General features: G+C 35.8%; 2 protein-coding genes across 2 annotated transcripts; one reads left to right on the forward strand and one right to left on the reverse strand.

Moving 5' to 3' along the window:
* Nucleotides 1-12302: 12302 nt before the first annotated feature.
* LOC136220326 (subtilisin-like protease SBT4.14) lies at nucleotides 12303-31898 on the reverse strand. The gene is made up of 11 exons (XM_066008136.1): nucleotides 31812-31898; nucleotides 30058-30146; nucleotides 28779-28876; nucleotides 26061-26204; nucleotides 23746-23851; nucleotides 21000-21513; nucleotides 17307-17404; nucleotides 15305-15529; nucleotides 13933-14041; nucleotides 13639-13852; nucleotides 12303-12887 (listed from the first exon to the last, which is right to left on the reverse strand). Exons 1-11 carry the CDS (start codon nucleotides 31896-31898, stop codon nucleotides 12346-12348), a joined length of 2226 nt encoding a protein of 741 aa, XP_065864208.1. The 3' UTR covers nucleotides 12303-12345.
* A 16953-nt stretch (nucleotides 31899-48851) lies between these two features.
* Nucleotides 48852-55208, forward strand: LOC136220894 (CRS2-associated factor 1, mitochondrial). Its single transcript, XM_066008725.1, has 5 exons — nucleotides 48852-49583; nucleotides 52313-52440; nucleotides 52623-52848; nucleotides 52921-53048; nucleotides 54342-55208. The coding sequence occupies exons 1-5, from the start codon at nucleotides 49028-49030 to the stop codon at nucleotides 54555-54557; spliced, it is 1254 nt and encodes a 417-aa protein (XP_065864797.1). The 5' UTR covers nucleotides 48852-49027; the 3' UTR covers nucleotides 54558-55208.
* Nucleotides 55209-72089: the final 16881 nt, after the last annotated feature.

A 72089-nucleotide genomic window follows, 5' to 3' on the forward strand; every position in this document is an offset into this window, starting at 1 on the left:
TTTTATGGATGATATGATCGCTGATCGCGGCTTATGAGACATAAAATACTAGTTTGATTAAGGTAGAAATCACCTCAACATCAGGGGGATTTCTACGGTTCAAAGCCATTTAATTGAATAAATCCTTATATTGTTACATGTCCATAATCTTTACAAAGTTAAAGTTGCTTTCTTTGCTTTATGAAAATAAGTTTTATACCTATTATTTATTCCAATTACGGAAGTATCTGTCTTGCAACCAAAATCCCAAGACAGAACTGTTCTCTAAACTCGATATAATACTTCTATCTAATCCTAATTTACCAAAACCAATTCCATCAATTAAACGTATTTCTTTTATTAAACCTAAACACGTGATTAAAACCGAATTAAATAAAGTTTTAGTTAAAAAGCGTTCCCTGTGGGTTCGATATCTTTTATTACTACAAGCGTATACCGTGCACTTGCGGAAATCGCTCAACACTAAGCCTAAACCTTTTTCTGTAAAAGAATTGTGGCATTATAGACTAGGGCATTTTCCTTTATCCAAACTTGGTCTTATAGACAGTTTACCTATTTCCATTTTGAATAATAAGAATGATCATGTTGATTGTACAATATGTCCTTTAGCTAAAATGAAACGTTCTTCTTTCCCTATTAGTACTACTAAAACTATTTCTTTATTTAAGTTGGTTCATTTGGACATTTGGGGTCCTTTTAATACTACTTCTAATGCTGGCTATCGAAATTTTTTTACTGTAATTGATGATTACAGTCGTTATACTTGGATATTTCTTCTTAAGCATAAGTCTGAGGCACCCAAATGTATAGAGGGTTTTTACCAATATGTAAAGGTTCATTTTGACATGTGTATTAAAACTATTAGAAGTGACAATGCACCTGAGTTTCAACTAGTTGATTTGTGTAGGAATAAAGGTATTCTTCATCAATTTTCTTGTCCGTATACTCCTCAACAGAATAGTTTGGTTGAGAGGATGCATCAACATTTATTAAACGTTGCTAGAGCTTTGTGTTTTCAATCTTCATTGCCTCTTACTTTTTGGGCTGATTGTATTTTGCATGCTGCATACTTAATTAACTTGAGTCCTACTCCCGTGTTAGCTAATACTACACCTTACCATGTCTTGTATGGGAAAGACCCTGATTATAGTAATCTTAGGGTTTTTGGTAGTTTAGTGTTTATAGTTAATCTCAAAACCGGGAGAACTAAGTTTGATCCCAGGGCTATTCCCTGTATTTTTATGGGATATAAACCTCAGGTTAAGGGCTATAAGGTTTATAATCTCGACACTCACTCCTATACTGTGTCTAGAGATGTGAAGTTTGTTGAACATATCTTTCCTTATCAATCAGAAGTCTTAATGCAATCTTTAGAGAATAGGCAGGGTTTAACTACTGATTTTTTTAGAAGTATTTTCTCTGCTGATGATAATTTTCCTGCACTTAATACCAATATTGTTCCTAGTCAATCTAGTCAGGTCATTCTTGTTCATGCAAATATTGTGGATGAGACTGATATAGGTTTGCCACTTGAGGATGATGCTAGTGAACAAATTGTTAATCATCATAATGTAGGGGATCTTGTTGACACTGAAGTTCAACCACCTGAGCAAATTGCTCCTGTTGTGGTTGAGAGAAGGTCAACTAGGACTAGAACTCAACCTAGTTATTTAGTTGATTATCATTGCAATCAATTAAGTATGTTTAATTGTAGTGATTCTTCTAGTGTTCATTATCCCATTAAGTATCCTATTCATGATGTTTAGGGTATTCTAAGTTGTCTCCTGGGCACAAACATTATGTTTTGAACATAAGCATTCTTACAGAACCCATGTCTTATAAAGAAGCTATTAAACATGCATGTTGGATTGAGGCTATTAAAGCCGAACTTACAGCTTTAGAAGCTAATCATACATGGAAATTAATGTTGGAAATTAGGCTAAGGTATAGCAGCGGAAATATAAAAATTTTAACCTATTTCCATTTAACCACAAGATCCGTTAACCGTTATTTCATATAAAGAAGGATAAGAAGAAATACCTTTTAGAAGTTCTATCTACCGTTGCAAACGAAGTGCCCACAACTTCAAAAGAGATAAAAACTGTCTACCAATCTGCCCCTATCCGAAACAGACCTTCCAGACCTCCCAACGACAATCCTTTCGGTGGAAACGTGGAAGAATATGTCTAGAAGCTCCTGTACAAAAATCGCGACGATCCGACGGTTCAATCTCCGGGAATCCACGAAATCGTGAACTGACCTGATGTAGGAGTAGTAAAAACGAATTTCTCCCTTTTGTTTGTTTTTCTTCTTCGAGTTCCCAAACACGAAACAAAACACGGGAAGATTAATTTGGAATCAACCGTTGAATAGCAACCAAAGTAGATTGCCTCTAACTAATCAACACAAGATCAAGGATAAAAGAAATAGATGAAAATCAATTGATCAAATGAAGCCGTAGAGAAATCTCGTCCTCGAACTAGGGGTGTCGAATTTTCTCTCTCTTGGACTAAGTGAATTTCGAAAATCACAAGTAGGGTATGGCTTGCTTGGATTTCGAAAATCTCAAGGGAAGGGATATTTATAATCTCTTGTATCTAATCCCTAGTTAGATAGAATTAGGTTACTGAATAGGAATTCCATTCGGAATAGAATTCCTAATTATTATCTCACTATATATCTAATATATTAAGGATAATAATAATAACCTTATTGGATAATAATAGGAGTATATTAATCTAATTAAAACTCCTAACTTAATTATCTCTTAATTAATTTAATTCATATTCCTAATCTAATTAGGATTAACAAAATCAAATTAATTATTCATGTATATCACTACATGAATTTCGACCCCTTATGTCCATGGGCCTTATTGGGCTCAATGGGCTTCTATCAATTAATTAACATCTATCTCTCTTTTAGATTCCAAGTCTTATGTGTGATCCATTAGGTTCTTATTGCTTCTAGCCGTATGCAACGTTATTATATTAATTTTCAAAGAATTATATTTAATCTTTGCATAACGGAATGATGTACAGAGTATGTGATTAGCAAGTCCGTAATCATTCCCCCAGAGCTATAAGAAGACAGGTTGATTCTGTCGTTAACCTTTCCGTATTAGTTACAGTATAATTCGATCCTTTATCAACTACATCCTTGAACTGAATCTTATTACTATGGGTGATGTCAAGTCACATATAGCGAGACGCTCGTTTTACTTGTACAGGCCGAGTCAACTCAAAAAAATAGGTTAAGTGAAATCTGTATTTCTTACTCTTAAGCTATCACCTTGCAAGGATTTAGAGTCGAGTCTTCCACAAGCGATCCATGGATGTATCTCCCATTTATCGGGAGTGATAAATGCTCAATCCAATATATAACGACTCCGCAATCACTTCCTGTGATACCCAACGTCTACTGTTCACACCCCAGAGTCATCTCTGTTAAGGATCGTGTTACACCAGAGTCAAAGCATCACATTCCGTAATCCAGAATACCAATTAATATTCCTTTGAGTCCGAGGATTAGTTATACCTATTAATACCAATGAGATGAACAGGTGACAAGGATGAATCTACCCATCCTGTTATCTCAAATCGGATCCCCAATCCTAATGAACAACGTTTCATCGGATCTATGTAACTGTCCAGATATCTGTATATATGAAGCTTGTGAGATCAGCTTTCTGTCGGACAGAAGACATTGTTACATACAAGTCTCAACAGTGATATGTCAATCCCAAACATATCACTTGACTTGGGGTGGTTTTAAGTTTATCAGTTTACTATAAAGTTTTGTCTCACTTCATGCTTGTATGAACACTTTATAATCACTTTAAATAAACTTACGGATTTCCTTTTATTAGACTTTATTTAGTGCTTAAAAGGGATTGCCTTTATATAGTTATAAAACATATATCTCATTAAACAAATGATATAAAAAACAATTCATTTACATTAAGTTTGTATCCTAGAACAATTGTCTATAGGACACTAAACCCCAACAATTAACTCCTTTGCCACCTGGTAAAGTAGCTATAGGTCGTAGATGTATTTTTAAAGTAAAACTTAGAAGTGATGGAACACTTGAATGGTATAAAGCTAGACTAGTTGCAAAAGGGTACACTCAAGTTGAAGGCATTGATTTTCTGGACACTTTCTCTCCTGTAGTCAAGCTTAGTACTGTTAGGTTGATTTTAGCACTTGCGGTCATTAACAAATGGCCTCTTTTTCAATGTGATGTTAACAATGCATTTCTGCATGGTGAATTAAATGAAGAGGTATACATGTTACCTCCTGAAGGGTTACATTTGTCATCTCCCAATCTTGTTTGTAAATTAACCAGACCTCTTTATGGTTTGAAACAAGCAAGTAGACAATGGTTCTCTAGGTTGTCTGATTTTCTATATAAATTTGGTTACAAACAGTGTGAATCTGATCATTCCCTCTTCATTAAACATCAAGGTATTGCTATTACTGTTTTATTGGTTTATGTAGACGATATAATACTAACTGGCAATGATAATGTTGAGATACAAAATATTAAATGTTTGTTGGATGCAGAATTTAAAATCAAAGACTTAGGTACTTTGAAGTATTTCTTGGGTTTGGAAATTGCTAGAACTAGTGCAGGTTTGAGTATAACACAAAGGAAGTATGCATTGGAGCTACTTGAAGATGCTGGGATGCTGGCAGTAAAACCTGCTGCAACACCTATGGAGTCAACACTCAGACAAAAGGCATTCCTTTGACAGACCCTACTATTTATAGAAGAATGATAGGCAGACTAGTGTATTTGACTAACACCAGACCCGACATTACTTATGCTGTCAACACATTAAGCCAATATTTGGCAGCTTCTACTACAATCCATCTTCAGGCAGCAAGAAGAGTTTTAGCTTACATTAAAGGGGATCCAGGGAAAGGGTTGTTTTATTCAGCCAACTCTGCAATTGCTTTGAAAGCATTCTCAGATGCAGATTGGGCAACCTGCATTGATACAAGGAGATCAATAACAGGTTTCTGTGTGTTTTTGGGTGATTCTTTGATTTCATGGAAGATTAAAAAGCAACAAACTGTTTCAAGATCGTCAACTGAAGCAGAGTATCGATCAATGGCTTCCCTTTCTGCAGAGATTCAATGGTTTCATTATATTCTACAAGCTTTGCAGATTAATCATAAGTTACCAGTACCTCTGTTTTGTAATAATTTATCAGCCATCTATCTCACTAACAACTCCACTTTTCATGAGAGGACAAAGCATATAGAGCTAGACTGTCACTTTGTTAGAGAAAAACACAAACAAGGTCTGGTTCATCCATTGGCAGTGACTACACTCAATCAAGTAGCAGATATATTGACAAAGGCCTTGCCGACAAAATTGTTTCATTATTTCTTAAACAAGCTTGGAGTTTTGAGTATTTGCACTCCAGCTTGAGGGGGGGTAATAGAATAATATATGTAAAGGGTAGTTTAAGATTATAGCTTAGATTAATAAGGGTAATATGGTCTTTTTATCTTTCTTATTGACCTGCTCTATATAAACAGCAGATTAGGGATTTTCTAGATACGATTCTTCTTTATCTTTTCTCCTTGTAACAGACTCCTTCATCTCAATAGTTGAACATCAATTCCCTCACAATTCTTCTGAATTGTTGTTTGTTACATTATCTCCAATTAATTTCACTCAATTTCGATCAATTTCAACCAATTGCAATCAATTTCAATTGAATACAATTGATTATTATCTCCAATTTCACTCAATTTCGATCAATTTCAACCAATTTCAACTGAATGCAATTGATCATTATCTCCAATTTCACTCAATTTCAACCAGTTTCAACCAATTTCACTCAATTTCAACCAATTTCAAATTGTAAATGAAACCTGAAATTAATATGTAAATCTATATATACATATATAATCAAAACAATTAAGCTTTACAAACTATTATTAAAAATAAAAAATAAGGGTCGATGATTTGAGGTTGATCAGAGGGAAAAATCTTGTAAGATTTAAAAGCAAGTTTGAATCCATCTATGCGTTGAATAGCTGCAAAAAAAACCATAAAAATAATGAAAAATTACAAGTACTATTACAGAGAAGACATAATACCCATTTTGATCCCTAAACTAAGGTTTCAAAGTCAATTAGGACCTTAAACTATCAAAATCATCAATCAAGTCCCTGAACTAATCAAAAATCAACAATTGAGTCCTCATTCTAAACAAAAATCTCCAATTGAGGCTTCATCGAAAATCATTCAGTTAAACAGTTTCAAACCCTCTTTCCCAAACTCATTTTAAACCAACACATAGATTATTACAGTCTATATGAAATAGTCACAATTTCTGATTTTAGGATAAGATGTTGACCTAATTGATGATTTCTGCTTAGTTTAGGGACCTGATTGATGATTTTAATAGTTTAGGGTCCTAATTGATTTTGAAGCTTTAGTTTAGTGGGTGTAAATTATTTTACCGTTTTTTACGTTAAAGTTATACATGCACTTCCCAAAAAACCGTTACGAGCAAATTTGAAGCTTACATTCCTTCCGTAAACGTTGCTCTTAATCGAATAAAATTGATCATTATCTCCGATTTCAACCAATTTCAATTAATTTCACCCAGTTTCAATCAATTTCAACCAATTTCAAATTGTAAAATGACACCTGAAATCAATATGTAAATGTATATATATACATACATAATCAAAACAATTAAGCTTTACAAACTATTATCCCTTCCATAAACGTTGGTCTTAATTGGGTTTGATCATTATCTCCAATTTCACTCAATTTCGATCAATTTCAACCAATTTCAATCAATTTCAATTGAATACAATTGATTATTATCTCCAATTTCACTCCATTTCGATCAATTTCAATCAATGTCAATTGAATACAATTGATCATTATCTCCAATTTCACTCAATTTCAACCAATTTCAATTGAATACAATTGATCATTATCTCCAATTTCACTCGATTTCAATCAATTTCACTCAATTTCACTCGATTTCAACAAATTTCACTCAATTTCAATCAATTTCAAATAGTAAATGACACCCGAAACTAAAATGTAAATGTATATATACATATATAATCAAAAGAATTAAGCTTTACAAACTATGATTAAAAATTATAAACTAAGGGTCCATGATTTGAGGTTGATCAGAGGGAGAAATCTTGTAAGATTTAAAAGCAAGTCTGAATCCATCTATGCATTGAATAGCTGCAAAAACCATAAAAGTAATGAAATAAATAACAAGTACTATTACAAAGAATGTTGCTGCTGCATGTCTTTGTGGATTTGCTGCATCTTTCAATACTTTCTTATGATCTATTATTCCAAGTACCATTAATACTGCTGCCATTATAAACCCTATTAATACTGCTATATTCTTTAGTATTATGTCCAATACACTGTTCTTTTCCATCATCTGTAGCGGCAACGGACACCAGGAAACGTTGTTTTTGAAGGGTTATCTGGGAAATGTAGTGCGGAAATGGGAAACCCTAGAAAACAACGGTGTTTCTAGGGCGTAGTGGGGAAAGGGAATGGAAAAACGTAGGATGTGGATGTGGAAATGCGCGGAAATGGGAAACCCTAGAAGCGGGTTTTCTAAAACATGGTGAGGAAATGGAAAAAGGTAAAGGGATGTGAAGGCGAATGCGGAGAAACCTAGAAAATGTTATTTCTAAAATGTAGTTGGGAAATGGAAAAAGATAAATGGATGCAAAGGCGGAAATGCCTCGAGATGGAAAACCCTAGAAAATGTTATTTCTAAAACATAGGAACTGGGAAAACATAAACTACACCGGAAAGGAAAACCCTAGAAAACGTTATTTCTAAAACATAGTTAGTAAATGGAAAAACATAAAAAGTGGAAGTGCCTGGAACCCGGAAAATGTTATTTCTAAAACATAGTGAGGAAATGGAAAAACATAAAGGGATGGGAACACGGAAATGTCCAAAACCCGGAAAATGTTATTTCTAAAACATAATCAGGAAATGGAAAAACATAAATGGATGCAAACGTGGAAATGGAAAAACCTAGAAAACGTTATTTCTAAAACATAGTCAGGGGAAAAATATAAATGGATGCGAACGCAGAAAGACCAGGAATCTAGAAAACATTATTTCTAAAACATAGTCAGGAAATGGAAAAACATAATGGGAAAGTGGAAACGCCCTAGAAAACGTTATTTCTAAAACATAGTCAGGAAATAGAGAAACATAAATGGATGCGAACACGGAAATGCCCAGAAATGGAAACCCCAGAAAATGTTATTTCTAAAACATAGTCAGGAAACAGAATAACATAAATGGATGCGAACCTCGAAATGCCCGGAACCCAGAAAATGTTATTTCTAAAACATAGTGACGTAATGGAAAAACATAAACGGATGGGAAATGCCCGAAAATGGAAAAAGAGAGAAAATGTTATTTCTAAAACATAGTCAGGAAACGGTGAGGATTCAAATGCGGAAATGCTGATGAAGAGGAGTTTCTGGGCAACATAGGAATTAATTAATTAATTCCCAATTCTTTTCTCTCTATTCATCCATCATTTCCAGGAACAAGAAGGTTGAAGAATTTGACACCATGGAAGGAAAAAGTCAAGAATATCATTAGGAATTTTCTTAATTATCGATCAATTAATCTAAATTAACCAATATTTAGAGGTTAATTAATGGATGAGATGGTTAATAAGATATTTGAAAATTTTGGGTGTGGAAATGATTTTTTTAGTATATGGTTGTGAACGGATTTTATTTTTAAATTTAAATGGGAAGATAGAGATAGAATGAAAGTTTAGGTATTTATCGGTAAACAACGTCAATGGATGAAATGGTTTCTAGAAGTTGATACCTAGGTTTGTAAATTAACCGAGCTGCTCAGGAGCGGCTCAATAAAAGCTTGATCGTGTTTGACTCGTTTTACAAACGAGCCAAATTTAAGCATGGCAAAACTCGGTTTGAAAGCTCACGAGTAGGTTTGGTTATAAGCTGATGAACACCCTTGTGAGCAAGTTTGGTTCGATTATTTTTTTAATAATAATATTTCTATAAAGGGTGAAATGTAAAACAATATAGTTTTGTGTAAACTTTAGGTTTGTAGGTTTCAAAACTATGTAGTTTTGTATCAAAAAAAAAAATTCAAATCAATGAACATAATTAATGAGTTTTTCGCGAGTGAAGTTCATAAACAAAATTAACGAGTTGCTCGTGAACAAGCTCTTAAGCAGATCGTGAGCATAATATTGAGCTCGAACTCGTCAATTTTCTGACAAACGGAGTATGAACAGGCCAAAGCTCGGCTCAACACGATTATAGTCCTATTGATACTTAAATTTTCGGATTAGATTAGGGTTCACCTGCTAATTTGAAAATAACAAAAATATTTCAATTATTATTATCATATCCTCTCATGTTTTTACATATTTTATAATTGTCAGCCGCAAATATGACTTGAACCTTAAAAAAAGGGATAAGGCTAAAATTTGCTTATATCATTATTGGAAAAATGTAGATTTATTATTGACGCATGAAAATGGATAACATCTGAGTTAATTGTACCGATGGTCACTCAAGTTTGAAGTTAGTTTCAAAAAAGTCACCGAACTTTATTTTGTTTCAACTAAAGGATTGAACTTTTATTTTATTTCAATAAAGTCATTTCGCTCATTTGAGAAAGAAAAAATCACTTGAATAGTGATATAACAACCACGCTCAAAATGATTGACTTTTACGTATGATATGGTTGTGAGTGTTAAAAATAAAATATTAAACTTAATTTTTAATTATTAATAAATAAAAAAATAAGGTGTGGGTTAGACATGCATGTGATATGGAGACAAAAATATTCAAGTTGATGTCTCCGTACTTTTACTTTGAAAAAAGAAAAGAAAAAAATAAAATAAACAATTGTATGCAAAAGATGGAGAGATAGAACTTCTCATTTTGTACTAGTGTAGGAGAAATTAATAAAAAAGACTTTTTTTTGTGCCATTTTAGTTTCCTTTAGTCCATAAAATAAAAGTCCTCAAAATTATATAATTAGTCCTCACAAGTTACAATTCCAATCCTTATTAAATAGCAATTTTAGTCCCTCCATTTACAACCGTTAGATGATAGAAAAAGATAAAAAAAAAATATTTATTATTTATTTAATTTAACTGCTTAAAACTATCGCATGACAGTAAAAAAAATATTTTTATTTTTTTAGTTGTCACATAGTATACATGCAGTGGCCAGGTAGCTATCATGTTATGTGTAACAGACTTCCTTCCAACGTGGTTGTCATATCACCATTCCAATTATTTTTTCTATCTGAATTGGTTAAAATGACTGTATTGAAACAAAAAAGCAAAGTCTCATAACTTAATTGAAATAAATGAAGTTACCTTTTTGAAACTGCCTCCAAACTTCAGTAACTATTGGTACAATTTACCTTTAATGTTTTCAAACTAGATTAATTTTACCTATAGCTAACAGATAATTTGAACGAACTAGTTTGACAATTATTTGACTGTCATATCAAACATTCCCAACTTGTTTATATGTAAACTGAAGTAGTTTCGCTATTTGGACAGATTGTTTGAACTTTTTATTGATATTTTAGCAGGTTATTTGTAACTGTGTTAATAACACCGTAGACTTTTGGACATAATTGCAGTTTGAAATATCTGATGCAACAATTAAATAACAGATAAAGTAATACATTCAAATTTTCCATTACGTAGGTGTAAAATTGACCTTCCTTGAAATCGTAGGGATAAATTTGTACCATTTCTTATTTTAGAAGTAAATTTGCACTTCCCAACAAAATGATAGGGGTAAATTCGTACATTCTCTTTTTTTTTTTTTAATGTTGTCAACGTTAAAAACTATAGCACATTGTACATTATAATTTAAAAGGATTAGGAATTTGTTAAATAGATTTTGGATTTAGAATTAGAATATTAATTCAAAAAAGATATAAATATTTAAAAGTATTTCTATAAGTGACCGGTATTACATGTAGTAAAATTATATACGACATGAATAAAAAAAGACACCTACGATCATAACATGAAATGTTTTGAATTAGGTTAGAGTTGGCTTATTTAGCACTCATTCGATAATTGATACGACACGACTTGCTTACACAAATTGGCACTTTTTTTTAAACATATTCAAAATTTCGAAGATTATCGGTGTAATTTACCTCTAACGTTTCCAAAAAAGACCAGCTTTACACCTAGCTAACAGAAATTTGAATAAAGTTCATGTTAATTAAAGTCATTAAACTTTTATTTTTATTTCATTAAAGTCATTCTGACTAATTCAGATAGAAAAAAGCACTAGAATAATGATATGGCAGCCACGTTGGAAATGATTTAATTTTATATATGCAATAACAGTCACGTGTAGACCTGGTCATGGACCGGATTGGGCTCAGACCCGACCTATCAGGCTTTTATGTAAAAGTACTCAATCCAAGCCTAGTCCAGTCCGCTATAAATTTAGGCGGGCTCGGACCGGACAGGGCTCAGACTTAAAAATCAAATCTCAAGCCTAGTCCATATACAGGGTCGTCCCTGGGCATGGGCAGGAGGGGTGCCTGCCCAGGGCCCAAGGAATGTAGGGGCCCAAAAATAATATTTTTTCAAAATAATAATAATATAGAAATTAGATCTTAAAATGTGAAAGAGTTAAAGAAATAATACTAGGCCTAAACAAATCGCAGAACACATCTAGATACAAGGGGGAGGGGTTCGAAAAATAAAATTTTATAAAAAAATACATATTTGTTGCAAATGATTTTACCAAAATTATTGACAGTATTTAAAATTTTTGAGCTTGTCAAAACAGCAGATTGTGAAAACTTTCCATGATTGATTTTTTTACTTTATTTTTTATTTGAGGACCCTTCGCCCCTGACCTCTAGAATCTCAGGATCGGCCCTGCCCATATAAACCCACCTAAATATATTTACATAATTTTTAATTATAAAAAATAAATTTTATATTTAAAAGTAAATATTTAATATATAAATATATAAATTAATTAGTTAATATTAATAGGCGGGTCGGGCTGGACCGGCCCGTGCTATTTTAATCAATCATAAGCCCGCCCAAAAAATAGGCCGGTCTGGGCCTAAACTTAGTTTATATGTCCAAGTTCGGTCCAAAGGAGACGGGTCTGGATGGGCCGGACGAGTACTCGAGCCTGTGGAGAGATTTAGTCACGTGTTTGCCACGTTGCAATAAAAAAACAAACAAGATGAACTTTATATATTCATCAAATTTCATCACTTTGTCACATCAATCAATCATAACAATTTATGCAATTTTGATCATTATTCAAATGGTTTGAAAGCAACAATAGGGCTTCTTACAACTCTATGAAAGCTTCTCCATACAATTGAGCCAGAAATTATCTCTCCACTTGATAAAGGTTTAGCCTTTACAACAACCCTAAATCCCTTCTTCTCCAATGGATGAGTAAAGGTAAGAGATTGAGGTTTTACAATGATTTCAAGACCTTTAGGAGCTTTAATAGTCACATTATATACATTAGGAGAAGGACCAACATTTGTCACTATTCTTTGAAAAATCCCTAAACTTGGTTGCTTCTCATTTGAGACTCTAAGTTGCATTGTAGGGTAATTTAGGGCATCGTAGCCGATTCCCGGGATCAAAGACGAGCAATTTATCGATTTTGATCCGACCAATATTGATAGGGATGATCCTGAGTAGCCTTCGTGGCACAGGAATTGAATGTATGACATCTCGTCCATGTCGTAGACTAATCCAGGGTTTCTAGCTCGGGCTGGATTCAGTTGGCCAGCGCCGTAGGCGAATTCTGCATCGGTGTTTGCTCTTCTGCTTATCGGTTTTGCTTCATGATTGTTCAAGGAAATGTTAGGATTAGTTACACAAGTTCACAAGGGGTAAACGTGGTGTACAACATTTGTCCTATTTCACAATTTGGTATACAATCATAGAAAACTGTACAATCTTTTGCTGATTTCTCACTAAAATGTAAAGCCGGTAATTGTGACCGGTTAACGCAAAGTCAATGCCTATATTACCAATTTGACCTTTCTAAAAGTCAAAAGTTGATCTGTCAACGTGAAGTCAAAACGTCACGTCAGTAATTTTGACTTTTAGGGAGGTCAAATTGGTGACGTGATGTTTTAATTTCGCGTTGACCGGTCATAATTACCGGTTGTACAATTTTGTATTCAAAATTGAAGATTATACACCAAAGTGTGAAAAAAGACAAAGGTTGTACACCACATATGTAATTTACCCAGTTAATAAGTTATGTAGATGTAAATATAGTTGCTGAAACAGATGGACCGAACTACAGGGATCACACGTATCGAAAATTACATGTATCGATAAAAAAAAATGTCACTAAAAAAATTTAGTCGGTAATTTTATTGTTACAAAATTTGTGACAAATTTGACTCTAGTAACGAAGTTAGCGACGAATACTTCCGTGAGTTTTGATCCTAAAACAGTAAATTTGTTTCTTACTAAATTTTGTCTATCGACCCTCCGAATATTTGGCTTTGGTTTTGCTATGAAACGGATATGTTGTTTAGTTATATTATCGCAATAACTCCAACAATATGGTTACCTACCTGTCGTTAGAATGGCGGATTTGATAGCTGCTGCTGACCAATTGGGATGGAATGATTTTATATAGGCAGCTACACCAGCTACATGAGGACATGCCATGGAAGTTCCAGACATAAGCGTAAATTTCGAATACAGTGTATCGCCTTTTAGGCCAGTAATCGACTTTAAAGGCGTGTAGGATGCCAAAATATCAATGCCTGGTGCTGCAACATCAGGCTGCAAACATTGTAAAATTGTGCAATGTTAACACTAATGTTCTGTAGGATACAAATTTCGGATATAATGATGAATACTACCTTGAGAAGATGGTTTGATCCCGGATTCGGTCCCCGAGATGAAAATGAAGCAATGAAAGGAGCAGATACTTTTACTTCCTCGGATCTATGTATCGTTGCTGATGCTGATCTGCATCAGTCGGTTCGTCCATATGAATTAATCATCCATAAGATACAAATTTAGCTCTATGGTCATTCTGAGAGAACATATTTAGACTCCGGATATAAAACCATGCAATATTAGCACTAAATTTAGTTACACATGGACGTTAATGAAGCTTAGATGGCAGACATACGAGGTAAATTGCACCAATGGTCATTGAAATTTCGTGTCTGTTTCAAAAAAGTTACTAACCTTCATTTTGTTTCAATAAAGTCATTAAACTTTTAGTTTTATTTCATTAAAGTCATTCTGACCAACCAAAATAGAAAAATTCACTAGAATAATGATACGCTAGCCACGTTGGAAATGTTTTAATTTTACATATGCAATAACAGTCACGTGTGTGTCATGTTACAATAAAAAAAACAGTTTTGGCTGTCTCAACTTAAATAAACAAAAAAATGTCATCATCATAATCATTATTATTATTATTATCGTTATTATTGTCAGGTGACTGCTATGTCATAGGTAAAAGTTAGTCATTTTCAACATGACTACCACGTCATTATTTCCGTCATTTTTTCTGTCTGAATTTGCCGAAAGGATTTTATTAAAATAAAAATGAAAGTTCAATAAAATGAAGTTCACTGACTTTTTCGAAACATACCTCAAACTTCAGCGACCGTCAGTATAACCCCCCCCCCCCCCCCCAAATGGAACCAACTTAACAGAAAATGGACTTCCATAGATCTTTCATCGGTGGAGTCTGGAATAGCTTCTTCTATAAAACGTTAATATGACATTGCGGGTAAATTACATATATGGTGTACAACTTTTGTTTTATTTCACACTTTAGTGTACAACCTTCCATTTTGCACACAAAAGTATACAACCTTTTGATGACGTCCCACTAAAGTGTACAACCGGTAATTATGACTGGTCAACGCGCCACGTCAGCAATTTGACCGCCATAAAAGTCAAAATTGCTGATGTGGTACATTGACTTTGCATTAACCAGCCAATTTTTTACTTTTATGTTGGTCAAATTGTTGACATAAAGCGTTGACTTCACATTGACAAGTCACAATTACCAGTTGTACACTTTAGTGAGAGGTCACCAAAAGGTTGTACACTTTTGTGTGCAAAATTGAAGGTTGTACACCAAAATGTGAAATAGGACAAAGGTTATACACCATGTATGTAATTTACCTGTAATATTGCACGATTTTATACGTGGAGTCTAAATCCGCTATCCGAATTAGTTTGAGAGATTGAAAATGCAAGTATTACTTTGTGGAATGTATATATTTGTTAATGGTATCACCAACACTAGCATTAACCATAGATCCTGGTGTCATGAAGATTTGGGCAGCATCAAGAAATTGTTGACTTTCAACAATGGTTCCAACCCCTCCAATTCCTTTAACAATTGAATCAGAACCCCACACTTGTAGCTCACAGTAAATAAGTTTTCCTTTTACTTTGTTAGGGTCCATTGATCCTTCCAAGCAAAACCTGCAATTAAAGTTAGTGAAACTCGGTGAAAGTGAGCGAAATTCATTGAGAGTGGGTGAAATTGGATGAAAGTGAGTGAAATTGGGTGAAAGTGAGTGAAATTCTAGTTAAATTGGACGTATTTAAAGGTAATAATTTATTTCGGGTCAAATCATTGTGTTAGAAACATAAAAGAGTTTGAAAATTTGCTAGTAAGGCCCCGTCTTGTAGGAAAATATTGTGTTTTGGAAAAAAATTATATGAAAATATTTTTCAGTGTTTGACTACAATAACAGAAAATAGAAAGAAGTGGTAGGTGGCTACTATTCTCAAAAGGGTATGAAAGAATGAAGGCTCTGTTCTTTTTTACGAAAAAAACCGAACAAAACTGAATTCTACTGAAACTGAAATAATAATATAATCCTTTAAAAATAGCAATAATTAAAATAAAAAGCTTATAAAAATAATAATGGTTCTAATAATAAAAAGAAAAAAATAATTATAATTATAATAAGTAATGATAAGTTACTGAACTGGACTGATTGTTGAATTGAATGCTACTGAACTAAACTGAACTGGTTGATACTGAAATTAAGTGATAAAGAACATGGCTGAAGTAGGGTTCCAAAAGGTTAATAAAATGTTTTACTCTTTTAAAAAAAAGTAAAACATTTTTCTCACTTTCTTCATAAAAATTTCTATTGACTAACCCAAAATTTTTCGTTGGCTTATTTTTCTGAGCAAATAAACATTGGAAAATCGGGAAAAAAAAATTCATGCACAATTTTTTCCGGCAATAGAGGTCTAAAAATAGACAAGGGTAAGTTTTGGGATACTTGAAAGTCATTCGGGCTCACTTAAGAAGTTATTAAATTGAAATTAAAGGTTAAAATGGTCCTTAAAGTTGACAGTTAAAATCAATTTAATCCGAATTGAAGCTTGGGTATCAAGTTGGTAAATTTTGAAAATTTGGCTCGAATTTTATAAAGTTTTGGTATTAAAATTGATTGTATCTTGGCCAATTTGTCAAAATTTATCAACCTACGGGTTTAATTAATACATAAACTTCGATTTCGAGTAAACTGATATTGACTATTAGGTTTGAGCATCATTTTGACCCTTAATTCTATTAATTTGATTTAGGTAAAAGAGTAAGTATCCGTGTGGTTACATTTTTCTATTTTCAGAAACTAGCATGGAATTTTCATTCCTGCCAAACAATTAGCCGAGCCGTACATAAAACTCGACAAGTATTAACTATTGCTTCAAGAGTTGCGCCAAAGTGGGAGGTCCTCGTGATGAAAATTCTGCATGAGTCAACTCAGATCTCTGGCTGAAACGACACATAACATCCACATATGTGCAACCTGACATCCACGTGTCACTTATTTTTATGAAAAGAAAAACAAAAATTTAGATTTTTTCATAAAAATAAGCGACATGTGGCTGCCAAATGTCATTTCGGCCAATTCTGATGTATTTTAACCACTGATATCACCGAAGTGATGTAATTGAGATAAAACTCAAAGTTCTGTGGTTTTATTAAGACAAATTGAAATTGAGTGACCATTTTAAAACAATCATGTAAGTTTAGTGACCAAACAATGCATTTAACCCCAAATAAATTAAAGAGCCCTCGAGCATTCAAATGGTTTCGGTGAATAATTTTGATTTTCAGAAATAATATGTCTCATCTTTCATCAACGGATGTAAAATTAGTCGGATTACGTAAATATTATAATAATTTTCTTTCCGTATATTAAACTTGTTTTATCAATACCCGACCAGATTAGATTACCTTGCATCAATTTTGCTTTCAGAATTCTTAGCTGCATCAGCTCCACTAATTAAAGGGTATAATTTCTGCTTTGGCTCGAATGTATTCACCCCTACTCCCTGCATACAAATAACTAAATCAATACGATAATCGTGCTACGTTATTTACATAATTCACGTGATTATATATAATATAAATGAAATAAAAATGGCATTGGTTTAATATATCGATAGCCCCTCTACTTATCCACATTATCCGGTTGGCTTCTTGAAATTTGGAGATGTATTATTATCCCTCTGAACTTGCTTAGAATAATTTATTATCTTCCTGAATTTGCTTAAAATGGTTTATTGTACCCGCAAAGTGATGCTAATGATGTATTACCTTCTGAACTTATTTAACGTGAAACATGTTTTAAATTATCCAAATCTTTTATTATTATGCTAGGTGGAACGGGGCTAATGAAACATTTTAAGTAAGTTTAGGAGACTAATGAGGGGTTAAATGCACTATTGGTCACTGAACTTAAATGGTTGTCTCAAATCACTCAACTTCAATTTATCTCAATAAAACCACTGAACTTTGAGTTTTGTCTCAATCAGGTTACTCCGGTGACTTCAGTGATTAAAAAAGCATCGGAATAATGACATGGATGACACGCCAGCATGAGTCTACTTAGAGCTCTGGCCGAAACAACATGTGGCATCCACGTATGCACCACCTAGCTGTCAAATGTCAGTTATTTTTATGAAAAAATTTCATAAAAATAACTGACACATGGCTTCCATGTGTCGTTTCGATCAAATATCTAAGTTTACTCATACGGACGTGTCAGCCATGTTATCATTCTGATGTCTTTTAAGCATTGAAATCTTTAGAGTGGTCTAATTGAGACAAAACTCTAAGCTGAGTCATTTTATTGAGATAAATTGAAGTTGGGTGACCATTTTAAGACTACCATATAAATTAAGTGACCAATGATGCATTTAACCCGACTAATGAGACATTTCCAAAGTTTAAAGGTCAATCAGATAATCTGAACAAGTACATTGGGCGTCTGATGTGTTACACCCATAATAATTGTGTCGAACACGTCATTTCAAGCGGATTGTTTCTGTAAAACGTGTTGTTATGTCAAAAATTAATAGAAATGAAATTTACTATTAAAGACATCAAGAGCCCCTAATACTTATCCATGTGAATATATATGATATAAATGTAATAGAAATAATAATGGATTAATCTTATAATTGTCCATATTATCCAACTGGCCCCTTAAATTTTGGAGATGTCTCGTTAAATTTGTTTAAAGTGACTTATTGAACTCCTGAAGTTGTTATAACGATCTATTAGCCGTTAACTAGCTTAAAGTGATACATTTTTAACTTGTCCAGATCTCTCCTTGTTATACGGACTAATCAAACGTTTTAAGCAAGCACACAGAGCTAATTAGACATTTTCGAAGTTCAAGAAACCAGTAGGATAATTTGAACAAGTACATATGTATTAAGTCAAAACTTAATACATAGGGCTCCTTGAACTTTATCTAAAAATCTGATTGACTTCCTAAACTCACAAAGTATCTCGTCAGCCTCCCTAAACTTATTTAAAGTAATATATTAGTTACGTGAATTTGTATAAAAGCGATTTATTGACTCTCTGAACTTGTTTACAGTGATCTAATATCTCCGTGAACTTGCTTAAAATGATATACATTTTGATTTTTCTAAATTCTATTTTTGCTTTGTCATGTTGACTTAGAGAGTTAATCATATCTCTTTAAGAAAGTTCAGGTGGCCATCGCCGACATTTTGTAAATTTAAGTCATGGCCTAATACATCTGTTGCCCCCTATACTTGGTCCAAAACATCAACTGCCCTTTGAACTTTTAAAAGTTTCAAATGACATCCTATTTTTATCCAATTGCATTCAACAACCCTCATTCTTGTCAAATTGCATTCAATAACCTTAAAACTTCAATTACCTCTTGAAAATTCAAAAGTTTCTAATTATTTATCTATTTGACATTTTCTTTTGACACATGATGATCACTTTGACACATAGCGGGAATGTTCTGCATCCAATAAATTATATTGAGGAATATTGAATTATTTAATACAATTGGACAAAAATCGGAGATCATTTAGAACTTTTAAAATTTCAAGGAGACATTTAAAGTTTTAGACTAAGTACACGAGGCAACCGATATATTAGACGTTAGGTGGCCAATCAATTTTTTAACCAAGTTCGGGACTGTGTGAAACAAATTAGCTATATAAATTGGGTTAAATGCATTATCGGTCACTGAATTTTCATGATTGTCTCAAAATGGTTAGTCAACTTCAATTTGTCTTAACAAAATAATAAAGTCACTCTAGCAACTTCAAAAGCAAAAAGACACCAAAAATATGACGCTTCCATATTAGTACTAGTCAACTTATACCGCTACCAAAACGACATGTGACTACCACCTAGCCAACAGAAACCACACATGGCTTCCACCTAGCTGCCACGTGTCAGCTAGGTGTCAACAACGTGTCATCTAGATAGTACTCACGTGTCGTTTCGATCAGCGGTGAAAGTTGACTACTGCTGATGTGGAAACCACGTTATATTTTCAGTGTTTTTTTGCTTTTTAAGTCGCCAAAGTGATTTTATCGAGACAAAATTCAAAGTTTAATGATTTTAATGAGACAGCTTGAAGTTGAGTGACCATTTTAAAACAACCATGAAAGCTCAGTAACTGTGATTGGTGATGCATTTAACCCCACAAGAATAGGGATTAAATGCACCGTTGATCACTGAATTTTCATGATTGTCTCAAAATAGTCATTCAACTTTCAATTTATCTCAACTTTGAATTTTGTCTCAATAAAGTTACTCTGACGACTTCAAAAGCAAAAAGACACTGAAAATATAACGTGACTTCCACGTCAGCGGTAGTCAACTTTCACCACTGGCCGAAACGCCACCTAGCTAACCGAAACCACACGTAGTTGCCACCTAGCTGACACGTGTCACATTGGTGGCAACAACATGTCAGCTAGGTGGCAATCACGTGTCGTTCCAGTTAGCGTTGAAAGTTGACTATTGCTTATGTGGAAACCACGTCATATTTTTTGTGTCTTTTTTCTCTTGAAGTCATCGGAGTGACTTTACTGAGACAAAATTCAAAGTTGAATGATTTTATTGAGACAAATTGAAGTTGAGTGACCATTTTAAGACAACCATGAAAGTTCATCCAACTTTGAATTTTATCTTAATAAAACCATCCAACTTTGAATTTTGTCTCAATAAAGTCACTCCGACGACTACAAAAGAAAAAAGACAACGAAAATATAATGTGACTTCTACATCAGCACTAGTTAACTTTCATCACTGACCAAAACGACACGTGACTACCACCTAGCTAACCGAAACCACACATGAATGCCACCTAGCTGACGCATGTCAGCTAGATGGCAACAACGTGTCATCTAGGTAGCAGTCACGTGTCGTTTTAGTCAGCAGTGATAGTCAACTATTGCTGATGTGGAAACCACGTCATATTTTCGGTGTCTTTTTGCTCTTGAAGTCGTCAGAGTGACTTTATTGAGACAAGATTCAAAGTTGAATGGTTTTATTGAGATAAATTAAAGTTGAGTGATCATTTTGACGAAAGTTCAGTCAACAACCATCCATTAACCCAAAAAGAGAGTGGATTAAAAAACTCACAGAAATAGTCATGCCATTCCCAAACTCAATCCTACTTTGAAACTGCCTATCAATTCCACTAGCAGCCACAGTGACTAACCAAGGTGCATGGTTAGCCACACTACCAAAAGATGGTCCATCATTCCCAGCAGAAGCCACAGTCAAAACCCCTTTTCTCATAGCATGAAATGACCCTATGGCTAATGTATCTGTCACATAATCAGAAGCAAGTCCTCCAATTGAAACTGAAATAACATCAACACCATCATGTATTGCTGCTTCAAATGCAGCCAGTATGTCCATATCTGAACAACCTGAGCTAGCCCAACATACTTTGTACATTGCTACTCTTGCTGACGGGACTGCTCCTCGTGCCGCGCCTTTCGCTAGCCCGAATAGACTTGCTTCTGCTACTTCTTTGCCTGCTAAGGTTGATGATGTGTGTGTTCCATGTCCGTCTGTGTCTATTGGGGATAAGATGTCGTTTGGGTCTGGGTTTCCGTCTAGTTTGAAGTATCTTGCTCCTACAAGTTTGCTTTAAAATGGAGATTTTACGTTAGGAATTGGATCCGCCGTTGATTATAACAAGTTTTATATGTAGAACTCTGTGTTGCACGGAAACGGAAAACTAAAATAGATAATGGAAGACGTTAATTTTAAAAAATGTAGCTACGAAACCATGATGGAAATGGAAATGAAACGCGGAAACGCTAATTAAGAAGAGCAGAGGTTGGAGATATATTAAAGGGATAAGGTACTAAAATAGGCCTATGGTTTTTAGGAAGTATCAATTTAGGCTCCACGTATAAAATAGTACCAATATATGTCTAACGTTTAAAAAATGTACCAATTAGACCTCGATAACGGATTGGACACGTCATTGATATTATTCTGTTAAGTTCTGATTTCTCCTTTTATGTACAATTGACATAACTTAACAGAGTAATATCAATGACGTGTCTCGTTCCGTTATCGAGGCCTAAATTGGTATCATTTTTTAAACTTTAAGCTTATATTGGTGCTATTTTGTACGTGGAGCCTAAATTGATATTTCTCTAAAAACCATAGACCTATTTTGGTACATTATCCCTATATTAAACCCAAAAAAAAGCATATCCTTTACCCAAGTAACACTCAAAAGCTTACATATGCTCATGGTTGTCAAAACTGACCTATTATAGAATCGGAAAAGGAAAAAGGTTAAGGGTTAAATTTAATCGGATCCAATCGAGGTTTTAAAAATACCTTAAAAATAATAGTTTTATTTGCATTTGATATCTAAATAGTAAAAATGATAACAATATTAATAGAAAATGGTGATAAAAATATTTTTTAGTATCAATTCATCAGATTATAATTATATATCAAATTAATAAATTCAATATTGCAAATTAAAAATATATATATATAATTTAAAAAATATAACTTTTTAAATAAATTATTATTATTATTATTGTTAATATTTTTACCTTTAGATATTAAATGTAAAGGTGTCTTCTATACTTACTTTGTTTTTAACAAAGTAAGATTTACTTTCTACCATTGGATGAGCTTACTTTATTAAAGTTTATCACCATCTAATGGTAGAAAAAACAAAGTAAGGCTTATTTTATTAAAAACAAAGTAAGCATAGCCTAAACGCTTTGTTTTTTCTGGTTTTATGACCGGTCCAGTTTTAACAACCATATTTCTAACCTCAACCGAACCGATCGGTTCCGATCAAACCGGTCGATCAAGTTCTAACAACTGTGCATATACTAGACCTTTTCATAGGTGGGTTGGGCCCATTAAAATTTCGCCTAAAAATACCCAATCCAAACCCTTTGCTAATTTAGATATATTTGGGTTTAAAAAATCAAACTCCAAACCCAACTCAAATATACCCACTTAAAAATCCTTTTCTTTAATAATAAAAACAAAATTAATATTAATACGCGGGTTCAAACCTAAACGATCCGTCTAGGTTTATAAATCCCAAGTACAGTCTAGAAATAGATAGGCTTAAACTAGACCGGCCTAATGTCGATATTGGTTTTTCTTGTTCAAACCCGATTCATTGGACACGGTTCTTGACAGACAGGACAGATATTTGAACCTATGAACATATACATATCATAAAAACACAAACTTAAAAACTCTTTCCATAAATAAATAAATAATCATTGTTTATATAAGCCTGAAAATATAGGTCTTGTTTGGCAAATAGTTGTTAACTGATTACGTTATTTGTTAGCTGATTTGACTAACTGATTTAACTAGTTTTTTTTTTTAATTAGAACATGGAAGGCCAGGGATGGATTAGGCAGACATCCCAACTAGTTGGCACCCCTGCCCGCTACAAAGAACCTGGTTCAACTGATTTAACTAGTTGATTGTATAAACTTGTTTGGTAAAATTTAGCTGATTGCTAATAACTGTTTGTATAAAATGACAAATAAGGGTATGGTAAAACCTTCATTTGGGGTTAAAGGATAGTAATTAGGGGTAAAAAATTCCATCAAAAGAGATGGAGCAATAAACTAATTGAAAAAACTCATAAAACTAGTTTTTTCAAAATTAGGTTTTTGGATCCAATAAGCTCTTTTAAAACTCGCTGCACCAAACATCGCTATTAGAGGTTTGAGTAGTTAAAACCTCTAAAGTAGCTCAAATCTCTACTTTTACTTCAAAAAGCTCTTTACCAAATAGTATTTTTAAGAATTTCAGAAAGCAATATTGAATTAGAATTTTTTTAAATAGAAGAATACAAAGAGGTAAAGATTGTTACTTGTTGCATCCTGAGAAATTAGCAAAGTGATGGCAAGTGCCTTTCCATTTCTTAGGGGGAGGACCGAACCCATCATCGTCGAAGCTTTCAGACTGCGGAGTGATCCCTGTTAATAATAGATATCAAATTATGGTACGTTAGGAAGTAGATCGGTGTTGATTATAATAAGCTTAATATGCGAAACAAAAAATTAGACATGCAATCGCATGGTTGAAACGTGATGAGAAGCACATAATTCATTATTAGCCAACAAATTAATACAATCATAATGAAATCGTTTAATCGTTTGAAATCGAGAATTCATTCCGATTTTCTTCAATTAGTCCCTCTAGATGCTTTTTAGCCTCCTATGCAATTTTTAGCTGTTAGGGGATCCTTCTATACCGTATGGATGTCGCGCAAGCGACAATGAACGAAATCGTTTATTATTATTATTGCACTATTATAGTTCATTTTTTAATATCGTCATATGGTTATTCGTGAAATGTGTTTATTATTTTTATATGTTTTGGTTTAATTGCGTTATCTACTTGTTTTCATGATATGGTTTAAGATTTTAAAGACATTGTTTCCAGGATCGATTCTGAGAATTTATAGACCTTACGCAAAATAAGAGATAAGAGCCACTTAAAAAAAATGTGCATAAAAATTAAAATATATTGTATTTCATTAAGAATTTTATGGTACGTATTATTACGTTCACCAAAAACTTATGTTTTACTCTAAAATCATAAAATTTTTCACAAATTGTTTAAATTAACTCTCGGCCTATATTTAAAAAATTAATTGGAGATTTTTTAAATCTAAAATATCAATTATTCAAATCCTTTAAAGCTTAAATGACATTAATATATGTATAAAAATATTTTTACTCCATATATATATAAAAGAAAAAAAAAATTAGACCACCTCTAGGCCTAGATTTAAGGTCGACCCCAATTGTAAATATTTTATTTTATTTATTTGAGTTATTTTAATATATTGTTGTTGAAATATTGATAATTGTATATTTTTAAATATATATTACAAATATTTTTTTTTATATTACAAATATATTTATTTTTTTTATATTAAATCATTTTGTATTACTAAAGATAGTTTAATACCTATTTTAATTGTTTCATATAACAATTTGTTTATTAAATAAAAAAAAATAGAAATACAAATCTGATTAATCCCCGATTAATTATCGAGAGTCACATTTGCCCAACTAGAATCTAGCGTTTTTTTACGACCTTGCAATTTTTACCTCTTTTCTAACTCTCAAATCTCATGAATCTAGTTACACCTTAAAGCTAACACGTATACATATCTTAAAGAGCAGAACTTCAAAAACTTTGGATGCAAATAGATCTGTCCACGAGTCTGTGTCTCTTGGGCCGGGTTTGGATAATAAAAATTGATCATAGGTAAAGCCTGTCTATTTTTTTAGCAGGCTTGGGATTGATAAAAATAGCACGGACCAGTTCAGTCTGGTCCGCCTATTAATATTAATTATTAATTTATATATTTATATATTAAATATTTAATTTTAAGTATAAATTTTATTTTTTATAATTACAAATTATGTATATATTTTTAGGTGGGTTTATATGGGTTGGGTTTAGAATTTGATTTTAAGTCCGAATCCAAACCGGCCCGAGCCCGTCTATATTAATAATGGGCTACGCTTGGACTGAGCATTTACATGAAACCCCAGTAAACTCGACTCATGGACAGGTCTAGATGCAAATAAATAAGCAAACAACCTTGTTTATATAGTTCTAAAATTAAGGTTAAATGCATCATCAGTCACTTGATTTTTATAGTTGTCTAAAAATGGTCACTGAACTTCAATTTGTCTCAATAAAAACATTCAAATTTAAATTTTATCTCTATTAAGTCACTTGAGCAAAACACACACTGGAAAAGTGACGTGATTACCATATCAGCAGTAGTCGACTTTCATCGCTAACCAAAATGAGACGTGATTGTCACCTAACTAACATGTGTCGTTTTGGTTAGTTAGGTAGTAGACACATGTCATTTCGGTCAGCTCTGAAAGTTGACTAATGCTGATGTGATAGCCACGTCACTTTTTTTTGTGTCTTTTTTCTCTTAAAATTGTCGGAGTGATTTAATTCAGACAAAATTTAAAGTTCAATAATTTTATTGAGACAAATTGAAGTTGAATGATTATTTTGAGATAACCATGAAAATTCAGTGAACAACGATGCATTTAACCCTCTAAAATTATAATCGTTTTCACTTAAATAAGTAAGTTAATACAATAATAATAAAAAAAAGGATTGAATAAGAAATTAAGATAATGATACCAGTATCTAGTAGGCCAACAATTATGTTTTTCTCCATTTTGACATGTCTTTTTGCAGCCTTAGGAAGTCCAATAAAATCCCATGATTTTGTTGTGTGAAGCTTGTGATACCTATTTGGGAATACAGAAAGTACTTCTTCCATCCCTGCCAACAAAACAAAAATTGATTAAATGCTAATTAGGGGTGATATCCGCTACAAATTTGAAAATTTCCGGAATTGTATTGAAATTCGATGAATTTACAAATTAAGTGTTTGGAATTGTATTGAAAAAGGGAGCTCTGATTGGATTGGATTGAATTGAATTTTTCGGTACAATTCAATCCGGGGATTTGGATATTCGGTTCTAATACAATTAGAACAGTTATTCGGATATTTATTATTGATCACAAATTATAACATACATTTCTTTTAATTAATAAAATCATCCAAATATTATAATTACACAATATTTAAATTGTTATTGTTTATAATTTATTCGTGTATAAAAATTTCGATTTTTTTGGTTCAATATAGTTCGGTTTTCGTTCAAGAAATTGGCATAGATAATAGGTTTAATACATTTCTAACTCCTTGTACTTATTCAAAAAAAAAAAAAAAATCAACTGCTCCTTATATTTTTAAAGTATCATATTTACACTTGGATTTGTTTAAAATGATCATATTTACACTTGGATTTGTTTAAAATGTCCTGTCCTATTAATCCCCTAAAATACACGTGGCACAGTAAGGATAGATTTTGAAAAGGTTGAACCTTAATTTATCAGTTTAAGCTTGTTGTATTGTACACGCTTCAAGCTCAAAGTGTATTCGCCAAGGTTATCAAACCTGGACCGGTCCGGCCGGTCCAACCCGGTTCGACCAAAACCGGTCACAATTTCAGGCCGGAGGTGGTCCGATTGTTAAATCCTTGAAAACCGTTCAGACCCGCTCAAACCGGCCGGTTCAACCATAAACCAGTTGACTCAGTATCGGTTAAGCGGTTTGGTCCGGTTTGCTTTTAGACATGTTTACTTAAAAAAATATATATAAATTTTGATAAAGGTAGGATTCGAACCTTGGACCTTTGGTCTATAAACTCTAATACTTACCACTACACTACCATTTCACTTATATCTGTTATTAACTATTTAAGAATAAATAATAATGTTATAACGTAAATAATTAAAATATGATTTAGTATTATTTTTTTCTATTTAGATAAATATCATTAAAAAATTATTATATTTTCTCAATATTAATACAATTTAATTAGCATTTAGATTTTAAATATATACAAATAAATTTTAAAAATCTAACAAATTTAAATTTAAGTTAAATTATAAAATACATATCCTATTAGCATATTTACATGTTAGTTATTAATTTTAAAAGTATATATTTTCTTTAATTTTTATATTTATTTGTCATGTTAAATTTATTAATTTGATATCATGTTTTGATACTAAATAAATGTTATTATATTAGTATAATTTTTATGAATATAGTTGATATTATACTATATTATAAGATTAAATATGAATAAAAATATAATTTGCACATGATTTTTGAATATCGGTTGAACCTCGGTTGGATCCCGGTTAAATCTCAAACCCTTGACCCTTTATCTTTTCCGGTTGTTTGACCGGTCCGGTTTTAATAACCATGGTATTTGCGTACATGATGAGATGATAATAATAAAAGTTAGTTTTGACTTTTGTGTATCAGTTTAAATTTTTGAATCAAATGACTTTTTGATAAATATTAATAAATATATAAAAGTGTACCTAATGAGAATCAATTCTACAATTCGATTTGATCCTAAAAAAAAATCAAAGTTCAATCAAATTTTGTATCTTTTTATTTGGGCATTTCTCCGATTCAAGAATCTCTAGAACTCCATAATCAGCCTAAGTGCTAACAATAATTATATATATTCGGGTTTCTTACATGAAAATCACATATGTTAAGAATATTATTGTTTTATTAATATTGGAGATTTAATTATTTTTTATCAAAAAATATGAGTTTTTATTTTGCAAATGTCAAGTAATTAGTTTAAATTATAAACTGGCGGTGAGAAAATATAGGGAAATGGCTTGTAACTGCCATAGTATTTCTAGAGTGATATAATTCAAAAAAGCCATTAACAAAATTGTAGATTTTTTTTTTAAATTTGAAGTTCCATGTAAATTTCCCTATATATTCATGAGTTAGATCAAGTCTAACCGGACTTGATAAGCCCATCACGGTCTGCACTATTTTCACATCTACTCGGGCCAGGCCGGGCTAGGTTAGGCTAAGAAAACTAATCTTCAAGTCTAGCTCAGCCCGACTCATTCAATTAATATATTTCTACTAAAAAACAACAGCTATGAACAATAATAAAATGCATCAAACTAAATTTAGTCGATTTATGAACGGACCGATAAATATGCATATCCAAACCCAACGCATAAAGACCCGCCTTAGGCGAACCAAACAAGTTTCGGGAGGGAATGCGGTAAGCTACACCTATACACATGATCTTTGAAATTCCTACGGGTGAATAGATTCACGAACATGTCCAAGAAAGTTTAGGGGCCTTGAGCACCCATTGATCGTTGAAAAATGCTAAAAAGTCTAAATAAACTGTGACACGGGGTATTACTTTTTCTTTATGTAAAAACACTAAAAAAAATATCAATTTAACATCCATAAATCACGATAAACGCAAGAAACGAAGAGAAAACTGAGTATACCTGATAACTTGTTGGCTTCAGATTGAGATAGCTTAGCTGCAAATGCATTAAAGCTCTTTGTGTAGCTATAAACTATGGAGTCCTTAGCATCATTTTCACTATTATAAGAAAAGAAATTAACAAAGATTAATTTGCATATGTAGTTTAGATCCTTTTTGTTTATCGAAAAATATTGTGCAAAAAAATATTTTACTGATTTTTCGGTATTTGTTTAGGCAAGTCAAAAGAAAAATTTATGAAAAATGTGAGTTGTTGGAACCCTGCTATATTTTTCCTTACCTTTTTTAAAACAATAGTCATCCACCACTTCTTTCCGTTTTCTGGTGTTATATCCAAAATACTGAAAAATATTTTGTTTTCCAACATAAAAGAATTCCTTATCCAAATTTTTAAAAAACACAATATTTTTCGACAAACAAACCGGGATTAAAAAGGAAAGAAAAGAAGATTAAATTGCACGTACTGTTACTTTAGTTTCGATCATGTTTCAATAAGTTCACGAAAATTCATTTTGTTTCAGTAAAATAACGCACTTTTGCATTTTATTCAATGGTTTCGGGTAAAGGCCTCACCGTAAATAGTCACTAGGACTTTTCAAAACTCTAAGCATATGTACTAGTCAGTATTTCCCGTGAGAATTTAGTGTGAAAATGTTTAAAGTGACTCTGTTGGTATAAAATGCAAAATAAATTATTTTATGGGATATGGATCAAATTTGACCCTATTTTTTTTCTCAAATGTAGATTTAGCCCTAGCGTATAAAATGGTCTAGACTTAACCAAACGTTTCCAAGCAATATCAATTTTAGTCATATATTATCAAAAATTGGAAAAGGCTGATTTGTCTGTTATTTAACTATAACATTAGACATTCCAAACATCAATTATGTCTAAGATTTTTAATATGTTATTAACAAACTTACAAAAAACCCAAGACTATCATATATATGTTAATCATAATTTTTTTTTTGTCAAAGCGTCTAAAATCTGTAATGTATTTGAACCAACAAAAAATGTACGACACTAATTCAGTTTATCGATAAACTTGTTTGAAACATCTGATGTGACAGTTAAATGACAGTCAACCCAGCCTTTTTTTTAATTTCAATAAGGTAGAGCTAAAATTGATCTTGTTTGGAAACTTTAGGTTAAATTTGCATCATTTCGTATATTAAGACTAAATTTATAATTCTTTTATATATTAGAGTCAAATTTGATTTTTATCCATTATTTTATTAATATAAAATCAACTTTTGTGATTGATAGAGAAGTGAACCTGCCTTACAGATGCTAAGATATCAACATGCATTTGAACTGCAGATAGATGGTCCTTTATTGAATCATCTCCAAGAAAAACTATGTAAAAATCCTGTTCAATCAATAAAAATCAGCTTGAATAGTCACAAAAATATCATATAATAATAAAAAAGGATGTAGATTGCATCACACAAGCGACGGATCCAGGTTTTACTAACAGTCAGAAGCGGATTTAGGGGTCATGAGCATATATTGATTACCGGAAAACATTAAAATTTTATGGAAACTGTACGGGATTTTATTTATTTTTTTATGTAAAAACGCCCAAAAAAAATAACACATATAAATCATGAGAGACCACTATAAGTACTTCTGAATCCATCAGTGCTGACAGTCTTATAGGATGAGAATTTCTACAGTGGACTGGGTGCAATGGACCCAACCAATTAAAAAAAGAGAATCATGCTATCTCATTAGGAGATAATTGGTGTAAGGAAAAAAATGTGCACAATTGCCACGTTTCTATTTGTAAGATCCAATGGACCGGGACCATAATAGAATTTCTCCTTACAGGAGATGTTTGATTTTTTTTTGTGATTTATGAATGCTAAATTGATAGTTTTTAAATACTTTTATAGAAAAATTGCACTTTGTGCATAGCTTTCATAGCATTTTCCGGATACCAGTGGGTGTTTAACACTCCAACCTAGGGGTGAGCATGATCCGGTTCGGTCCAAAAATCGAATCAAACCGAATTGGATCGAACTAAATTACCCCTATTTTTTAGGACCAAACCAACCCAAATTATAATTTGGTTTGGTCAGGATCAAACCAAATTATTTCGGTCCGGTTCGGTTTGGTTCATATTTGGACCAAACAAAGTACTAAAGACTTATAACTACGTGTGACTTTACTAACCAAATAATTATAGAAAGACAATAATCATATAATTAGTTTTTCTTTTGTATATATAATTAGTTGAGAGAGAAAAAACATGTTTAAGTGTTTTTTCCTTTCTATATATAATTAGTTAATTAATTTAAAACCTTAAAACGAAAAGTAGTATATATAGTATTTCAGTTTGGTTTTATTCGGTTTTGGACCGGACCAAACCGAACCGAACCGAAAACCAAACTAGTTTAAAAATTAGGACCAAACCAAACCGAAATATAATTCGGTCCGATTTGGTCCGGTTTTTTCGGTCTTTGGATTCTCGGTTCGGTTATGCTCACCCCCCCTCCCCCCCCACAACCCCTTTAAAGAGTCATGAAAATAATCGTATAATAAAGAGGATGTAGATTGGGTTACAAAGTGACCAATCCAGAATTCACTGATAGTCAATGATGGATTCAGTGGAGTTTGAGCATTCACCGGTCGTCGAAAAACACCAAAATTTCTATAGAAATTGTGTACGAGGCTTTAATTTTTATATAAAAAGGCTAAAAAAAAAATATCATTTTAGCATCGAGAGACCACCACAAACACCTATATCAGTGAATCCTGAATCTGTAACTACTGACAGTCTGACAGGAGTTTTTTCTTTATGATCCAGTGCTCAATTAATATTTTTAAGTACTTTTACAAAAAAGAAAAAAGCTCTTCAAGCATAACTTTTATAGCATTTTTCGGCGATAAGTGAGTGCTCAACCCCCAATAGGGATGAGTCCAGTGGGCTTTTAGCACTCATAAATCACGATAAGCCCCCTCCCTCTCAATGAATTCTGGATCCATCACTGCCCCAACCTTTTTAGATCCGTTACCGGGGTTAGAATTCTACCTTATTATCAGCATCTTCAGTTGCAGAAACCAGCCCTGTAAAGATCAAATTCAAGAGTATAAGAGGGATAAATTTCTGCCTGAACATGCTTGCTTTTATTTCATAAAACAGATGTTCATTGTTATATATATATATATATATATATATATATATATATATATATAGGAAACGTACACTTTTCATGTGAAGTTGTTGGTTGATGATGATAAGGTTTATGGGTTAGAAACCTTAAAAGATAACAAAAAAACCCAAAAAAAAAAGAGTAGTTGTTCCTTTCATGGATATTGCTTTTACTTGGTAACAAAAAAATTAATTGCTAGGATATTACTTCTAAGCAAAATCTTACAATTTGTCAATTTTTATGAGAATTGAGTAAATAGATTAATAGTATCTCTTGGTTTAAATAAAGGGTTAATTATAAGTAGATGTCGTGTGGTTTTTCCGATTTGCATATGAATATCTGTGGTATTTTTTTTGCAAACGTAATACTTTGGTTTAAAATTTTGCATTTGGATTCACGTTGTCAGAATTTGGCTGATAACGATCCCAAAAATGAAAAATTTTAAAAGTTAGATGATATTTTAAGCAACTTTTTAAGTTTAATGATTTTGAAAAACAACTTTTGAAGGTAGTGTTTTTTTATGAGAAAGAAAGTTAATATTTAAAGAGAGAAACTCAAAAAATGATGATTTTGAAAAATTAAAAATATTCTTCCATAGTACATATGATATTAAACAACTTTAATTCTTGAAAAAATTTCATTTTGAGATCGTTATCGGCTAAATTCTGACAACGTGAATCCAAATGCAAAATTTTGCAAACCACAGGGTTGAGTTTCCAAAAAAAAAAAATCTTATATATACATGTTATCATCTGAATGGTATAAAACTATTTTTTTATCTACAATTAAGCTACATTGAGTCGTTTTGAACAAAATTAGAGAAATTTATCGCTTATCATATACTAATCAAGTTGGATTTTGTAATTAAATATAAATTCAATGAGTTAATTAACCACTCTGAATCTTAATTTGTCAAAAATAGGGGACCAAAACTATCCATAATAGGATAGTTCAACGACGGAAAGTAGAAACCATTCATAATAGGGGTGGTTCCGGTGACCGAGAGGGCTTGAACCCTCCAGATCCCCTTGTCTCTACCCATGGGTATAAGACGAATATAGGCTCAACAAAATTGCCCATGAAGGATATGGGAATACCCTCTAGATTACCCGGTCCTGGATTCTTTATATAAAAATATATTAATAGTTTTAGACGTAGGAAGTGAGATTCGAAACCACAAGTCATGCATTAATAGTTTGTAGATGAATTATTTACAGATTGTTTATTAAATTTATGTTTTTGTTAAATTTATAATATTTTTTTATTTTATGTATTGATTTTTAATGAATAGGGATAATTGAGATTCATGAAATATACATGTTAAGATAATAGAATAAGTACATATAATGAAAGAATAAATAGGTAAAGATTTGGGATTAGAGTGGCACTATAAAAGGGTACCCTACCTGTTGTCATCCCTATCCACTTATGCCTTTGTTGCGTAACTAAACCGAGTGGTAAGAAGTTGAATATCTGGTTGTCAGGTTTGAGATTCGATTTCTTACTCCGTCAAAAATTAGACCTTATTAGTAGGTGTTATCTTGTTACCTGATCTGGCTTACGTGTCAAAGCCGCGGATCCAACGTCCTAATGAACCTACAAACAGTATGCAGGTCAGATGGGGCCAGAGTTCGGAAAACCCGCTCCGATACCTAAGTCAGTTTGTGATTTAGGACCGAATCAGAGAGTGAGAATTCTAAACTGGAGAGGTCATTTATTCAAGGAGTGTGTGAGCTTTATTTTTACTATATTGTCTGTTGACTCTATTTGTGTGTGGCCTATGGTCATCTGGGGTATTTGTGTTGAAACACCTTTCCACATGATTTTGATTTGACAAAATTATTTAAGTAAAATTAAATATATTCTAAACACACTAAGTTTAAATGCTTTGATTTATTACACTAATGTGTTTGTTCAATGTTGAGTTAAATTGTTTATAAGACATAAAGACTAAAAGGCTTAAAGCCCAATACGGAAGTTAAAGCCCAAGTCAAACAGATCAAGACTACTCGGCCCGCGTGTGCAAAACGCTGCCGTTATGTACAAAACGCAGCTCAGTGAAAGAAGGATCGAGAAGACCTTCGTTGAACAACTTCGAAACTAAGCTGCTGAGTTGTATCGACAAAGAGTACAAGACAGCAGCTGAGTAAGAACAACTTCCAGACAAAGTATTTCTACTTTGGGTAAAGTTCAGAAGACACAGAAAGCTGTCTAGTTGACCTTACCATAAATGGAGAGACATTCTACCGGACTGACTAAAAGCTGCTCAGTACTGACCGAAGACAGAAGATACTTGAATCTGATTGGCCAAGAGCACTGAGCAGGACTGAGTGACAACGACAGGAAGCCGTTTCCCTCCAACGGTTATTTAAAAATTCGAAATGACTGATGCCTCAGACGTCTCTATAAATAGGGCCTTTCAGTTGCTTCATTCTATGCAGATCATCATCAAGCCATTACGCTGACCAAAATTCTACTCGAAGTTCTGTGAGAAAAAGCAAAGCAAATACTTACACCAAATTCTATATCTTTCGTGTAAAAGTCTAGAGTGATTATTCAATCATCTAAGGTGTCTTAGCAATTGTTGTTTAGGACAAATCTTTATCATTTCTAGAGATTAGAAATGAGAGGCTGAGTACTCGGTTATAGTACTCAGCGAGAGATTAGGAGTGAGTAGAGGTATAGAGGAAGGTACTCTTGTTATACTCAGCTTCTAAGTTGTAAAAGGTTTGATGCTCTACCGTTAAAGAGCTCAGTAGAGAATTCGAAAGCTCGGAACGTGTTTCGGGGACAGGACGTAGGCTTAGAGGCCGAACCTGGATAAATCTACTGAGTAACATCTTTCTAACCTTAAACTCCTTAATATATATATTGCTTGCTTAAACAAAACTGACCAAGTAAAGAGGTCACGCTGAGTTGTGTGTATTGAGTATCTGAGTTCAGGAATAGACTCAAGTGTTATCTCCTGACTCAAAGAAAGAAGCTGACTTAGTCACCAGTTGAATAAGCTAGTGTCTTAATTTACTCAGCGCGTTGTGTAATCCTTTTTCAAAGAAAAAGAAGTCAGCCTTAACGTACTAAAATTTTAAATAGTTCCTATCCCCCCCCCCCTTGGAACTAACTTGTTACGTTATAAGGGACCAACAAGTGGTATCAGAGCTTAAAAGCTCACTATGAAAGGTTTAACTACCTTGAGCTCATCCCCACTATGGCTGAAAACAGTACTCGGTCAGACAACTCAGATCTTACCTGAGGGGATGTCCATTACTCGGCCTCCCCTATTCTTCGGGTCTAACTACACCTTCTGGAAGAATAGGATGAAAAACTTTATTCAAGCAATAAATATGAGTGCATGGCTTTCAATAGTCCAAGGCCCATTTGTTCCTGTTGAAGTTGTGGCTGGCCAAACAGTTGTCAAAGCTGAGGCCAAATGGACAGAAGATGATCTCAAGAAGCTACAAAATCATGCTTCGGCTATAAACATGCTTCATTGTGCGCTTGATGCTGCAGAATATAACAAGATTTCAGGTTGTGAGTCGGCGCAAGAGATCTGGAAGAAGCTGGAGGTCACCTACGAAGGAACCAACAAAGTGAAGGAATCCAAAGTGAACCAGTAGATGAGAATGTACGAGCTGTTCGAAATGAACGATGATGAAGGAATCTCTGACATGAATGCAAGGTTTACAAACATCATCAACGAGCTCAAGAGACTTGGGAAGATCTTCACTGAGGAAGAACAAGTCAAGAAGATTCTTAGGAGTCTTCCTAAAAACTGGCAAGTAAAGAAGACCGATGTTGAGGAAGCTCAAGACTTAACCACCTATAAGTATGATGAACTCATCGGCTCACTACTGACCCATGAGATCTCGATGAAGAATTTCGAGGTGAAGGAAAAGTCTGAAGACAAGAAGCAAAAGTCTCTTGTCATGAAAGCTGACTCCACTGATGGAAGCTCAACAGACGATGAAGAGATGGCTATGTTCACCAGAAAGATGAACAGGCTATTCAAAAAGAATGACAAATATTCTAAGAAGCCTTATAAAAAGTTTGATAAGTACAAAGTTGACTCCAGCGACAGCAAGTACAAGAAGGACAGCTCAAAGCCCGTTACATGCTTTGAATGTCATCAAACTGGCCATATCAATTCAAGCTGTCCCTCGCTGAGGAAAGAAAGAAATAACGGCAAGAAGGCAATGGTGGCAACCTGGAGTGATAGTGATGATTCATCATCATCTGAAGCTGATGTCACTGAGTCGGCGAAGATTTGTTTCATGGCTGATGAACTTGCTGAGCCATGTGTTTCTGAGCATGCTGACCCCTCCATTGCTTCTGACGATGAGGAACATTCAACTGAGGTAATATCACTACCCTTGCTCAGAAATGAAATGGTTAATGCCCTGAGTGACCTCTACACACTTGTCAAAAAGTGTAATAAAAAGGTTAGAGCACTCAGCAGGCGATGTGACGAGGTTGAGGAGGTCAAACTGAGTGACCTTCGATATCTTCTTCAGCACAACCCAGATTTGCATAGTAACATTGGAATTATACAAAAGTTTGTCTCTGAGGTCCAATCAGATTCTAAGAAACTGAGGAAGGACGTCACATCCATTCAGAACCAACTAAAGGTTCCAAACAAAAGAAATATTCCTCTGAATACTCAGTACCAAGGTACTGGTCAGCAGAGATGGAATCCTCAGCGGAATGTCCAGTGTCACTTCTGTGGGAAGAAAGGATACACCACAAAGGTGTGCTAGCACGCTCAGCGCTGGGGTGCAGACCAGTCAGTGAGACATCCTAAACGGAAAGTCAGCTGTGACTTCTGTGGAAAGAATGGCCATACTGTCCAAGTATGCCGCCATAAAATAAAACATGATGCTTTACCTGTTGAACCTAACAAGCAAGGACCCAAAAAGAATTGGGTACCTAAAAGTAACTAGTTACATTGCAGGTAAGCCTGAGGTGTGCTGAGAAGTCAAAGATGTGGTATATTGACAGCGCATGCTCGAGGCATATGACTGGTGATGAAACTCAGTTCATCACATTTGAGCGTAAACGAGGAGGAAGCGTAAGTTTTGGAGACAACAAAAAGGGTAAGATAGTAGGGTCAGGAACCATTGGAGGTAATCCTACTATTGAGTTTGTCTCCCTAGTCAGCGGACTCAAATATAACTTACTCAGCGTAGCTCAGCTATGTGACAATGGGAGAAATGTTATATTTGATGACACTGGATGTAAAATACTCGAGGGTAAAACTAATGAGTTAATTTTAACTGCCCCTCGCATTGATAATGTCTTCATGCTGAACTTAGAGAAAAAGTTTTCAAAAACTGTATGCTTAGTATCAAAGGAAGAAAATTTCTGGCTATGGCACAGGAGACTTGGTCATGTAAGCATGGACCTCCTGGCCAAATTAGCAAGAAAGCAATTAGTTGAGGGACTACCAGAACTTAAATTTGAAAAAGATCAATTATGCCACGCTTGCCAAGCTGGAAAACAAACCAAACAATCTTTTCATAGCAAAAACATTTTCTCAACTAAGCGTCCATTAGAGTTACTACACTTGGATCTCTTTGGTCCAGTCCAGCCGCTGAGTCTGGGTGGAAGAAGATTTTCCTTGGTCATTGTAGATGACTTTTCTTGGTACACTTGGATCATCTTGCTGAGTAGCAAGGATGAGACCTTTGAGACATTTTCAAATTTGGTTAGAAAACTTGAAAATGATAAAGACCTAAAATTGGCTCACATCCGAAGTGATAATGGTGGAGAATTCAAAAACCAACAGTTTGTTGAATTCTGTGAAGCCAGCGGCATTGACCATAATTTTTCTGCTCCTAGGACGCCTCAACAAAATGGGGTTGTTGAAAGGAAGAACAGAACCTTGGTTGAAATAGCCAGGACAATGCTGAGTGAGCATAGGCTTCCAAAGTACTTTTGGGGAGAAGCTGTTAACACAGCGTGCTATATTCTTAATAGGGCTCTTATTAGACCTATACTAAAGAAAAACCCCTGCGAACTTTGGAAAGGATGAAACCCCAACATTGGATACTTTCGAGCCTTTGGTTGTAAATGTTTTATTTTAAACACCAAAGATAGCTTAGCTAAGTTTGACTCAAAATCTGATGAGGCTATCTTTTTAGCCTACTCAACAAACAGCAAAGCATACAGAGTTTTCAATAAACGAACTCAAGTTTTAGAAGAGTCAGTACATGTTGAGTTCGACGAAACTAACCCTGCAGGAAGATATCAGCCACTGACTGAGGATGATCCACACTCAGTATCCGCTGATCAAGATCCAGCCGCTGAGTCATTCCCTCAAGGGCTGACCAAAGGTAAAAGTGAACCTCAAACTGTTTTCACTGACCAGTCTACACCTGCAGAGATTGTTGAAACACAGACAGCATAAGACATCAATCTACCAAAGGAGATAAGGATACTAAGAGGACACTCAGATAGTGCAATTCTTGATGCCGCTGCGAATACCCTGATGACAAGAAATCAACTCAGGAGATACCTCAGCAACGTAGCTTTCGTCTCAGTTCAGGAACCAAAGAACTTCGCTGAAGCTGAGCACAATGAATTCTGGATGAGCGCAATGCAAGAGGAGCTTGATCACTTTAGAAGAAATGATGTATGGGAGTTAGTGCCACATCCAAGGAGTCAGAAGACCATTGGAACAAGATGGGTCTTCCACAACAAGCTGGATGAACAAGGAAATGTGGTCAGGAACAAAGCAAGACTTGTAGCTCAGGGCTACAGTCAGCAAGAAGGTATTGACTATGGTGAGACCTTTGCCCCAGTGGCAAGGCTAGAGGCTATTAGAATTTTATGCGCTTATGCAAGTTATATGAACTTTAAACTATTTTAAATGGATGTTAAGAGTGCATTCCTTAATGGAGTTATAAACGAGGAAGTTTATGTTAATCAGCCTCCAGGTTTGAGGATTCTAAATTCCCAAACCACGTTTATAAACTCAAAAAGGCTCTGTACGGCCTCAAGCAAGCACCACGTGCTTGGTATGAAAGGCTGACCAGTTTCCTGCTGACTAGAAATTATGTCAGAGGCAAAGCTGATACAACCTTATTCATTAAGAGAAAGGGTAAAGATATCCTGCTGGCTCAAATTTATGTTGATGATATCATTTTTGGTGCAACTAACGAGTCAATGTGCAAAGAATTTAGCAAGAAAATGCAGACTGAGTTTGAAATGTCAATGATGGGAGAACTCAACTTCTTCCTTGGACTTCAAATTAAACAAGGAAAAAATGGCATCTTCATCAGTCAAGCTAAATATGCCAAGGAGATATTGAAGAAATATGATCTGGAAAATTGCAAGCCAATATCTACTCCTATGGGCGCTGACACTGTCCTTTGTGCTGACGAGAATGGTAAGTCGGTAGACAGCAAATTGTATCGAGGTATGATAGGCTCTCTACTTTACTTAACAGCAAGTAGATCGGACATTCAGTTCTCAGTATGCTACTGTGCTAGATATCAATCTAACCCTAAGGAATCTCATTACATAGCTATAAAAAGAATCCTTAGATATTTGCAAAGCTCAGTGAACGCAGGTTTATGGTATCCTAACACTCATGATTTCACACTCGTTGGATACACTGATGCTGACTATGGACGGGACAAGCTTGAACAAAAAAGCACCTCTAGAGGATGCCACTTCCTAGGAAGCTGTCTTGTATCCTGGTTCAGCAAGAAGCAGGCGTTAGTAACCTTGTCTACCACTGAAGCTGAGTACATTGCTGCTGGAAGCTGTGTTGCCCAAGTCCTTTGGATCAAGCAACAGCTCGAAGACTATGGTGTTCAAACAAAGACAATTGAAGTCAAATATGACAACAAAAGTGCAATTGATCTATCAAAGAACCCAATCCAGCACAGCAATATGAAGCATGTCAGCATCAGACATCACTTCATTAGAGACCATATACTCAAGGGCGAAATCAAGCTGACCTATGTCCCAACGGATGAGCAGCTTACGGATATCTTCATGAAGCCACTGGCTCGTGAGCAGTTCAGCATACTGAGAGAAGCCATAGGTATGTTTAATCCTCTTCAGTAAATTCCAGCTCTTAATATATATTCATGCTGAGTGAATTACCATGCTGAATGACCTATGCTATTACTTGCTGAGTGGATAGATGTATGCTGAGTATTTAATGCTAAATGAATGAATATCACATACTGAGCAAATATTGGCACCGAGTAGTTATCTCAAACTGAGAAATCAATTACTTAAATCATCCGTTTGTGTAAAACTGACTACTCAGAATATAAAATGTTTAGAATTCTAAACGCTGAGTATAAGATCTGTTGCATCTAATGCTAAAGCACGCGAATAGCCACCTAGGATGACGTATGCGCCGAATGTGTCATAAATGCCAGGATCCTTGTCGGTTGACAATCCCAAGGCAAAACTGACACATGGATTCGATAAGATCCACCTCTCACAGCTATAAATAATGGGCAAATCCCCATTTTTATCTCTTTACACTTACCGAATTCTCTGGCATAAATACTTTCTCTCTAAAAACTCTCAAAACTTCCAAACCCCTCTCTGAAACTTTGACTAAGATTTCCTTGAACATCTCCGGCGCCGGTCACTCTAAGGCCAGTTCCGATGAACCTTCCAGGCATTCTACTCCGCCTGGAACGACTAAGGCCACTACACGGAGCAACGGCAAAGCTGGCCAAGCCACCTCCTCTAAAGGAAAGCCGGCCAAAATCAGAACCTATACTAAGGTCTTCGAAAACATTAGAGAGTGGAAGATTGACCACTCAAGGTGGTTCTCTGAGGCTTTCGTAGAAACCGAGCAACCATTCTGTGAATGGATATCAAAGAATGGCTGGACCGAGCTGTTCTCAATCAGAGATCCAACTTACCCTGACTTAGTAAGGGAATTCTACCATAATCTGCGGGTTGCTGACGATAACCAGGACCACCTAGTAACTATGGTAAAAGAGAAAACAATTTTTGTCAACCTTACCTACCTTGCCAACTTGCTGAAACTGAAGAATGAAGGAACAAAACTGAGGAGGACTGGTGATCATGAAGGAACTAGGTACTCTGCCACCTTCTGCAAGCCCGTTGGCCATTCTGGAGAAATCTCCAGTTCATCAATGGGCCAGCACCAAAAGATGGCACACTACCTGCTGACCAATTATATCTTCCCAAAGATAAATTGCACCAGCTCAGTAACAAACTTTGAGCAATGCTTCATATGGCATATGCTGACCTACAAGCCCATCAACATGCCAGTATTCTTAATTGCCGGCTTCCAAAGGAGCACTGGAACTCTAAGGTTGGGCTCACTCATTACCAGAATCCTCATAGACCATCAGATTGACCTATCCGAGGAAACTGAGGCCCAAGGCTCTGAGATCACAGCTGCTACGCTGCGTGCCTTGAAGTTTGACCAACCGATTAAGAAAGCCCAAGCTGCTGATCAGCCTGCTGAGGAGACTGTCCCAAAGAAGGGCAAAAGAACAAAGGCTCCAGCTGCCCGCAAAAGGAAAGCTGTTGGGACTCCTTCAAAAGATGCTGAGTCTCCGGCCAAGAAGCTGAAGTCAGTTGCTCAAAAAGGTCAGAAGAGACCTAAGTCAGCTGAGAAGAGAAGCAGGCAAGATGAGCCTGATACAGAAGAAAGAATGGATGCTGATGAGCAACCTCTGAAGAAGAAGAAGTCTTCAGAGCTGACCCCTATTGATGCTATCCTCACTGACTTCATTGTTCCTGGTGATTCTCACTTCACACAATGTCAGGGAACTGAAGCTGAGCATCAAGAAGACGATATGCAACTGGATGATCAGTTCATCACACAGCTTGAAGAAGAGCTAGAAGAAGACGAAGGGAATGATCAACAGGAGGAAGAAGAAAATGGTCAAGATGACACTGAGGAGACAGCCAGTGAAGAGGAAACTGCTGACCCAACTAATACTGAGTTGGCTGCAGATGAAGAACAAGAACAAACTGATCAGCTCAATGCTGATCAAGAAGAGACTTCTCCTCCTCACTCAGTAGAGTCTATTCCAGCTGACACTACACCTCCTCGAAGAAGAAGACCAGTAAAGGCAAGTCAGACAACTATCATTGACCTTCCTGTCCAGAAGCCGACCAAAGACCCTTCTACACTTAAGCTAAAAAATTTCAGCAAACAAACTTCTTCCTCTCTGCCAGCTTCTCTTGAAAAGCAAGCCTCTGTTTCTTCACTACAGGAACAAGCCGACTTGAATGCTTCTGCCAACCCTACAAGCCAAACTGAGCAAGTTCTCGCTAATGCTGCTGCTCCAAGCACTGTGCTGCCTCAGGAAACTCCTGCCCCTGTCAGCACTGAACCCATTCATCTTACTTCTGCACCAACAATCATTCCTACCGATCAATCATCTCTACAAGAGAACCAAGTGCAGATTGAAAACCCCCTTCCAGTCACTGACCATGTCGTCACTGAGAAAAATCTGACTCCTCCATCAACTGGTCACATTGAGGAAACTAGGCAACCTGATGAAGGATCACTCAGCTATCTGCATGCCACTGAGTCTGGTAGACAAATCATCAACTCGGTGCAGTCATTAATCAAAAATCTTCATCAAAATGCTGAACCTACTGCTGGGTCTACCAATAATGAGTCAACTCAGCTGTCCCAAGTCACTCAGCTTTTAAATGAAGTTAAAGGACTGAAGGATCTGCTAAGTGTTATGATCTCAATTCAATCACAACAGCCCAAACAGGACTCAATAACGAAGCTGGCTGAGCTCCAACTGACAACTATTCAACATCTCAACACTCTTCAGGGACAATTCCAGACCTTGTCAGCTGCGAACACTCAATATGCAACTTCTGCTGAAGTTAAGATGCTCTTTGCCCAGCTTCACACTGAGCAAAACAAGACCAACCATCAGTTGGCTTCCTACTCTCAATGCTCGGTGGAGCAAATTAGCGAAGCCGTTCGTTTGCTGAACTTGAATAAGCAAGAGATGGACACTGACCAAATGAAGCAGAATGAGATACTGGTCACTACCCAAAAGACTTTCACCCATGTGCGTCACTACAATATCCAGCGTCAATATTATGACTCAGCCTTGCTGAAGACATTTCATCAAGTTTTTGCTGCACTGTCAAATACAATTACTTGGGTGGGTAAGTCTCAAGCCTACATACTGAGCATGCTCAGCGCAGCTGAACTCAGTATACCTAAAGAGGTCTTGGATGATGGCGTTGCTGTCTTCGAAGGCATCAATGAAAGTGCCGACAAGCTTAAGGAGTTTTCCGCCTTACTGACCAACGCGGCCTTAACCGACTCCTTTAGAATTCCTCCTCCTCCCGATGCTGACAAAACGGGGGAGAAAGAACAAGTTAGAACTCAGCAAGAGGCTGCTAGAAGTAGTTAGTCTAAGCATAAGAAGAAGAAATAGAAATAGGCTAACTCAGTTTGTTTATTATTTTGTAGTTTCTATGTTTCTTTTTGCTTATCTTTTTGCTGTATATGCTGACTACTTTATTTCAATACAATACTTGCATCTTTTATCCAAACTTGAGTTATTTTATATGATGATGAGTATTATGTTATTATGTATCTTCAAATACATCAACTGTGTTTACTATTTATAATACTTGTTGATTGTATGCTATGCTGATAAAATGTTTGACATTATCTTGTATGTTTATTAAACACTGTCTCATAAGACCCATTGAACAATAAAATACTCAGCGCTCTCTAAATGTTAAATCTTTCGCTTAACACTAAGTAAAATAGAATATGTTCCATGAGCTGACCTATATCTGAAAACTGACCTTAGACTTACTCGATTAAACCTTAAAATGTTTAGAGTAAAACTAAGTCAGTAGCTCAACCCTGACGGGGGAGTCTGCTAAGTACTATTAGGACAACTATCATGGGGGAGCTCAACACCGAGTTCTTCGCTGAATAGTTTTGCCAACATCAAAATGGGAGAGTTTGTTGAAACACCTTTCCACATGATTTTGATTTGACAAAATTATTTAAGTAAAATTAAATATATTTTAAACACACTAAGTTTAAATGCTTTGATTTATTACACTAATGTGTTTGTTCAATGTTGAGTTAAATTGTTTATAAGACATAAAGACTAAAAGGCTTAAAGCCCAATACGGAAGTCAAAGCCCAAGTCAAACAGATCAAGACCACTCGGCCCGCGTGTGCAAAACGCTGCCGTTATGTACAAAACGCAGCTCAGCGAAAGAAGGATCGAGAAGACCTTCATTGAAAAACTTCGGAACTAAGCTGTTGAGTTGTATCGACAAAGAGTACAAGACATCAGCTAAGCAAGAACAGCTTCCAGACAAAGTATTTCTACTTTGGGTAAAGTTCAGAAGACACAGAAAGCTGTCTAGTTGACCTTACCATAAATGGAGAGACATTCTGCCGGACTGACTAAAAGCTGCTCAGTACTGACCGAAGACAGAAGATACTTGAATCTGATTAGCCAAGAGCACTGAGCAGGACTGAGTGACAACGACAGGAAGCCGTTTCCCTCCAACGGCTTCGAAATTCGAAATGACTGATGCCTCAGACGTCTCTATAAATAGGGCCTTTTAGTTGCTTCATTCTATGCAGATCTTCATCAAGCCATTACGCTGACCAAAATTCTACTCGAAGTTCTGTGAGAAAAAGCAAAGCAAATACTTACACCAAATTCTATATCTTTCGTGTAAAAATCTAGAGCGATTATTCAATCATCTAAGGTGTCTTAGCAATTGTTGTTTAGGACAAATCTTTATCATTTCTAGAGATTAGAAAGGAGAGGCTGAGTACTCGGTTATAGTACTCAGCGAGAGATTAGGAGTGAGTAGAGGTATAGAGGAAGGTACTCTTGTTATACTCAGCTTCTAAGTTGTAAAAGGTTTGATGCTCTACCGTTAAAGAGCTCAGTAGAGAATTCGAAAGCTTGGAACGTGTTCCGGGGACAGGACGTAGGCTTAGAGGCCGAACCTGGATAAATCTGATGAGTAACATCTTTCTAACCTTAAACTCCTTAATATATATATTGCTTGCTTAAACAAAACTGACCAAGTAAAGAGGTCACGCTGAGTTGTGTGTATTGAGTATCTGAGTTCAGGAATAGACTCAAGTGCTATCTCCTGACTCAAAGAAAGAAGCTGACTTAGTCACCAGTTGAATAAGCTAGTGTCTTAATTTACTCAGCGCGCTGTGTAATCATTTTTCAAAGAAAAAGAAGTCAGCCTTAACGTACTAAAATTTTAAATAGTTCATACCCCCCCCCCCTTGGAACTAACTTGTTACGTTATAAGGGACCAACAATTTGGACAGGTAGAAATAATTATATTTGAAACAATGTTAAGATGTCTCCAAGAGTGGTTTTCCAAATGACTTGTCTGGGTTTGAGAGAATGGCAGGATATACAAACATTGCATCACGTCAGAAATGGTTCGGCACAAAATTCATTAGCACGTAGATGGTGTAGACCGCCTTCCCAGTTTCACAAGTTAAATATTGATACTTTCCTGATTCCGAGTTCTAGTTTGTTAGAGGTTGGAGCTGTTATAGGTGCCGCGGCCTCGCCCGGGCGGACCGGGGGGTGGACACCGTTGATGACAGATGCTGTGATTGGCGCCGAAAGCAACCAATCGCGGAATCAAGCTGCTCGGCAGGGCCGGAGCTCGGAGTATGGAAGAGTTGCCACCCACGAATGGGAAAATGAATACCGATCCTTTGCGGGAGACCGGTGTGGGTTCGGGAAACTTAGGTACGAGTCGAGAAGGCTAGCTCCTTTCCGGAAAAAGGCTACTAGGCACCCCGACATCGCCCGGTTATGAACCACCGGCCTCCTACTTAGCATGTCAGGCGATAACGGACTAATCGCATATTTCTTTAAGTTTAAAATTCATTTGAAACCTTTTCTTTCTCGCTTTGAAAACCGTTTTGAGCATGTTATTTGAAAGCCATTTTAGTAAAGAATCACCCATTTTTCATAAATTTAAAGTATATAGGAGAGAGAGGGAGAAGAAAGAATTGATTTATTCGCCGTGTGATTTTATGCTTTAAACTATACACTAACTCAAAGCTAATCTCATTCCCAAAAAAACGAGTTTATTTACATGGTTCGTACCTTAATCGCCGTTGGAACGATTTAGGTACGTTTCAAAACCCCGTTAATTTACATGATGTTCACATGAATCGCCGTTGGAACGACTCGAGTGTTTTTAAAAATGTGAGATAAGAAACTTTAACCAAAAAACGTGATTAAGCATACAAGTCCATTTATTTTTGTACAAAGCCTTTTAATTGAGAAAACGATTCAAAACTTTAATATATAAAAACGATTTTAATTACAAGGTTCGCTTAATCCGTCGTTGGAACGAATCAAGGTTTTAAAACGTGATGTTTTAGGAAATGGTTTAAAGTGATAAAAAAGGCCTTTTATTTACATTAGGAACTTCTAGAAAACTTAAGTTTAAATAAGCAAATTAAACTCTCTTTTTGTGGTTTGTTTTCCCTTTTTTTTCACTCAATTAACCTCTAATTACAACAATTAATAAATTTAGTCTAAATTCACCCAACCCAAATACATTTAAAGAATATACATATAGAAAGTCCAAAAGGAGAATAAATATACATATTTATACATATATACGAGAATGGTAAAAATAGTAATAATATATATATTAAATATATGATAAGAAAAATAATAATACATATATAAGTGAAAATAAAGATAATGTTAATTAAAATACACTTTGATTTTGATTTAAGAAGCAATATAAAGATAGAGAATAAAATTCATAAATAAGAAAATTAAACCTAAACCAAAATAGTTTTTGTACATAATAGTATATAGAGAGCAACTCACCCAAAACAATAAAAAGAAAACACATATATATATATACATATAGTTTTACAAAACCAAATTAATGTAAATTATACCCAAATGTACAAAAATAAGTAAATACCTAAATAATCATTAGATAAATACCCCAAAAATAACTTTAATAGATATACTATATAGTTATATATACATATATATATAAGAATAAATGTCAAAAAGGTAAGAAAAAGGTTCAAAAATAGACTTTTTAAAATTCCAGCAGCTTTAGCGACGGATATTCCGTCGCTAAACAGCTATTAGTGACAGAAAATGGAAAATTAAAGAACTACTCCAACAGTTTCCAGATTTATTAAAAAGCTTTAGATTAGATCTATTCTATCATTTTGGTCCCCGAACTACCCAAATCGGGTCATAGTCTATAACAGAGCCTCCCAAAACGATGTTTTATTTCAAAACATTAATTTAAGAAAGCTTTTCTAAATTCTATATTTACGACGTTTTAATCCCGAAATACCCTTAAATCGGGTCACGGTTCGTGTTGGGATTTTAAAACGAGGTTTTTATTTCAAAACAAAACAAAATGTTTATTTAATACGAGACGGGAATTAAATAAATACGGGGAAATAAATAAATGTGATAAATAAATAATTAAATAAAGAAAGAAAGAAACAAGACTATAAATAAAATAAATAGATGAAATAAATAAAACGAGTCTAGTCCTCGGATAATACCTCAAGATTGGTATTGACGGCTTGATGTCGGTCGATTCCACGAGTTATGATTTTTTGGTGTTTTGATAAAATATTAAACTTTTAGGAAATTTGGATTTTTTTAGGAAAAAAAATGTTTTCTCCCAAAAATTCACTTTCTCTCTCTAAAAATAATTTTCTAGAGTGAGAAGCTCCAAAATCCCTCCTCTCTTTCAAATGCACCCAAAAAGTTTTGGGCGTCACCCGACGGGAGTTGGGCGACGCCCAAAACAGGTTGGGCGTCCACCCGACGACGGCCAGGCGATGCCCGACACGGCCGGGCGGTCGCCGAACGGCCGTCGAGCGATGTTGACCGTGCGTCAGGCCACGCCCGACGCTCGACGGGCGACGCCCCCTCTCCGACGGGCGACGTCCGACGCTCGGCACGCCGGACGGACGCCCGACGTGCCGCGCACCGTGGTTTACGGAGCGACGATCGCTGCTGGGAGCGTCATTCGTCGCTCACCGGCCGACGCTCGGCCTCCGGGGCCTTATCGCTCACTGTCGTAACAGTGAACGTGCCCGACCTCACACAGGAGACGCCGACTTTGTTAGCGGGGCTTTCAAGTGCCGGATCTCCGGGCTTTTCTGTTTATTTTTAAATTTTCTAATTAATGGAATCAACCGACTTGACCGTTTATCGTGAGTTTTCGTCACAGGTCCTCCGACTCGGTGTCTATAGCTGTGTTTCGCAATAGTGAAGGCCAGTTCTGTGCTGCGTTTTTTAAGCTTCTCCCAAACAACTATCAAGTCAGAGATGAAGAAGCAGTGGGTATAAGAAAAGCGTTGAGTTGGTTTAAAAACAAAGATTTGGGAAGATGTGAGATTGAATCAAATGCTGCTACGGTAGTTAATCATTTTAGGGAATAATCTTTTAGGACTGCTTATGGTTTTATATTAGAAGAGTGCAAATCTCTATTAAGTTCTTTAAAGGGATAAGGTACCAAAATAGGCATATGGTTTTTGGAAAAATATCAATTTAATCTTCACGTACAAAATAGCACTAATATAGGTTTAACGTTTGCAAAAGAGTATAATTTAAACCTCGGTTATAGATTGGACACGTCATTCCTATTACTCCGTTAAGTTCTGATTTCTCCCTCCACGTACAATTGACAGAACTTAACGAAGTAATATCAATGACTTATCGCGTTCCATTATCGAGACCTAAATTGATACCATTTTTTAAACGTTAAGCCTATTTTGTATGTTGAGCCTGAATTGATACTTTTTCAAAAAACATAGATTTATTTTGATACCTTATCGCTTCTTTAAATAATATTAGTGTCAATTTCATTAGCTGTTTATAACCATGAGTTTACTCTGACTATTCTCACTTTCAATAATAAAATTTTGTTTTTGCTTAAAAAATTTGAAAATTGATCTTAGTTTTTCCTTGTCACTACCTTGTTTGATTACTTGACCAAAAATCCCCCGCCATCTCATATTTCTGCAAGTTTCCGAGTAACTGGCAACAGCCTTAAACCCTAATTCCGAATCGGCGATTGAACTTTGATGTTCGTTCTCACTCGCATCTCCCGCCGTAAACCGCCGTGTACGTCGCTTCTGCTTGGGCAGATTGCTCGACATTTCTCTTCCACCTCCTCCTCCTTTTCAAAACTCCATGATCATTACTCCTTTAAACCCCCAGCCTCTCTCTCTCCCCAAAAACCTCAGAACCCCATTCCGAAACCCAGGAAAAAGCAAAAGCCTCCATACCGTCCACCTTCCTCGTTCGACCGGACGGCCTCGAAGCCTACACGCTCCGATCTTCCTTTTGATTTCCGGTATAGTTACACTGAAAGCAGTCCCGTTGTGAGGCCCATTGGAGTTAGGGAGCCTAAATACTCGCCTTTCGGTCCAGGACGTTTGGATCGGGTATGGACTGGAGTTTGTGCTCCGGTCGTCGAGCCGAAGGTGAAATCGGTGGACGTACAAGAGGTTCCCGATCTGGAGGAGAAGAGGAGGGTAATGAGAGAGGAAATTCAAGGAGAGCCGCTTAACAATGCTGAGAGGAAGATTTTGGCTGAAAGTTGTCAGAGGAATAGAAGCAAGAAACAAATTAACCTCGGTACACATTTTCTTATTTAATTTTAGGCCTTAATTGGAATCCTTAGCAATGAAATCTTGTTTGCATTTCTGGAATCTCTGGATTGTACTTGTTGTTTCAGGCCTTGAATTCTGTATACTGAACTGTGTGGCATAGTTTTTAGAATCTTACTATTTGTGATTCTAAACCTAGGATTCCATTCAATTTTGCTCTATCTCAATCCGAATCTATAAGGCAAATCTAAATTATAACAAAGCTTACCATTCACAATTAAGCTCTATTTTGAGGTGGATCCTCATCGCCTTCCATAAAAAACTTCGACAACACTAACTACTAAACTTACTCTGATTGTTATTTATCAAGTTATCAACTCAAACTAGTTCCATTTGATCATTATCAAGTTGACAACAAGGCAAAAAACCTGAGTCAGAAGCTCAAACTCTCCTCCACTAAGTTATTTAACAGAGTCCGATTTGTGAACTAGTTTTGTTAGGATTGCATTTGCATTAGATTTGAATTTGAAGTAATTTGTTGATATGATTTCTTTTTGACATTAAAATTGCAATTCTACACTAATTTTTTATAATATTTTGAGTTTAATATGGTATATGTATATTTTTTTATATATAGTACTATGAACTTGAACTGAATTTTACAATTCACGATTCACAAAATGTGGATTTAGATTCACGAGTCGAATCTCGATTTGACAAATATGTTGTGTGGTAATGTGGGATTTAAGTTTAGATAATATAGATGGTTGCAATTGTTAGAATGATGATATAATGATTAGTAAGTATGAATGGTTGTCCAGAAGCCTACCAAATTGTACTCTCTCATCTGGATATAGTTGGAAAGATAGATTGTTTATGGTATCGAGCTTCTGTAAAGCTATGTTGCACAAACACTTTGATTTTAAAGGATTTCGCTGGAAACATTTTGGAGATTGAAATTGTCTGAAACTTCGGCGAAAGGTTCCAACTCACGTTTCAGTAATTTAAGAAAATTGGGAAGTCGTTTCCTAGAATGTAATCTATTTTCAGAAGTATTTTGAGAAGCAGATCAATGCTAATTTACATGTTCAATAAATCCTTAATATTTAGATGGCTTAATACATTACCAGCTCCTTGAACTTTTCCAAAATAGTAGATTGACTCCCTTAACTTTGCAAGTGTCTCACCTGCTCCTTAAACTTGCTTATTTCGTATCACCAGCTCCCTAAACTTGTCCATAAAAGTAGATTAGCTCCCTGAACTTTACAAGTGTCTCACCAACTCCCCAAACTTGTTTATTCTGTAACAACTAAATACAATAACTTATTAAACCTAAATTCTAAAAATACGTCTTCATCTATTCGAGAGGTAATTTTTCGTTTCTCCTACCTTTCAACCTATTATAAGAGTTAGTGTTGCAGGTTTGAAAGATTGAATGGATGAGGATCGAGAGTTAGTATTATGGTTTTTGTATTTAATTGTTACAGAATAAGCAAGTTTGGGGAGTTAGTGAGACACTTGCAAAGTTCAGGAAGCTAATCTATTTTTATGGACAAGTTTAGGGAGCTGATGAGACATTTGCAAAGTTCAGGGAGTCAATCTACTATTTTGGACAAGTTCAGGGAGCTGTTGATGTATTAGGCCTATTTAGATCATCTTCTACCTATGTTGCGGGGAAACTCTTCTTCATTAGCTTTTCCATGTTTCTGTTTCCGTTTCCGTTTCTTTTTCCTTTTTTAGAAATAACTTTCCCGCTGTCTGTTTCAGTGCAACATAGTCTTCTACTAATAAAACCCTCTTTTTTGAGGTGACTCATTAGTGTATTAAACATCCATATAAATTATAATTTTTATAATTAAAAATATATTCTTGCCCCCAATACACCCTTGTGGTGGGACCCTTCCCTGGACCCTCGCTTAGCAGGTACGCGTAGTGCACCGGGCCGCCCTTTTACACATCTTCCCATGTTTCCATTTCCTATGTTTTTTAGAAATTTTATTTCTTGATGTCTGTTTCAGTTTCCGTATCCATTTTCATTTCCACCTAACATAGTCTGTAAGGTTCCATTCAGCTTAATCACATTTGCAGGGTGTTATTTTTTTAAGAATAAAACTGATTATATAGTAATTTCTTGTATATTTTTTAATCGAGTAGGAAGTTCAAATACATACAAATATGAGGTCTTCTAGATATTCTTACAACTTATTAATCAATAGTTTCTTCTCTTTCTTTACAAGTCTATTAGATCATCGATACTCTTATTTATCGCATAAACAATGTTGTATAATTATAAATGATTCCTTGGAAAGTGTCTGCTACAGAGTAAAACCTGCTAAAGAGAACAAGTATGAAAATCATATCTTTTGTTAGTTCTTTGTAAAGATCCTTGATCATTGGATCATACATCATATGCTCTCCTCCAGTTGCAAAAACACGTGATTTTTGCATATGTTAGGAACTAAGCCAGAAGAAAATTGAGGAAATAATGCTGAATGGTTAGTTTTTTGGGGCAAATTTTTGTTCATTGACCTCATTGAAGCTTGAAGCTCTATAGATCAAGACTAGATATTAGTGCTTATTGAACAAAGTGCTTTAATGTCAATTTCATTTGGCAGCTTCTGTACTTTTTATTTTTATTGCTCTGTACCAAAGTAATGTGATATCATTTGCTTGAACTTGATTTGCCTGTTATAGCTGATTGTATGTTAATCTGTATTTCTTTTGACTTATTTTAAGGCTCGTCTTTTTTTTCGGTAGGAAGAGATGGTTTGACGCACAACATGCTGAATGACATTCATAATCATTGGAAATTTGTTGAAGCAGTCAGGATTAAGTGTCTAGGAGTTCCCACCGTTGATATGAAAAATGTTTGCACTCAGCTTGAGGTACCTTCTTTATTTTAAACATGTCACTTCTTATGAGTTTTGCACCATGGTTTGCGGATACTCGTGAAATTAAGTTTCATATATGATGCAGAGGAATATCTGGTTCTCCACACCCGTTATTTTCCATTTAAGTGAAGTTTCAGACTTTCAGTTTCATTTTAAGTTTTTCCCATCAACTGCAGGAGAAAACCTTTGGGAAGATCATCCACAGACATGGAGGTACATTGGTATTATACAGGGGCAGAAACTATAATCCCCGGAAAAGGCCTGTGATTCCGTTAATGCTATGGAGACCACACGAACCAGTGTATCCGAGGCTTATCAAAACTACAATCGAGGGTCTGAGCATTGCAGAAACGAAGGAAATGAGGAAGAGAGGACTAGCTGTTCCTGCTTTAACAAAACTTGGTATTTTCATTTTCTATCTCGTTCTTAGTACTTAATGGTATGTACTTGCTAATTCTGCTCGTTGTATTGCAGCCAAAAACGGTTATTATGCTAGTTTGGTACCTATGGTCAGGGATGCTTTTGTAGTCAGTGAGCTGGTTCGAATCGACTGTCAGGGACTTGAGAGAAGTGATTACAAGAAAATCGGCTGCAAACTAAGGGTAAGTTTGAATTCGCCCCGATTCCTTGTCTATCTGTGTTTCTTTTACAAGAAGTGATTACAGACAGTGTCGGACCAGAAGTAACTGAGAGAGGGTTCGTGATTTATGGGTGCTAAATTGATATTTTTTTTAGTGTTTTTACATACAAAGCTAAAACCTTGTTCACAGTTTCTATAGAATTTTCGATGGTTTCTGACGACCAGTGTGTGCTCAAGCCCCCCTAAACCCCTGATCCACCCCTCCCATTAGTGATCCAATGATTTCAACTAGTCAACCGTGCAACAAACAGTCCCTGTAAATTTGGTATTTGTGCTTCCAGTAATTTCAAATAAAGGGTAAAAAATGGCCCCTAAAAGTGACAGGCGGGTTCAATTTAACTCAATCGAATTTTAGGTATAAATTCTGCCCTAAATGTGAGAATATTTGACAAATTACCCAATTACAAGCAGCTCCTCTCCGTGTTAGAGACGCTCTTGACTGTGATAAACAAAAAGCTAAGTCTCAACATCCTAACGAAGTGGGCATATATATATTTGGTATTATAAATCAGTTGTCCATCAAACCCTAAACTCTAATATCAGGTTAAGAATTCTAGTATTTTCATAGGATTTGAAGTAAAAATTAAGTTAATAGTATTGTAAAAGGATTTTCTTCAAGAATTTAGGGTTTTGTGCACAAGAACTGATTTCTAATATCAAATATATATAGATATATATCCCTGGACGGATCCAGGGGAGAGCTAGGTGGGCTTGAGCGCCCACTAGTAACCGGAAAACGCCGAAAATTCGATAGAAACTGTGTATGGTGCTTTATTTATTTATTTTATGTAAAATACCCAAAAAATATCAATTTAGCATCCATAAATCATGAGAGACCACCACAAGCACTCCTTGTAATTGAATCCTGGATCCGTCACTCTATATATATGTGTGTGTATATGTATGCCCCCTTTGTTAGGATGCAGTTGCTTATTTGTTTCTCCCAGTCATGAGCGGAGGTGCTGATGGTACTTGGGCTAATTTGTCAAGTTTAGAACTGAGCTGATATCTAAAATTCGATTGGGGCTAAATTGATCCCGCCTGTCAAATTTAGGGGCAATTTTAACCTTTAATTCCAATAACTTCTCAGGGTATGTAAGTGCGAATTTGGCAAATTACCTTCAAAAATCGACTTGCGCAATTGCATCATGTCTTTTTGTTGCTTCTTTCATGTAATAAAACATATTCTGAATGGCTACATTGTATGCAAGTTTGATTCTCAGCATATATGTTTGCTTTGGTTATATTGTTACAGGATTTGGTTCCTTGTATTCCTGTGACATTCGAGAAGGAGCAGATAGTCGTATGGAGAGGGAAGGATTATAAGCCACGAGAAGATGAACAGCATTTTATTGACAGGGCATCTTTCGACGATGCTGAGAGTGATTTCATTTGTAGTGAAGATACGTGCCCTACAGATGAGATCAACCATAAGCAGCAGGAGTACTTCTCTGGTGATGATGATGAGTAATTACTTTCAACTGCTTAATAACCCCTGGTGTTCGTATCTATTACAAGCCTGGATTTTCCTGTGTTTTCGAATTTGGAAGTTCTGGAATTCTCAGCAGAGTATAAATATCGACCATTCGAAGAACAACACGAGTGGGTAGCATTGTGATTCCAATCTTCCTCTCCAAACAAGGGTAATGGAGAATTGTTGAAGAAAAAGTGGGAAATATGTTGAAATGCGATGTGAAGTGGATGAACGTATCAGAATAGATTTCGTTTTGTCCCTGAAGTTGACAGGCATGTTCGGTTTAGCCCAAATTTAAGTTTAGATATTAACTCAGTCTCGAAGTTGACAAAACTCGACAAATTAGCCCAATTTTGACAAACTTTTAGGTATTAAAATACTTATTTTGAGGAAATTTGTCAATTTTTGCTAATTTCTTAGTTGATACCTGAACTTCGATTTGGGCTAAATTGATATTATCTGCCAACCTCAGGGGCAATTTTGACCTGTAATTTGAAATATGTAGTAGTTGATTGGATTGGTGAATATAGGCTTGTAAATATGGTAATTATTAGTTTGAAGTTAGGAATTATTTTAGTACAACGAAGACTTTTACTTTTGGGATACGACTATCAATTTCTAATACGAGATGATTTGCTTAACGTGATCTATTTGACACTATTATTATTTTTCTAGTGTTGCAAACAGGGTTTGGATTAAGCATTCTTGATGGGGATTCATCTGAATCGGAGCATAAAATCTCCATTTATTTTTGTGAGCTGCTAACTACCGGCCCCCAAATTACTTATCACCGTTTTCATTGGACTTTTTTGCCCTTCTCATAATTTTGATCAAAAATTGAAAATTCTCTCTCTAAAATCATAAACCCGAACAACAATAATTGAAATTATGAAAATAATTGATGTGTGAGTGTGACAACCTAAACCCCGAAATTGGATGATTACGAGTTGGAAACATTAAAATTTATATTTTTTTATCAAAGAACTAATGAAAATAATACACATTTTTCATGGCGCTTTTGCATTTTTCGTCATAAAAAATAGGAGAATTTTGCATTTTTCGTCACAAAAAATTAAACGATTTCGTCACTAAAAATTGGAGAATTTTGCATTTTTCAAAATTTGATCTAAATGGATGGCACATTCCCCCCGGCCCACGGCGGGAACGGATGGCGCATTCCCCCCGGCCCATGGTGGGGGCAGATGCGCCATCGTTCCCGCCATAGGTCGGGGGGAATGCGCCATCTGTTCCCACCATGGATCGGGGGGAATGCGTCATCCGTTTAGGCCAAATTTTGAAATTTTCTCTCAAATTTTTTTTCCCAGTTTTGTAAATTTTTTATATAAAGGACAAAATTGTTCCAATGGAAGCGTAAATAGAAAAAAAAATCTCCATCTCCACCTTGCACCAATTATAATTGCCATGATTTTGGCACGTGAGTAGCACATGAGTTACAGTGTTCTGTCTAGCATAGAATTGGTATGTCCAAACTTTCTCTTTGTATATAATAATATTATTATTATCAGTGGCGGAATCAGGACCCTGAATGACCCGGGGTTCAAACATATCAATAAAATAAATTTCAAAACGTTAAAAAAAAAATTCAAAATTAACTGTACGGTTGATGGTAAATTTTCAAAATCCAACTCGTTAGGGCTGGGCAAAATTTTTTTAGCCTCCAACGCATTAAAACTGTAAAAATATTATCATTTTTTTAGAAACTAGCATTGAACTAATTGAATATTAAATATGTTTATTTTTTTTAATGGTAAAGACATATTAAAAATGAATTCAAAAGTGTTATGAAAATACAAATAAAGAGTCAATTTAAAAATAAAAACTTTTTACAAGAAAATGAGGTTGAAGGGAATCAAACACAAGATCTCTCAAATAAAAGCAAGCATCTTTAACCATCTCATCTACCTTTAAACATTAATATAATACTACATAGAGTCAATATAATTCTCTCCAAAATATTACGAGACACCATTACTAGAAAAAAAAAATCTAAATTCTCGGACGGCCGACCGGGGCTGGAGCCCCAACCCCTGGTTCCGCCCCTGATTATTATTTTTGAACAAGAACAAGAAGATATTAAGGTGTTTCCAATATGATTCATGCTGATGTGGTTTCCACTTGTGATTATACATAAAATATTGATGATGATGAATGGCACGTTATTTGTGATTTTAATCAATTTGTATATAAAATTAGAAAAAGCTCAAGTGTTTTTTCTGAATAGGCATTTATTTTATACAATTAGCAATAAATATTTATGTATATATAATAAATTTGATTAACAATGTCGTGATACATGCTTCAAAAAAAAAAAATGTCGTGATACATTGATTTTATATCGTGGCACAATGTAACAAATTGCTAACGTGATATATTAACTAGGTACATGTGGTTGGTTAACCAGTCCATTAAAGTTAATTTGGTCGGTTAATCATTTAATCGGTTTTTTAAAAATAATAATTGTACACTAGTCCATTAAATTCGGTTAATCACTAATCGGTTAGCCAATTATTTCTGTCGGTTAACCTTTTATTTCGGTTTCTAACCATTAGTAAATAAAAAATAAAAACAATAAGAGAATTCTAATTTTTATTGTAAGTGGAATGATAGGTCAATGATGAGTTGAAGAAATTAACAACAGAGATGGAGATGTGAGTACATTGTGTCTGTCTGAACTATAGACTATGGATTGAACACGTCGGAGATTTTTTGTTTACTCAATTTTTATCTCATATTTGCCTTTTCATATTAAAAATGAGAGTTTTAGTTGTTTGGTTAGAAAATTACTATATGTCTTTTATATTTGAAAAGTAGCTTTTTCCAAAAGCAAAAAATCACAACAACAAAAAAGCAACAAATTGTAACAACAAACAAAAGGTAAACCAAACTTCCTTTTACAACAACTCTTTACAACATCAAATTACTATGTTTATTTTTTTGGACTAAATTATTATTCCTCGGGCTTTACCAACTAAACTCTATTTATGTATATTTTTTTTTGGTAGAAAAGGAAAAGAAAAACGAATAACAACAAACTACCCAGGAATTAGCCTAGGGAAGCTAACCCCAATCCTATCTTCTAAGAGAAGATGAGAGATGAAACTAGGGGAAACAGGAAGGGTAGTAACGCCTAACGTCCATTCATGGCCCGCCGCCGCCAAGCAATCAGCAACACGATTCTGCTCTCTAAAAATGTGTCTGAACTCTACGAACTCAAAGGAGGAGCAAAGCCTTATAATAGCTTTGATGAGGTTGCGACTGTTAAGACCCATAGAATGATTCTCAGAAATCATTTTGATTGCTTCCAAATTATCAGACTCCACAGAGAGCCTCTTAACACCCAGCCTTTTAGCAAGATTGATTCCAGTAAGAATAGCCCAGAGCTCCGCAGAAAAGGAAGAACCCAACCCTAAATTCTGGGAGAACCCAGAAAGCCAGACGCCCCCTACATCTCTAAGCACACCTCCAGCCGCAATCTTACCGTTACTGAGGCAGGAACCATCAGTATTCAGCTTCACAACCCCCTCTTTTGGCCTGCTCCATCCCACGAGATGGACATCACAACACTGAGAGGCTCTGGCAAGGGACTCTCCTTTGAAACTATCGATAATAGAGAAAAGTTTTTTCGAGAAGAAATCAGCTAAGTTTGTCATAAAAACAGTTTTATCTCCAAAAATCTCCTCGTTTCTCCATTTCCAAACTTGGTGACAGATAATAGCAAAGAAAATGTCACCATGCTCCATGTATGGAAGCAACTTTCCTCTAACACCATCAGAGAACCAGTCGACCTCAGAATGTGCCATGAAGGAAGAGAAAATATGGTGTGGGAGAATTTTCCTCCAAACCTCTTTACTATTAGAGCAATCTCTAAGAGCATGGCACAAAGTCTCAACATGGCCTCTGCATCTACTGCAAGCTCCAGAATCAGCCAAGTGCCTTCTGTGCCTATCCGAATTAGTAAGAAGCCTGTCCTTAACGCCCAGCCACAGGAAACTCCTAATACGGAAAGGAACTTTAAGGGTCCAAATCGACTTCCACACATCCGAGGGAGGATCAGATCTAAAGAGAGAGAAAGCTTCAAAGGCCGATTTGCAAGAATAAACTCCATTGTTAGTCAGCGCCCAACAGTGCCTATCCAAGTCTTCCTCTTGATTACTCACCTTCACTCCCCGCATTCTAAGGAGAGTCTCAAGGCTAAAGAAAGTATCAAACTTTGACCAGATCCAGTCCCCTTCCGAGTCAACCATATCGGCAATCCTCCAGTTGCGTATATCACTAGACGGGGGGGAAGAACACACCTCAATTAACGGTTTATCCCCAATCCAGTTATCAAACCAGAAACTAATGGACTTACCATTCCCCACCTCCAGGCCAACTCCCAAGCAGAACTCATCAAACACAGCACTAAGTCCTTTCCAGAGGAAGGAACAATTAGCAACTCTCTCTTTCGGGCCCCCGAAGATTTTATCTTTCCGATACTTACCACAAAGGAGGCGAACCCAAAGAGAGGAGGGGTTTTGCCACATACGCCAAAGGAGTTTCATTAATAAAACTTTATTATTGTCCTTTGCTTTCCTAATACCCAGACCCCCAGAATCTTTAGGCTGGCAAAACTCACTCCAAGGCACAAGATGGATCTTCCTGCCCTCCGCAGCTTCCCCCCACAGGAACCTACGGTTAATCTTGTCAAGATCATTAAGCACAGGATCCGGAAGCTTACAAGCCTGCATGATGTGATTGGGAGCAGCACAATTAACAGATTGAATTATTAATTTCACTAATTATCTAATTATTGACAAATTGGTAGTATGAATTGAGTTTTAGTTACCGAAAATAATTAGTGTTTCTTATTAATTTTTTTTTTTTGTTATTAACCCTTATTTATTCTAAGTGGGAAATTATACCATTATATATAAATATAAATAAATATATATTTTATATTTTTTAATATTAATTGATATTCGGTCGGTTTCGGTTAACCGCGGTTTTTGAAATACAAAAACCGTAACCATTAACCACTATTTTTAAAATTAAAAACCGTACACTAGTCCATCGGTTCCGGTTAACCTTATTTTCTGGTTTTTTGGTTTTACAGATTTTTGTGCGCACACCTAATATTAACTTAGTGATATGTAATATTGATTTATAGTTAACATAACATAATAAAATATTGGCTTTTATGCATAGTACCATTATGACAAACGCCATGCGCCTTAGGCGTATGATGACAGATTTCGGAGATTGCCAAGAATGTGGGCAATCGGAGACGACCATACATGCGTTAAGGGACTGTACGAAGGCCCGAGCGATCTGGCTGGAAATGATACCGAGCAGCGTAGCGTCCATCTTCTTCGGGTTGGATCGTGAGGAGTGGCTGAACCAAAATCTACAGGAAAAGGCGCTGATAAAGGGAGTTAGCTAGTAGACAATTTTTGTTTTTGCACTATGGTGGATTTGGAGATGGCGGAACAGCTATGCCTTCGAAGGGGAGCCGTTCAGAGGAAACCGAGCCGAGTTTATTTGCACTAAGGCGCAAGAATTTGTTACAGCTTTGAAGGAGATCCCTCCAACTAGTGCCGGACAGCGAGCAGAGTAGTGTGTGAAGTGGCACCCCCTGAGGAACCGTGGGTAAAGGTCCGAGCAAGGGCGAATCAGGGACGGCGTGTGCATGAGGTCTAATCAGGGACCACAATGGGCAATGGAAAGGAGGTTTTTACGCAAATCTGGGAAGCTGCTCCGCGCTATTGGCTGAGTTGTGGGGAGTTTTCTATGGTTTGTCTTTGGTTTGGTCTAAAGGGCACCGGTGGATTATGCTCGAAGTTGACTCACTAGACATGATTAAAGCATTGGAGGATGCGATGGGGGAGCAGCACCCCCTAGCATGGCTGATTTACAAATGTAGGTTACTCACTAAAAAAAACTGGAATGTCAAAGTATGTCATGTGCTTCGTGAAGGTAACCAGGCTGCTGACTGGATGGCAGATTTCGCAGGGACGTGGTCGTTGGGCTATCATGAGTGTGATGTGCCTCCTGTAGGCCTCCAGACTATTCTTGAGGATGACCGCCTAGGCATGTCATTTAGAAGAATAAGGTTTCTATAATTTTTCCTTTCTTTTTGCTTTGGGCTCTGCCTTCCTTGTAACAAAAAAAAATATTGACTTTTCTGATATGATGCGTTGAAACAATATTAGTTTTTAAAAAGAGAAATTCATTAAATCAAGCCTAAAAAAACAAATAAAAGGAGGACTTTGAGGTTAATAAGAAAGACTATCATTTAACTCACTTATCTGAACTATGGTATGGGCAACATGGTTTGTTTGTCTAGGAACAAAGATAAACCTGCAACATTCAATACGGTTAGAAATGGCTAACCAACTATGAACAATAAAATCAACTAGTAAACAGGTTAGGGATCGTGAGCACATCAACATCAAGGTTTGAATCGGACTTCATAGTGATATTAGAGTATTGATTAAGGGTCGGCTAAAATATGACCTCTTTAACGCAAATGACTTTTGTAGTTTTGACGTTAGGGATTCTAAGAATGAGCTTGGAGCCACTTCCAACATCTTAATTAGAAGAGTCTCGAACAACAAAACCAATCGCACATATGGCTACAAAAAGAGTCAGGTCAACATTAGCTTTAAGTAACCCAGCAAGAGGATTGGACTAATAGTTGACGGAGGGGTATGGAGGGCTAGCTGGCAAGGAGTGAAACAACTTTGCTTGAGCCTCATGGTACTTAATGAGAATGCCAATAGAGAGACTAACTGAGACATTTACTGACATTAGTAGATTTTTCCAAACAACATCGTTTCGGTGGCGCCAAATACCCCAAAGGATCATAAAAGAATTTGCAATCACATGATTGTCATGACTTCGGTTTAAAGTGTCAAACCAAGTTGTGAAAGAGTCCATTGGCAGGACAAACAAATTTAAGCGACTCGGTGCCAACAATCAAAGGCGAATTTACAGTCAACAAAAGTGTAGAAAGCATGCTCTCCTCTTGATAGGTCGGGCAGATATTCTCAACATTGAGGCCTTTAAGAAAACCTTTCCTTTAAAGGAAGAAAGTTGTTGCAAAACTTCTATCTTAATCTTTTAACACGAGGCGGGATGTGAAGGCTCCACAAATATAACCAACTCTCCATACGGTAGTTGTTGGGACCTCTGAAGCTTTGGTTTTCAATAGTTACACGATAACCTGACTTGACCCTATAAATCCCATTCTTGTCATAGTGTCAACAGAGCCTATCTACCACCTCTGTAACCCCCTTGGTAAATTCATAATAGCTCAGAAATCCTCATTATTAAAAAGATGACATAGGAGCGCATTGTTCTAGTAGGTAGTACATGTGAGCCAAAGATCTTCAACATATTGGATAATGGGGTACGAGGTATGACTAGACGTAACACGAAAAGAACCGCATGGGATCTAAGAGTCATCATAGATACAGATGGACCTTCCATCACCAACACGCCAACGATACCCATTCGACAAATATTGAACTGAATGCCAAATGCCTCTCCATGTTTGGCTCGAGTTGGAACCCGAAGAAACCAAGAGTAAGTCCCCTCCATGGAAATATTTTTCTTTGAGAAATTTGCTAACAAGGCATTAGGATTTTGAATAAGGCTTCGCACATGTTTATCTAACATGTTTAAGTTGAAGGAATATAGGTGAAGAAAGTTCAGGCCACCATTTTCTTTGCGAACACATAATCTCTCCCAAGAAGTCCAATGAATGTGTTTAGGCTCATCCGATTTAGATCCCCACCATATGGAATTCATAATTCATTGAATCTCTTCACAAAGCGAACCAAAAAGAAGGAAAACACCCATGCAGTATGAAGGGATAACTTGCACCACATATTTGATAAGAACCTCTTTACCAACTTGATTTATGTGTTTCAAATCGTTTAAATTAGAGATTTTAAATCAAAGTTTATAAACAAATGTTTGTACTTTGTATAGTTTGCAAATTCAAATATTTCAAATTAATTAAGCCATAAGTATTGTTTGATTGAAAAATTGACTTGCATATCATTTAACGGCAAACTTCATAAACCTCGTACCACTATTTTTAATTTTTAAACCACAAAACTCTTTTGTAAGTCAATCAAATCATATGATTTATTTTTGTTAAATTACACCATGGTCACTGAACTTTACTCATTTTCACAGTATAACCACTAAATTTCAAATTATAACAAACTACTCAATTTTACATTTTCTAACATTATGGCCACCAAACTAAAACTAATGCCTCAAAATAAGCTTTAACAACCTCAAAATGGAAACGTTCAAAAATTAAAGTTGTTTAGAATGATATTTACCATGAACCCACATTTTTTATTTTCCAAAATCACAATTTCTAAACTTTCTCTTTTTAAAAATTCATTTTCTTTTCTAACCAAACAACATCAAATGACCTCAAAACAAAAATTTGAGGAATTAAAGTTGCTTAGAATATAATCAATTTTAGAAATGTTTTATTTTGATGTCGTCAACTGTCATTTTAAGGCGTTGATTGAAGTTTAGTTGCCATAATATTAGAAAGTATGAAGTTGAGTGACTTTTATGTTAAGTTTTGAAGTTTAGTTGTCAAACTATAAAAATGAGTAAAGTTTAGTGCTCATGAGCATAATTTACCCTTCATCAAATTGTCTTTTTTTTTTTTTTGATAAAATACCACAAATCATTCCATTAACTTAAAAATACAAGTACATCACGAAACAAAGAGGAATAAAACCTCCATCCCATACAGGCAAAGACCCACAAAGGGAAGAAAATGACTACAAAGAGCAATACATAAAGTACAAAGAGCAATAAAAAAAACTACCAAGAGCAATAAAACCAGAAAAAATACAAATACAACAAACATAGAAATCATATTCTTCTCATAAGTCGAATCCCGTTGAAAAACCGTTGTAATTCATCATTTAGGCTCTTCCGGACGTTCGGATTTGAGTCCTTTCTGTTTGTGCATCGACGCAGATCTATAGATCTACGGACAAGATAAACCTTTTTCGCTCTTGCTAAGACCGAAAAAAGAATAAAAGAAAGAAGTATAGCTCACATGTCCGTTATTTTATCACTCATTAGTAACAGATCACAAACATATGATTAATTAGACGTAAAAAAAAATATGTATTTTCTTTTGTAAAAGTTGGACAAAAAAATTCAAATATTTTATCGAATTTATAAATATTAAAGGGTAAATTACACCCATGGCCATTGATCTTTACCCATTTAACATTATGGTCACTGGACTTCAATTCTTAACAGTATGACCACTGAACTTTACACTTTTTAACACTGGTTGTCACTCAACACCTCAAAACGACCATTGACGGTCTGAAAATAAAACATTCGAAGAGTTAATGATATTCTAAGGAACTTTAATTCTTGAAAATTTTCGTTTTGAGGTCATTTAGTTGGTGTTTGGTTAGGAGATAAAGTGAATTTTTAGAGAGAGAAAGCTCCAAAAAATGTGATTTTGGAAAATAAAAAATGTGGTTTCATGACAAATATCGTTCTGAACAACTTTAATTCTTAAATATTTTTTATTTTGAGGTCGTTAACGGTCATTTTGAAAACTTGGTTAAAGTTGAGTGGCCACCGGTGTTAAAAAGTATAAAGTTTAATAGTCATACAGTTAAGAATTGAAGTTCAGTGGCCACAATGTTAAAATGAGCAAAGTTCAGTGGCCATGGGTGTAATTTACCTAAATATTAAATCATAAAAAATATAAAAACTTTTTTTCTAGAAGCAACTAATATACAATTGGTGTAGAATAAAGAATAAAATATATGTGTTTTATAATAATATCTGAAATTGACTCAACTTGCTAACGTTAAGGATAAAATTGCTTTTGGTCTGTCAACGCTATGGGTAAAATTGCACTATTTTAAACGTTAGAAATAAAATGACTCATATCTATAAATGTTAAGGTTTTTTTTTTTTTTTTGTAAAAAGACTATTTTATAGAAAACCATAAAAAACGAAATGATTATTAGAAAAACAAAGAGCATATTAATTAATAATAAATTCCATCAATTATATTTTGTAATAATAATAGCATCTTATCATATGCTTTTTTTAATGACGTACTCGGACACGTAAACGTGTTTTTTCGTGTAAAGTAAAATATTTCTAGGGAATCGAGGGTATTATAGTCATTTCCGTCAGCTATAATTGGATAACATAAGCAATTCTTTAAGGCTTTTTTCAGATTCTTTTTAATATTGTCTTGGAGATAAATAATTAAATATTTCTTTTTTACTTTAAAAAAGTTCAAATCATATGAAAAAAATATAGTACTTTTTTCTCTCTTGCCCATGAACTTTCTTTTATATATATATATTACAAGAATAATAATTATTTCAGAAAATAGTATATCTTAAATAAATAATTAAAAATTACAATATAGAATATGATAAAAAACATTGAGTCTATATCTTCAATATTATAAATTATAATAAAATAGAAGTTTTTGATTGTCATCAATTATTTTTTTTCTCCCTTGCTCTGCTAGAGTTTATGGTGAGAGACAACCGGGTGAGAGAGAGGTCGTCGAAAAGGGTGGCGGCTGGTGAGGGAGGGGGTCGGTTTAGGGCAGATCGGGAGGTAGGGATGGGGGGGAGGTGGTGATAGAGGGTCGGATGAAGAAAAGGAAGGGAGAGGAAGGAGATCGGAGGCGGGGAGGGGATTAGGGGGTTCGATGGCGGGTGGCGATGGCCCTTACCATCGCTCGGCTTTGCAGGGATGTGAGGGGCGTGTGCTTGGGGTTGGCGCTGGTTTGGAGGCTGTCGGTAGGGGAGCAATTCTGGTAGATCTGGTGGGCGCGGCTGGTGTAGTGGCAAGCGTGGGTGCCGATCTGTGCCAGGCGGGAGGGTGGAGAGCTGTGTGGTGTTGGGGAGCGGAGGGGCGGGGCTAATGCCGCAGGAAGCGCGGACCAGGCGGGATGCGGGGCTGCTGTGAGCGCTAGCCTGGCTCAGGCGGGCGGTGAGGTTTCGGGTAGGGTAGGAACTTCTAGGGTTGGCCAGAAATTAGGGGGCGCGGCTACCTCCGTGAACCCAGCCGTTGCAATTGTGTCTCCTAGGTCATTTGGAGATATGGTAAATAAAAACAAATTTGACCTTGGAATTGGGAGAGTTTCGTGGAAGGATACAGTTATGAGAGTGGTCGAGGAGGAGCCTTGTTTAGATGAAGTAATTATGGAGGGAGATTCAGAAGAAGTTTATTCTGAGTCTGATGAAGAGAATGAGGATCAGGATGATCTGTTATGTCCTGTAATCCGACTTTCCTTAGCTGATAAGCGGGCGCTTAGGGATAAGTGGAGGATTTCATTAATAGTAACGGTGCTTGGAAAAAGAATTAGTTTTAACTATTTCGCTCAGAGGATCCAGGCTCAGTGGGCAAAGAAAGTGAAAGTCAGTATTACTGACTTAGAAAATGACTACTATGTTATTAAATTTACTCGGGTTGGGGATTATAACGTTGTGATCAATGGAGGTCCATACATTATTTCTAATCATGTTCCGGCCTTAAGGCCATGAGTTCCTAATTTTAATCCTCATGATTGCTCGGTAAACAGGATTTTGACGTGGGTTAGGTTCCCGAGCCTACCAATCGAATATTATAGTGAAAGTTTTCTTAATAAGATAGACGGTTTTGTTGGGAAGGTTCACCATGTGGATAAAACTACCATTGGGGGTATTAGAGGTAAGTTTGCAAGAGTATGTATTGATATTGATCTTGCTAAACCTCTTTTGTCAAAATTTTGTGTTCATAATAAGGTTTACTTTATTGAGTATGAAGGTTTACATAATATTTGTTTTGAATGTGGTATGTATGGTCATACTTATGAGGGTTGCCCTAAGAGGGAGAAGGTGTTAGAGGAGGTAATTGAGGTTGTTAATGGAAGAGCTGAAGGGATCCAAGGAGATGGGGGGAATTTTGGCCCCTGGATGGTTGCTAAGAGGTCGGCTAGACGAAGGACTCGTCCATCTGTTGTACAAAATCGTCCCCCTGACATTAATATTGAGTCTACTCTGACCCATTCTATTGCTAATCCTGTTGTCAAGGAGAAGCCTAACCCAAAAAATAGTGAGGATTCTGGGGTTGCTTTGGTCATCACTTCAGGGTCCAAATTTGGGGCTCTGACTATTGAGGAGGTCCAAGAATCTGACCAGTCTGACGAACACATTGAGCAAAGCATGCCAGGCTTAGAATCTGCTGAACCATCAAATAATGTGGTTGAGACCGTTAATCCCCTTTTGTTTCCAAAGGTGAAGCCCAGATTGGATCCCAAGCTTAGGCTTCTCAAGGGAAGGTGAAGTTAAATGAGGTTAGTATTCCTAATTACTATGTTGAGCCTAGTATTGGAAAGGCTATGGGTGTCAACAAAATTAGTATGAAAAAGCCTAAGGGTAAGCAGAAAATTATCCATAGTTCTATGGTTTTGTCGGATAAGAGGGGACCTGCTGGTACCTCGGCAAGGCTCTCAGGAGCCCCTAATAAATACCTGGTTTAGGGTAGTGGGTGGGGTCAGTTTTCCTCCTTTCTATGGATTTGTTGGTTTGGAATGTTAGAGGAGCGGCTAGCAAGGCTACCCGTATCCATGTTAAAGATTTAATTAAACAGTTTAATCCTTCTTGTTTTGTTTTAATGGAAACTAAGATTAGTGAAGTTAAAGCAGATGAGGTGGTTAAAAAGTTTAGGAACTGGAATTGTGTTAGATCGGAGGCTACTGGCCGGGCTGGTGAGATTTGGCTTTTCTAGAAGCCAGATCGAGTCCATTTCGATATTGTTAGTATGGATAAATAGTTTATTCATAGTAAAGTGAGCTTTTCTGGTAATAAACTTTTCTTTATTACCTTGGTGTATGCTGATCCTGTCCTGGTTAATCAGAAACGGCTTTTGGGAGGTTCTTTACTCTATGAGTGTTAGTATGACTGAGTCTTGGTTTGTGGCTGGTGATTTTAATGATATTGCCCTTATGAGTGATCAGAGAGGGGGTGCGAATCACTATGGGAATCGTTGCCTCAAGCATAAGCAAAGTATGGATTTATGTGGGCTTTCTAATCTGGGTGCCGCTCGTCATAAGTTTACTTGGAAGCGTAACCGTACCTTTGTTCATTTGGACAAAGTTTATGCTAATGTTTCAGCTCAAACTAGGTTTCCTGAAGTGTCTGTGTTAAATCTTTCCCTTTCGGCATTCGGATCACTGTCCTATCTTAGTCAGGCTGGTGAGAGGCAATCGGCCTAGAGGGGAGAGACCGTTTAGGTATCAGGTGGCTTGGGAATCTCATCCTGAGTTTAAAAACTTTGTTCAAGACAATTGAAAGCCTCACTCTAATGTCTTACAAGCTGCTGAAGGCTTCAGAAAGAATGTTCAGGGGTGGAATAAAAACGTCTTTGGTCATATTATTAGGAGAAAGAATAAATTATTGAGTAGAATTGAAGGCATTCATCGTAGGTTGGAGGTTAGTTTTGATCATAGTTTGGATGGTCTCCTCAGATCCCTTTAGAAGGAGTTGGAAGCTGTGCTTAGACAGGAAGAGTTACTTTGGTTTCAGAACTCTAGGAAAGCCTGGATCAAAGATGGGGATCGGAATACCATGTATTTTCATCTCTCTACTGTTATTAGAAGACAAAACAATAGGATTGATGCTATTAAAGACTCAAATGGAGAGTGGGTTTATGAGGATGAAGATATTCATCACTTGGCCCTTAATTTCTATAAAGACCTTTTTAAAGAGGACCTTGTTGATCTGGATAAGGCTCAGACTATTGCTACCTTTCCCATGTTGGGAGAGGATAGAATTCTGGAAGCCTTCCACCCTATTTCCCAGAAAGAAATTGATCAAGCTATATTTAGTACTGGGACTACTAAAGCTCCTAGGGTTGATGGTCTGCCTGCTGGTTTTTATCATAAACACTGGGAGGTTGTTAAGGAAGGCATTTATAGCTTTATTAAAGGTGTTTTTAATGGCTCTCAGGATATTGGGCTTGTGAACAGAACTCTTCTATTCTGATTCCTAAAGTTGAGAAGCCTTCTTCTTTCTTACAAATGAGGCCTATTAGTCTTTGCAATGTTCTCTATAAAGCTATTACTAAAATTGTGGCCAATAGACTCCGTTGTATTCTTCCTGATATCATTAGCCAGAATCAGGGAAGCTTTGTTCCTGGTAGACAAATGATGGATAATGTGGTCATTGCCCAAGAGATGGTCCACTCTATGAAAATCAAAAAGGGGAAGAGAGGTATTGTGGCTCTAAAGTTGGATCTAGAGAAAGCTTATGATCGCATAAACTGGAGTTTCCTTCTTGATAGTCTGAAGAGAGCAATGATCCCGGACAATTGGAGGATTTTAATTGAGGTTTGTATCTCTTCCCCTGTTTTTCAAGTTTTGATCGATAGGGATATGTCGGAGGAATTTTCTCCTTCCCGGGGTATCTGATGGGTTCATAATTGACCCTAATAACCATATGTTAGTTCACTAAAAATAGGCTTATGGGCTGTTAATTGTTATTAATTTAGGACTAAAGAACCCTTTTTGCAGATTTTGTGAAGAAAGCTGTCAAACAGCCCGTTGCAGGAAAAAGTAAAGGGAAATCTATGAACCAAAGGGTAATAGCATGTAAAGAGATGGAAGACAGCCAAGCAAAGACGTGGGACCAGTGGAGATCTAGCTTGTTGAGGAAGATTAGGGCCTTGAAGTGTTCAAGTGGCCATAATCTGTCAGAACAGTCTGTTTTTTGTGTACTTTTTAGTATATTTTATGTTTTCTTTCCTCCTAATTAAATAGATTACTGTAAAATGAGAGAGATAACTTTTGGGGGGCTGAAACTTCATCTTCCACGAGAGTTCTCTTTAATTTGGAGACCTAACTCCATTAATGGGGAGTTATGCAATTTCTGTGGTTGTTCACTCATAATTATGAGTGAGTAGTCAACTGAACGGGCTTGGCCAGCAAGGGCTGGTTATGTAAGTTTTCTATTTTTCTTATTTATGAATGAATGTTGATATATGTTGATGTGCTTGACAAATCCTTAACTCCATTGCTAAATGCATGTATGTTAGTGTTAGATGCATGATAGGACACTACTTTCATCTTCACGGAACTATTTGTCAAGCATTCAACCCCGAAACAGAGATGTTAGGAGGTTGCATCAAGGGTTTTCTTCATTGAAATGATGTTTAGATGGTAATGCAAGAAAGAACCAACATTAAGGGCCCTTAATGTTGTAGTACATCTTAGAATCTTAAGAACACACGAAAGTTGACTTACATGAGCTTTAAAACAGAGACCTTGACTTCACTTTATGTCATTCATGAATAAATAGGATGTTTAGAGGCTGAAAGTAACCTGTTCCGCTGTGGCCTAGCACGTTCTCTCTTTTTATCATAACCAAAACACATTTTCTGAGACTGAATCTTTATCATTAGTATTTCTATTCACCATATCAAATCATTTGTCAACTAAAGAAAATCACACACCACGAACACCCTGTTCTGCAAGGTTTTTCTAGTAAAATTTGGTCATCGATCCATGAGGAGACGATACTCTACTTATCATTTTATTACTTGTATCTAGCGCACTTGCTAGAGTATCATCAAAGGACAACAAGTTTTTGGCGCCGTTGCCGGGGATTGAAAGGAACAATTCTATTTGAAAATTTCTGTGAAACAAGGTGTTTTTAATCTGTTTGTTTAATAGTACAGCCTTTCCTATCGATCTTGAGTTAGAAAGAACGTGTAGAAAGAACCAGGCAGCAGCTAGACGAGCAAGACAAAAAAGAATGGCTGGAAGAGTACCAGAACAACCTGTTCAAGAAGAAGAAGGTGAAAACAATAATCACCCAGTCATGAGAATCAGAGATTACTCCAGACCTACCACTGAAGGGAACTCATCATGTATTGTGCTGCCTAATGAGGGGAACAACCTGTTTGAAATCAAGCCATCCATGATACAAATGCTTCAAATTGTTGTTCAGTTTGGTGGATACCACAATGAAGACCCTAATGCTCATATTCAGGATTTTGTTGCAATGTGTAACATTTTCAGAACAAATAGGGGGGTCGCCGATGATGTTATAAGGTTAAAGTTGTTTCCTTTCTCTCTAAAGGATAAAGCAAGAGTTTGGTTGAAGAACCTTCAACCCGGATCAATAACTACTTGGCAAGAAATGGCTAGTGCGTTCTTGATAAAGTACTTCCCACCACGGCAAGCTATCAAGTTGAGAAACGAGGTTTCTCGTTTTATGCAAGAAGAAAATGAGTCGTTAGCCGAGGCTTGGGAACGTTACAAGGAGCTCTTGAGAAGGGTACCAAACCATGGCATTCCCATGTGGATGCAAGTTCAGAATTTCTATAATGGAGTCACCAATACCTATAAAATTCAAATTGAGTCCATTGCAAATGGTAGCCCTGAAGATCTTGAACCACAAGCTCTATATGATCTCTTTGAAAGGGTGGTCAATACAAGTTACAATTGGCACTCGGTGAGGAGTGATGGGAAGAAGATTTCAGATTCTGATGTTGTTTCAAAGCTGACAACTCAGGTGGAACAGCTTGTTAAGCAAATCAGCAAGATGAATGTGTCTTCCATTCATAGTGAACCTTCATTTTCTGATGAATGTGACTTTTGTGGTGGTCCACACTTCGATATCAATTGCCCAAGAGTTAAACCGAGCAAAGCCAACCAAGAACAATGTCATTATGTTGGGTACAATCAAAGAAATCAACCCAATCCGTACTCAAACACATGTAATTCTGGTTCCATGGATCATCCTAACTTTGAGTGGACACAACAGCAAAATCAGCAAGAACAACCTAGGTACCAGCAGCAACAAAGAGAGCAATACCAAGAACAACCTCAGCAACAGTAGAAACAGCCTGTTCAGGCTAAAGAAGAGGTTGAGCCAGATTTGAAAACCATGATCATGCAATTCATGAAGCAAACTCAAGCTTCCATCAAGAATCTGGAGACTCAAATGCATCAAGTGGCATATTCGTGCTCATCCAAGGAAAAGGGTGTCATTCCAAGCAATACCGAGCCTAATCCTAAGGGAGATGTCACAACTATCACGATAAGGTCTGGTAAAGAATTCTCTGCCCCTACTAAAGCTAAAAAAGTTGTTGATGTTGCAGGTACCTCAAAAAAAGCTGAAACTGTTAAGGAACAGACTGTTCCAGAGGCCACCAGGCAGGTTGCTAAAGAACATGAGCCTATTCAAGTTCAGGAGGAACCTGGGGAGAAGTATATTCCACCTCCTCCCTATGTACCACCTGTTCCTTATCCAGCAAGGCTTGTGAATCAAAAGCTGAAAGAGGAAAACTCCAAAATCCTTGATACATTGAGAAAGTTACACATCAATATTCCATTTGTGGAAGCTCTAGCTCAGATGCCAAAGTATGCCAAGTTCTTGAAGGATATTATGTCCAACAAGAAAAAGCTTGAGAACATCTCCATGATCAAACTGAATCGAGACTGTTCCTCAA

The sequence above is a fragment of the Euphorbia lathyris genome, chromosome 2 (assembly GCF_963576675.1).
Source record: "Euphorbia lathyris chromosome 2, ddEupLath1.1, whole genome shotgun sequence".
Classification (NCBI taxonomy): domain Eukaryota; kingdom Viridiplantae; phylum Streptophyta; class Magnoliopsida; order Malpighiales; family Euphorbiaceae; genus Euphorbia; species Euphorbia lathyris.

Coding starts and splice junctions, on each gene's coding strand:
- LOC136220326 (XM_066008136.1), bottom strand. CDS start 31,898: ATGTTCAGGCAGAAATTTATCCCTCTTATACTCTTGAATTTGATCTTT. Junction 28,877..30,057: donor GATATCTTAGCATCTGTAAG/GCAGGTTCACTT, acceptor TTCTTATAATAG/TGAAAATGATGCTAAGGACT. Junction 12,888..13,638: donor ATCCGCCATTCTAACGACAG/GTAGGTAACCAT, acceptor ACAATCATGAAG/CAAAACCGATAAGCAGAAGA.
- LOC136220894 (XM_066008725.1), top strand. CDS start 49,028: ATGTTCGTTCTCACTCGCATCTCCCGCCGTAAACCGCCGTGTACGTCG. Junction 49,584..52,312: donor CAAGAAACAAATTAACCTCG/GTACACATTTTC, acceptor TTTTTTCGGTAG/GAAGAGATGGTTTGACGCAC. Junction 52,441..52,622: donor ATGTTTGCACTCAGCTTGAG/GTACCTTCTTTA, acceptor CATCAACTGCAG/GAGAAAACCTTTGGGAAGAT.